The sequence below is a fragment of the Macaca nemestrina genome, chromosome 3 (assembly GCF_043159975.1).
Source record: "Macaca nemestrina isolate mMacNem1 chromosome 3, mMacNem.hap1, whole genome shotgun sequence".
NCBI lineage: Eukaryota > Metazoa > Chordata > Mammalia > Primates > Cercopithecidae > Macaca > Macaca nemestrina.
The window spans coordinates 24,736,619-24,808,707 of record NC_092127.1 but is presented as its reverse complement, the minus strand read 5'-3'; the positions used below and the strand labels follow the sequence as shown (position 1 = coordinate 24,808,707).

Genomic DNA, 72,089 nt, shown 5'->3' with positions numbered 1-72,089 from the left:
CTGCCTCAGCCTCCAGAGTAGCTGGGATTAGAGGCACACGCCACGACACCCAGCTAACTTTGTATTTTTAGTAGAGACAGGGTTTCAGCATGTTGGTCAGAATGGCCTTAAATTCCTGACCTCAGGTGATCTGCCCACCTCAGCCTCCCAAAGTGCTGGAATTATAGGCGTGAGCCACCGTGCCCGGCCAGGGAGACCTAATCTTAATCACCAGTTAGAAAAATGGAATGTATGGCCAGGTATGGTGGCTCGTACCTGTAATCCCAGCACTTTGGGAGGCCAAGGCCGGAGGATCACGAGGTCAGGAGTTCAAGACAAGTCTGGACAGTATGGTGAAACCCTGTCTCTACTAAAAATACCAAAATTAGCAGGGCGTGGTGGCGCACAGCTTTAGTCCCAGCTACTTGGGAGGCTAAGGCAGAAGAATCCCTTGAACCCGGGAGGTAGAGGTTGCAGTGAGCTGAGATGGCACCACTGCACGCCAGCCTGGGTGACAGAGCAAGATTCCATCTCAAAAAGAAGAAGAAGGAGAAGGAGAAGGAGAAGGAGAAGAAGGAGAAGGAGAAGAAGAAGAAGAAGAAGAAGAAGAAGAAGAAGAAGAAGAAGAAGAAGAAGAAGAAGAAGAAGAAGAAGAAGAAGAAGAAGAAGAAGAAGAAGAAGAAGGAGGAGGAGGAGGAGGAGGAGGAGGAGGAGGAGGAGGAGGAGGAGGAGGAGGAGGAGGAGGAGGAGGAGGAGGAGGAGAGGAAGAGGAAGAGGAAGAGGAAGAGGAAGAAGAAGAAGAAAAATGGAAAGTAGAATATTTACCATGCTACTTAGAGGGTAGTTCAAGTAACAGGGAAAAAAACAAATCCAGGTGGTAAAATGGCAGAAAAGTAAACGTTATGAGGGCTATGAAATATTTTAAGCAAACTGGCCTTGAAAAGATTACCTATTCTTTAAAATAAATCACTTGAATATGTATGAAAGAAAGTTTTTTATTTAAATAACATTCTTTTAGAGCAATCCAAATTTCAATCACTTTCTCTCCCTCATTAGTGACTTATACTTGACACTGAAATGAACAATTTAAACCTGAAATAGAGTTGTGAGAGGAAAAAAAGAGATCTATCTAAGAATCTTCATCCACTTTAGGCTACCAAAAATAACTTGGAGCACACCAAAAACAATAACCACAGTGACAAACAAAAAGTGCTCTTTAATGTTTGTGGTATTCATCACAATGCATACAGCAAGAATGAAAACTTTTTTTTTTTTTTTTTGGAGACAGGGTCTTGCTCTGTCACCCAGGCTGTGGTACAGTGGTGTGTTCATGGCTCACCGCAACCTCTGCCTCCTGGGCTCAAGCCGTCCTCCTGCCTCAGCCTCCTGAGTAGCTGGGACTATAAGCACAAGGCACAACACCCGGCTATTTTTTATTTTTTTAATTTTTTTTATAGAGATGAGGTCTTTCTCTTTCTCTCTCTCTCTTTTAATTTTATTTTAATCTAAATAGAGATGAGGTCTCAACATGTTGCCTAGGCTGGTTTCAACTTCTTGAATTCAAGTGATTCTCCCATCTCGGCCTCCCAAAGTGCTGAGATTACAGGCATGAGCCACTGCACCTGGCCAAAATTCTTTCCAGGTTAAAGAGGTGTTAAATGGAACATTAAGAACTATGTCTAGGTCCGATGCAGTGTCTCATCCCTGTAATCCTAGCACTTTGGGAGAGCGAGAAGGGTGGATCACTAGGGGTCAGGAGTTCAAGACTAGTCTGGCCAACATGGTGAAACCTTGTCTTTACTAAAAATACAAAAATTGGTGAGGCGCTGTGGTGGGCCCCAGGCTGAGGCAGGAGAATTGCACCCTGGAGGTGGAAGTTGCAGTGAGCCACGTTCATACCACTGTGCCTCAGCCTGGGCAATAGGCTGACTCCATCTCAAAAACAAAAACAAACAAACAAAAAACTATGTCTGACCCATTCCAAAAAAGAGATCAAATTATAAACCCACTATGTGCACCATACGTTCACATTTATTAAGGTAAACAAAGGTGACTACCTAGAATAAAAATGGCACCTTAGTGAACAACTTGAAACCAAATCAGCTCTTTTACTCTCATCAGAAGTGTAAGTCATGGCAGGCCCTTAGCAAGCACTTTGTTCTTCTAGGATCACTTGCTTACAATTTAGGAAGAGATGTTCTTTCCATAACCGTGATAAATATAAAATCTTAGATTCAGGTAGGCATGTAAATTTAGATACAGAAATAAAACATTCGCCAAATGATGATGTAATTAAAACAGATTTATAAATTTGTCATCTGGGTTCAAGAGCCAGTACGGGCTCAAGCCACCCAAATCACAGGGTCTGTTTACTAGAACTATTATGAGGGTAAATACATTTCACAGGAAACAGTCAAGTGCTGAAAAGATGCTTGTGACTGTGGAAAGGATTTTAAGCTTGAATTTTAAATATGTGTAATAAAACTACTTCTGTGAAATGCGGACTCTACTTACTAGACTTGCCTCTATAAAAATAGATTGTTTGTCCTATCCCTATAATCAAATGCACCCATTATGCCATATAACTTCCTGTAAGAATCTATACAAACTAAACACTTCGAGGTTATAGACAATCTGTTAGGATAATGTTATGATGTTGCAGGTTTCGACTATAAAATTCTAGTGCTTGCTTAACTCATAAAAATGCTCCTCAGAGAGTATAAGTATGTGGTTCCCTCTGATCTTATTCTTAAGGTAGAGTACACGTTCTTTTTCTCACTTTGGGCACCTCCTCTCTGATTACAATTATGTTGTTATAGAGCTTCGTTGCTAATTTAGGAAAAGTTTCTTCAACCTGTATGTAACATTGAAATATTATCAAAAATAAAAGAATATCATCTCCAAAGGGGTAGAGAATACAGCCATTTCCTTAGTAGCTTTGTGTTGAAGTTTTCCTTCCATTCTCTTTTCTAATATAAATTATGCTGCATCAGATGAAAAAAAAAATGAGACTAAAAAGGAATCAGAAGGAGAGCAGAGATCCAATAGAAAACGTCAAGGGAAGAGGTTGATCTCCTTTGTCAACTTTAAGGTGAGATTTAAAGAAAAATAACATTCCGTTGTCCTTTGCTATAATCATGAAGAAAGATTGATATGTTAAACACCTTCTCTGCCTCTCATGCTGAGGTGTGATGAAATGACTAGCAAAGTATTTTCAAAATTTCGATTATTCCCTTGAGATTGTCATTCTAGCATTACAACTTCCTTAAATGCATTTAAATTGGTATTACTTTAGTGTTACATTTTACCAGGAGCAATTTTGTTGTGTGGGAATTAAATTTGCAAAACAGAGCTTCCTAAAAGTAAACAAATAAAAGAAGTCATTGAAATTCCTTCTCACCCAAGCTCCCCCTTTATAGCTTTCCCTTTGTCTTGCTCCCTCCACTTCTCATTCTCTTTCTACATCTTCCCATTTTTCCTTTTTTTACTTCCCACTCTATTCTTTTTCTTTTCAAATGAGTTGATTACCATAGACATTTTTCTTCACATGCACACACAAAACACACACACACACACACACACACACCATGCACCACTCACCCCACTGCATCTGCTACTGATTGGCTTCTTCTGAAAGGACAAAGGGTCAGTTAGAGGAGCCATCCTTCAGTTTGCATACAAAGTTCTGGCAGACTGGCTGAAATTGGTAGAAGTAACTGTCATTAGACTCAAGAAAATTAAGTAATTGGATCCATATGTGCTGGTTTACACACTTTTAAAAAGGAAGTAACTTCAATGTGTAGCTCTGATTTTAGTAAGAAAGGGTACAGAAGTAAAAGCACATACCTACAATTATTTATTTAATTTACTTCTTGGCAAGTTATTGTACCACTTTTTTTTTTTTTTTTTTTTTTTTTTTTAGTTTTTTCCTAGTAACTCACAGAACAAGTACTCCAATCTTTAATGGAGATTTTGTATCCATACATGTTTGACCTTGTGTTATAGAGTAACTGCATGTTTTGAACCTATTTATAAGAAAATAATATTCTAACCTAGATAATTTTCATTTAGTGCATACATATTTTACAACTCTGTAACTACTATATTTCTGCAAAATAGGATTTGACTAGTTCAGCCGAGTCAGAAATCCAATGTGATATGTATATTTGAAGACAAAACTACCAACACAATTTGAAATTTAAATAAAGCTTCAATAAAAATATAAAATAATGTTCACTATAAATATTAAAGAAAACAACACAAGGCTTAAAATACAATAAGGATTGTTTTCTATCTGCAGCGGTGAAGAGGTAGCAACTAACAGCAAGAACTCTAGGATCTCACTGGTTTCAAATCCTAGTTCTGTTGTTTCCTAGATACGTAACCTTGGAAAAATCTCTCTTCTCTATACCCCAGTTTCCTAATTTGTAAAACAGGCACAAGAGGATGTTATGAGGATTAAATGAGACAATTCAAACAAAGTTCCTACAACAATTCCTGGTACAGAATAGGTGATATAGAGATGATCTTTCATATTAAGGTTGCTTTTAACAAAACCCATTACTGGAGCACATTTTGTTCTATCACTAACTTGCTTTGGACTTCAATGAGTCACTTAATGCCAGTTTTCTCATTTGTAAAACGGATGCAGATTGGACTTCATTTCTTTCTTTTTTTTCTTTTTTTTTTTTTTTGGAGATGAAGTCTCACTCCGTCACCCAGGCTGGAGTGCAGTGGCGTGATCTCTGCTCACTTGACCTCCACCTCCTGGGGTCAAGCTATTCTCCTGCCTCAGCCTCCCAAGTAGCTGGGATTACAGGTGTCCACCACCACACCCAGCTAACTTTTTTGTATTTTTAGTAGAGACAGGGTTTCACCATGTTGGCCAGGCTGGTTTCGAACTCCTGACCTCAAGTGATCCATCTGCCTCCACCTCCCAAAGTGCTAGGATTACAGGCTTGAGCCACCACGCCTTGCCTGGACTTCATTTTTAACATTCCTCCGAGAGAGAGAGAGAGAGACAGAGAGAGAGAGAATACATGTATAATATACACACATATATACATATATAATGTATACATGTATATAATATATATTTTCTATGACCTTACTGAACTTCAAAAGTACACAAAATAGTTTAAATATTGTTGTGTGTGATATGGGCTCAACAAATCTAAAATCCTCATAGTCATTGAGTAACTAATCACAAACATTTCTTGTTTAGGTACCAAGTTTGGGGAATGCAGAGGTAATAGGATAATGAATAATAATAAAATACACCTTCTAGCCAGGTCAGGAGGCACAACAGAGAACTGTATCCAATATTCTTATAAAGTAGCCTGTGTGGGTACTCACTGTAAAAAAGGAGAGTTGGCAATCGTTCTTGACTAGTTATCAGGATGAAAGTCAGGCAAAGCATGGCAGTGCTAGACAACCAGGCTGAGTATCCCAGGATAACATTAATTGGACTAGATTCTCTGGAAAAGAGAAATTATGTTTTTGCAGGATCTCACTAGAGAGTGAAATTAGGGTCCAAAAAGAAAGAATGAAAGTCTCGAATATTGCTCAATGAGGTTTTCTGTACTTTGTTAATCACACATTAATTGGCATGCTGTTACCCTCATGTGTTTGGGACATAATGTTTTGGTATTATATTTTTCTTTCTCGTAAAGTGCAACAAAATCCCTGCATACCCTAAGTATTCATTTCATTTTGATTAAATAAATTTATGAGCCCTCTTAAATAGTCAGCCAAGGCTGGGCGTGGTGGCTCATGCCTGTAATCCCAGCACTTTGGGAGGCCGAGGCAGGTGGATCACCTGAGGTCAGGAGTTCGAGACCAGCCCAGCCAAGATGGAGAAACCCCATCTCTACTAAAAACATACAAAAAAATTACCCAGGTGTGGTGGTGGACACCTGTAATCCCAGCTACATAGGAGGCTGAGGCAAGAGAATCGCTTGAACCTGGTAGTCGGAGGTTGCAGTGAGCAGAGATCACGCCACTGCACTCTAGTCTGGACAACAGAGTGGCACTCCGTCTCATTAAAAAAAAAACAAAAAAAAAAAAACACCTGGTGCAGCATGCCTGTAATTCCAACACTTTGGGAGGTTGAGGTGGGTGGATCACCTGAAGTCAGGAGTTTGAGACCAGCCTGGCCAATATGGAGAAATCACATCTCAACAAAAAAATATACAAAAATCAGCCTGGTGTGGTGGTGCACACCTGTAATCCCAGCTACTTGGGAGGCTGAGGAAGGAGAATCGCTTGAATCCGGGAGGCAGAGGTTGCAGTGAGCCAAGACCGCACCACTGCACTCCAGCCTGGGCAACAGAGTAAGAGTTTGTCTCAAAAAAAAAAAAAAAAAAGATCTGTAAAGTCTAAATGCCTCACTTTTTAAATAAAGAATCTGATAAAAATAATTTGACTAAAGCCAAATGATTTAGTGACAGAAGCCAGGACTAAACAGTCAAGTTGTGTGACCTCTAAAGTCATCCTATTTCCATTATACTAAACTACCTTCACTTTTGTTCACGAACCAAATCACCAAGCCTAATATTCAAATACAAAATTTCTGATTTATTTGTTTAATGCTAAACACTAGGCCATTCAAGCAGTGTAGTTCAAAAAAGATTCAAAATTTCATGTATTTCAAAGTCTTAAATATGCACTTAAAGTATTCCAGCCCAGAGTTTACTCACAGTTTTATATTTTATATAATTTATCCAGTAAACAATAATTGTTGCTTAGGAGTCACTTGGGTTTATTATGAAAATTCCTGAGATTGTTTTTGATTAAATAAGCACATAAACAAGGTTAACAGTGGGGATGGAGAGGATAAACCCAAATGTGTCTCACATTTTTTATTTAAAGAGAAGTATTGTTAATTAGGATCTCTTTTATTCAATTGAATTATTTATATCTAAGTTGTTCTTCATTAGAAAACCATCTAAAGATCACCATTATCCCTTTTATTTTCTCACAATACCAGAAGGTCTTCTTCACGCCATTTGGTCAATCACTTTAGTCAAGTAGCCTGGGTAAGAATCACCACAATGTAGGGATGTCTGAAAGTCCACGTATGTTGCTACCTCTGTTATTTTTGTACACAATATAAAGAATCTATTACTAGTATTCCTATGTTATTTTTCTCAGGTTTGCCAGACATATGAGGGTTAGGAAGGTATTCAAACTCTCAAAAGTATATGCCTTTTTTGGACTTATGATTTCTTGCAAAAATGTATGTTTTGGCTCGGATATTAGGCTGATGCAGCATTTATGATCAGTAATGTTTTTTCAACCAGCACATGTGCCCAAGGAGATCCTGGGAAAATTTTTGAATGATCATTGTACTGAATAAATGTTTTACCACACTCAGTATTTGAATTTTATATATATGATACCTCCAACACATCTAATCCATAATTTCCTCTAAGCAAGGAGAATGCCAATTTTGTTCACACAAGTTTTCAAAACTAACGACTTTTTTTATTTACTATGATTCTATTTTCTGTAACTTTGGCTGTTAACTTTTCACTTGGTGCTATTTGAGTTCCAAGAATGGCAGTAGATTAGGTAGGCCTAGGAGAACTAATTAAGAATTAATTAGATAATAAAATTAAGTAAAGGATTAGTTAATTAATTGGAGAATGAAGGAAGGCCTAAAAGAACTAATGTAGAGAATGAAAACTAAAAAGCATTATTTGGTCTATACCAAGAAGTGGTCAAAATGGAACAAAGGATCAAAAGAAAAATGCATACCAAAGCCAGGTCAGTCCAGCACGAGTCAGAAAGCAGAAAAACATAGTCGTCTGAAATCCAGCAAGGGTCAGAAAGCAGATAAATGGAAGAAATAGGAAGCCAGAAACAAAGAAGGCCACAGGCAGATACCTGAAGTTAAAACAAAGCTTTGGGAAGGGGTAGTGAACACCATCCAAACAATCGGGAATCGAATAGGAAACACACTTGAGAAGATACACTCTAAATTGAGCCACATTCTATCTCCACGAGGATTAGCTTTAAATGCTTCCATCTGAGGGCAGAAGCTAATCCCACCACAAATAGAGACAGGTGTGCTAACCAGGAATCACGAGCGGATCCTGATAAGATTAAGATCTTCTTTACTACACTAGTGTGGTTAGCGTGAAATTTTACTGATTCATCAAGTAGGATATTGAAAATATAGCAGTGAAGAAAGCAGTTAAAACTTCCTACCCTCATGAAGTTTACATTCTGTAGAGTTAGACAAATCCCAGATTAGAGAGTGTAGTTATAGAACACAGCTTTTCAGACTTGAAAGGTAACCTAGTTTCTACCCTTAACTTAGGTCAAGCTCCATAAACTGCCATCTTAGTACTTGCTATAATTAATTCCTGAAATCACCTCGTTTTTTATCTTTTTCACTTTTCCAGGTAAATATTTTTCACATATTCTTTTTCATCATTACAGTTTTCGTTTCTGGAGCCATAGTGGTTTTAAGTTCTCACCCATGCATTCTTTTTAATATTATGATTTTCATACTTAATTGAATATGATTCAATATTTGTAGACTCTGGAGAAGACACTAAAATGGGAAAGAACAAGTTTCTTCATTCAAGGAGTTTTTATTTCTGCAGGATTCCATATGTGCTCAAGAAACTGTCAGACCAGGATGAATGCATTATGGCCCACAAGGGAGGCATTAAATGCTATGGTGATGAAAAGGCTATGATAACAGGAAAATTTCCAGATCCCTGAAACATGACTAAAATCACTTCAGTTGGTAGGAATCAGGAAATGCTTATAGAGAAAATTCAATTAATTTATAAGAAAATTTAGCTAATTAAATTTAATGCATAAGCATTATATTCAAGAGTAATGACATGCATGTCTGATTCCTGATTTTATCCCTAGTATGCACAACAAAGTCTGGGACACAAAAGTACTTTAAGTACTCAACAAATATTTGTTGAACTGATCTGGAATGATTGATTAAACCCTGTAGAACAAGTAGGACTTTAATTAAGGAAAATTAGAACAAACCCAGCAGATTTTTTTCTAAAGAAAAGAAACACAAGGCTGGGCACAGTGACTCATGTCTGTATTCCCAGCACTTTGGGAGGCTGAGACAGGCAGATCACCTGAGGTCAGGAGTTCAAGACCAGCCTGGCCAACATGATGAAACCCCATCTCTACTAAAATTAGAAAAATTAACTGGGCGTGGTGGCACATGCCTGTAATCCCAGCTACTCGGGAGGCTGAGGCAGGAGAATGCTTTAACCAAGGAGGCAGAGGTTACAGTGAGCCAAAATTGTTCCCCTGCACTCCAGCCTGGGTGACAGAGCCAGACTCCATCTCAAAAAAATAAAAAGAAAAAAGAAAAGAAACACAAAGCATGACAAAACAAGAAAAGAGAAAAAGGTGAGCAGAGAGTAATCTAATTTGGCTGCAGTGAAGTGTCCACAGAAAAAGTCATATTTGAAAGTTTAGGCCGGACATGATGGCTCATGCCTGTAATCCTAGCACTTTGGGAGGTCAAGGCAGGTGGATCACCTGAGGTCAGGAGTTCGAGACCAGCCTGGCCAGGAAGGAAAAAGGGAAGGAAGGGAGAAAGGAGGAAGGGAGGAAGGGGGGAAGGAAGGTTAGTTTAATGCTTGGACTCTATTTCAGACATCTAGCTGAATGAATGATAATGGGCAACGGGAGAGAAATTTTAGGTTGGAAAGAGTATTTTTACAGGGAGAGTGGGATGCAGTAAAGAAGGAAAGACTGAAGATGCAAGTGGCAAAGATGAGATCAATTGGGAAGGATCTCCTAGGAAAAGTTGGGGCACAAGATCCAAATCAAAGGGATAACAGGCCCAAGACTGAAAGACACGGGCCTCATATTGACTTTGCTATAAGCGATTTTATTTGGGTCAAATCACTTAATCCTCTGAGTTTGCTGCCTTTTCTGTAAAATGGAGACAGAGCTTACATCGTAAAATTATGATGTGTAAACAAAATAACATTTGTTAAATAGCTGGCATATATAGTATACTACTATAAAATAAATGTATTTTTATTGTATTATATAGAGAATATTTATATCCTTATAGAATATATGTAGATACAGAAATGTGTTGATTTTCTAGGGCTGTTAGAGAGCCACAAATTGAGTGGCTTAAAACAACATAAATTTGTTCTTTCAAATTCAGGAGGCTAGAAGTCCAAAATCAAAGTGTCAGTAGTGTTGATTTTTGGAAACTCAGAGGATGATTTTGTTCCATGCCTCTCCCCTAACTTCTGGTGGTTGCTGGCTATCCTTGGCATTGGTTCCTTGGCTCATGGCAGCATAACTCTCATCTTTGCCTCTATCATCACAGAGCTCCTCCCCACCATTCCCTCTGTGTCTCTGTCTCTTCCTTTTCCTATAAGGACAGCTGCCATATTGGATTTCGGACCCACCCTACTCCAGTATGACTTCAGTCTTAACTGATTACATTTGCAATGACCCTATTTCAAAATAAGGCCACATTTTGGGTTCCAGATGGACATAAATTTTACGGGGCACAATATTCAACCTTGTACAAGAAATATATTGTTAACTTATCTTTTGTTTTATAATAGCTTCAATAGCTTTTTTTTTTTTTTTTTTTTTTTAAATAAGAACCAGGATTTGGGCCTTAAACGGGAGGATAGCAAAATGTTTGAGGGCTGAGATTATGGAATTTGGATCCCATCTATTCCTCTTCCAGTCATCTAGCCCTTTGAGGCTACACCTCTTCAGCTGTCAGTTTTCTCATCTAGTAAACAGGGAGGCATGATACTTCAGAGTGTTTTTTGGGAGGATTATGCGAAGTAACATATGCAACACACTTAACATAGGATTTGGCCCTGGGCACAGTGCTTGCCTCCCTCACAAAAGCTGTCTGTAGGGTGGAAGTCTAGGTTTGTGTTCATGTAAACAAAGAAGATTCCTTGTTCTCTTATACTTGCAGGCTAAAAGTGCTGTTTGCAGAGCCAGTTGCATTGTTCTGACATTTTCCTACCAATATTTCTCCACACCTAGTTATTCAGTACTAAGATGAATGATTTATTGCTATTGTTGACTCACATTCCACAGAAATGCTGGATCACTTTTCATTACACCTCCATGTCTAACATTTCAGTTTGCCCATTGACTGTATAATCATGTTATTACTATACTCCAAAAGTCAACTAGTTAAGCAACATCTTTTTCTTTGTTTTTTGGAAAGAATAATTTTAAAACATGTAAATAAATCATGTCTAAATTTTTATGAGTTTAATACATAATCACTCTTTCAGGTAGAGATCCAGGTATTTTATCGTATCTATTTTTTTAGTGAGAAAAATGATGTTCTATGTGGTTACATGACTTAAGTATAACAGTGTGCTCTGTCCTGATCAGTGGAGATTTGTATCTTCCACAGCCCCGGTGTATATTACTGACATTCTAGGAATTCATTGTTGATCACCTGGTAATGAAATATAAAAATGTTAGTCAATATTTGCTGTTTGTGGTCAGTCTCTATCTTATCTATAAAGAAGATTCACTACTACACCTTTGAATAGACTTGAAAGTTGGCCTGAAAATATAGTGCCAAAATCTATATTGATCTCTTATTGATTTAACATTCAACTTTGTTAGCATGCTGTTTTCCTGAGTGCTGTACTAAGAAGACTGGGGCGGGAAAGGGGGAGGGATTTAAAAATCTGAATAAACTCTTTGCCATTCATAAGTCAGTTTTATATCATGAGTTCAAACTCTATTATATTCCATTGATTTTATGAAACGATGTACAGCATGGTAAAGTAGGACACTTTAACACTATGCTTCTAGTTCCCAAACAGGTCAATATATTCTCAAGACTTCAATAAAGAGATTTTAAGAATTTTTGTATGCCATTACCTACTATAAACTCCATGCCTAACTAGACAGGCAGGGAAATTTACAGATTGACTTATAAAATCAAGATAAATTGTACATTAAATGCAAACTTCAGGAAGCCCAAGGTTATGTATCAACTACCCAAGTGGAAAGAAGCCAAATACAACAAAATTCCTAACAGTTCAAAACAAATTACACATGCTTTAGAGTTAGTACTTTGGCTGTCCTTGTGTTTCAGGGCATATCTACACTATTCTTTTGGCATTTTGCATTTTACCTAAAATATGTTCGATATAACTGTTATAAATGGAATTTATTATACTTACATAATAAGTATAGTCATTTCCATTTATAACAGCTATATCTGACATATAAGGGAGCTCTTGAAACAAAAAGAGATCTTGGTGCATGTGTGCAAAAGACAAGGCTAGACTGTTTTTGTGTTTTCTGAATTCATTGGGAGATGAACTAAGGCTTTTTTTCTCCATCTCCAATTTCTGTGACTGTGGTATGTTAGCCTGGTATTCCACCACATATAAATTTTTAACCAAACACAGATTTCATGAGTTTGTGGCTTGCCTTAACTTCCTTTTTTAAAATCCGGACATTTGCAGATGAAAATAATCTCTGTTACTTTTAAAATTGCACTTTACAAAATATTCCTATAAATGTAAGTGTTTTGCAGATTTATTTCAAAACATTCTAAATTCCCAAAATCTTTACTGATACAAACCCACATGAATGAGGCAATTTGGAGAGTTAGTGTAAACAGGCACCACTTTGTAGTAAGTTTGGTAAAGATAAAGCATTTCAGCACATGTTCTGCCACAAAGCGTTTGGGACTCTTATGTTAGAGCTTCAGAATTCCTTCCGAAGAAGACAAAAGAGAGACTTCCTGTCATTTCCACTGGTTTCTGCACGTGGGACCAATATGGGTAAAGTTTAAACAGATGTAAATGGTAAGGGGAGGAGGCAGTGTCACGTCTCGTTTTACGTATTTCTTCATATCCAGATTGGATTTAAGTCATTCTCTTCTTGGAGCTTTCAGAGTACACTACCACTAAAGTTAGAGCATGCTTGAATGGTTTATTTCACCGATATTTGCTTATGGAAATAAAGGGGAGTGGCCGAGGGGAAAGGAGAAGAGGAATGGAGGAGGGGTTTGAGGCTGAGGGAGGCTCTGACCACAGCACCGAGCACCGGCAACCTTGTCTGATGTGATCATTAACCTTCCTGCAAAACACAGCTGGCAGTTCTCTGAGGTTTGGCATTAGAATGTGAAGACAGCCACACGGATATTGCACAGACTACTTACAGATCGTTCGGTTTACATTGAGAGTCATTGCTCCACTTCTGTGCGGTAGGAAAATGAAATTTCAGCAATTCCTTTTTGCATTTTGTATTTTTATTATGAGTCTTCTCCTTATCAGCGGACACAGACCAGGTAGGTCTTTGATGTATTTGTACAAGTAACTTGTTTTGCCTCTTTGCATCCCTGGGTCTCTGAGCGTGATTGTGTTTATCTGAAAACCACTTTGTGCTTGCAGTTAGTAGTATTGGGGATAAATGTGTAGGATTTTGAAAGTATGCTGTCTATCCTGTTGGGTGTATTATTTCTTTTTTTTTTTTTTTTTTTTTGAGACGGAGTCTCGCTCTGTCGCCCAGGCTGGAGTGCAGTGGCGCGATCTCGGCTCCCTGCAAGCTCCGCCTCCCGGGTTCACGCCATTCTCCTGCCTCAGCCTCCCGAGTAGCTGGGACTACAGGCGCCCACAACCGCGCCCGGCTAATTTTTTGTATTTTTAGTAGAGACGCGGTTTCACCGTGGTCTCGATCTCCTGACCTTGTGATCCGCCCGCCTCGGCCTCCCAAAGTGCTGGGATTACAGGCGTGAGCCACCGCGCCCGGCCTGGTGTATTATTTCAATATTAACAGCCAAACTTCGAAATGATAAGTATTTTACCACTATTTTTTCTAAATGCAAAGAAAATAGATCTCTAAGCTATTGCAGATGATGTTGTCTTTACAAGTAAAATGAAACAGAAATGTTCGTCTATTCATTATAAAGCTAAATAAATCTATAGATTTTTAGGTAAAATGCAAACTCCAAAGCAGTTTATTTAAAAAGTATGTTGCTGCCCGGAGTAGGGACTGAATTAACATACAAAAAGCATAATGCAACAAAATGCAGATGAAATTTTAAAATTTCAATAGCTGTTATTTCTAATTATGTAACTAGGAATGTCACTTAAAACAAGTGCAGTTTTTATTATTATTATGCTTATAGAGCTAAAAAGCATCAAAAATATGTATGGTAAAGATACATAATATTAATTTACTTGACACATTTTCAAAGATGATATCAACTGTATTGTACTTAACTAACAGAAATTTAGTACACAAAAGTATTCTAATGTACATTTACTTCAAAACCTTTCTTTGAAATAGCTAAGATTTCAAAGAACTGGTAAGTTAAAAAGAAAGAAAGAAAGAGAGAAAAGAGGGAAGGAAAAAAGGAAGAAAAGAACAGGAAAAAAAAATTAGAAAGTTAAAGTTTTCTGACTCAGGAAAACCACAAACCCAACTTTAAATAAAAAGATGGTAATATTTACATCCAAATATGTTAGATTATTCACTTGATAATATACTTCTTCAGTTAGAAAAGAAAGTGATGCATTACTTGTTAAAAATTCAGACTTTGCTTTTTAGTGAATTAGAAGTTTGATCACTGTGAGTTTATTTCAAATGATGTCCCCGATCTGTTCTTTTACATAAATAAGAAAAAGTTCCAAGTCAGCAACTCTGAGAAAGCAGCTTGATCCCTTCTCATTGTTTATGGCAGTCAGTATTCAAACCATTTATACTTTTCGGAAATACAGAGTAGCTTGGACAATGTTCTTACAAAATATTTGTGATTAATTTACTACATAAAAAAAGATCTAGGAGTATTTAGGAAAAAATCATGTAAAAGGAGGAGGATATTACTATTAAGATGTTGCTATATTGCTTAACGATGTTAATAGAAAAATAAATAAGAGTAAAAGAAGATCTTGCTATTAACATTAACTGTTAGGAACACCCCTTTTGTATATGCATCACATTGATTTTTAATTTTATAATCACATTTGAACAAATTGCAAATAACCACAGTCTAGTTTGGCTCCAAAATATGTTTGAATTGTCTAGATTAAACAACAGTTAAGCCTCTGAAAAATGCTCTTAATGTTTCTCTCTTTTTCCTTCAGTTAATTTGACCATGAGAAGAAAATTGCGCAAACACAATTGCCTTCAGAGGAGATGTATACCTCTCCATTCACGAGTACCCTTCCCCTGAGGTATTTCTGACCAAAAATAGTTTTGCTACACTTAGGCGATGTTCCAAATTAGATATACCAGAGAATGTTTCTTCACAGTTGGTAACATGTGATAATGGCTTATGGCGATGTCAAGACTTTAGAGATGCATACCAATAAATGAAAGAGTGAAATGAATGACATGACTTTTGAGAATTACTTTAATAGCTAAGGAAGAAAATTAGACAGACGAGGACAATGTAGGAAAATCTTGATAACTGTTGAATCTGAGTAACAGCTCTATGGGGGCTAATATTATTGTGGATGTTATGCAGAATAAGCCGATTCCCCTATTAAGCCCAGTGTGTATGAAAGCATTTGGACGTATTCACCCAACATCATACCATCAATGAACTACCATCAATACTTCAGGGTTTTCTTTTCCTCTTCTCCTCTCCTCCTCTCCTCCTCTCCTCCCCCTCCCTCAACTCCTGTCTCCTCTCCACTCTCCCCTCTCCCCCAGGGTCTTGCTCTGTCACCCAGGCTGGAGTGCAATGATGTGATCTCAGCTCGTTGCAGACCCAACCTCCCGGGCTCAAGTGATCCTCCCACCTCAGCCCCCCAAGTAGCTGGGACTACAGGCGTGTGCCACCACTCTTGGGTAATTTTTGTATTTTTTGTAGAGATGAGGGTTCCCCATGTTGCGCAGACTGGTCTCGAACTCCTAGCCTCAAGTGATCCACCTGCCTTGGCCTTCCAAAGTGCTGGGATTTCAGATGTGAGCCACCACACCCAGCCCTCAGGGTTTATTTTTTTCCGAAAATATTTCCTTTAATAGATAAAGTAAACTTAACACTAATGAAATGGCAGCTTTCCAGTCTCACCAATAGTAGTGACCTTGATAGTCACATCTTAAGGATAAATTCTGGTAGAGTTTTGCACCTCCCTTTTCTTGTTTTTACACTTGCTAAATACTTTTACACCACCACGATTACCGGTAATACTGCTTGAATCAGCTAACTTCAAACACTGTCCAAGTTTAAGTTACTTCATACTAAAAAATACACAGTTTGGCATTCCATTGTAAGTATTTCAAGCTCATTAATTCATTAAAGATATATCTTCCTTAAAAAATGTCACAGAAATATCCCTCATCTGGTTAACATACACAGGCAATGGCTAAATTAGCTTATTCAGTTGGCCTGTAGAGTAGCTTTTATGGTTCCATTCATTCAGTGGAAAGAACAGTTGCTATGTCTATTGTTTAATGCATGCTTTTCAAAGCCAGGGAAAGCCCTGTAGTAGAAAATTAAATGAAGGAGGAGCAATTTAGTAAGAAACATTTATCAAAAGGACTGAGACAAAAAATGTCAAGTTCTCTATGCCTACATCTGTAACAAATTAATCTTTGTTATCAAAATACAAAAAATAGCTTTGGTGGAGGAATCCAGGAAGATACAGTAGGAGGTTTACTGAGAAGCCAATGAATGGTGATTGAAACATGCTTTAAAAAGATTTTCTGTGTTAAAATATCCTTTGGTGTGTGTTGATAATGTTTCCAGCAGGGCATTTCAGTGTCATGTATAAAACAATGGTAAAAATCTGTGCTTAAGAGGAATAGAGACACCCCAGATTTTTCCAGCACTCCTTCATAAATAACAAAGAGGAGAGGACGCATTTCACAATAGCAAGAGAATTCCTGCATATACAAAGAAAGACACCTTTCAAAATATAAACACAAGTCTTTAGATAACCACAGATTATCCTCAAATCACATACCATAAAAACCAGTGTTACAAGTAAGCATGAGTAGTGAAATTTGAATTTTTAAAGTTGAGGGAAATTTTGACTTATAAATCAAGTTTGTAAACCAAAAGGAAATGTAATTAAAGCTTTGCAAACTACTTAATAATAGCAACCCTTTACAAAAGTTGACTGATAACTTATAAAACTGCTTGGGTTACAGCATCCATTTTCTCAGTTTTAGACTAGTTCTACATTCCAGCTACAGTTCTTTGAAGAATGCTTAAAAGTCACCTGTTGGAATCTACTGTAAGAGTTAATGTAAGATAAACATTAGATGATTTTTCAAGACCTTGCTCAACCAGCACTATAATAACAAGTGCTACCTTCAGATCTGATAACATAATTCTCACTGTCCTAAATACTTTCCCATTTTTTATATGTTTTGCAACAAAGGCACTTTGGTAACTGGGTCAATGTACTGTAAACCTAGGTAGTGGACTCTAAGGCAAAACACCCATTTCATTTCTCCCCCTCTAATTTTTTGGATGCTTTAGATAAAATCACATGTGGTTATTTGATCAGTTAGGATCAAGTAAGACTTCGTAAAAGGATAGGTAAGGTAAACAATTGACTTTGAAAGTTTTCCAGATGAACCCTTTATTAGAGTGTTCAGACCTTTAGCTCATTTAATAGGAATGTCATATTATCTTTACTCAGTCAATTTTTCCACCTCCTAGGGTCATCCTCAATGATCCCAGCCTACGCAACTGAATTAATTACGCAGAAAAATCCATGCTGTATGCAGTTCATTTCCTTGATTTTTTTCTTAAAAACATTTTGGCATCACCTTCAGTCCTAAGTGATTTAGAGTGAAGGAGAGCAAGAGAAGGGGTGTCAGGAAATGCAAGTCTACAGGTTAATGTGAGGGCCCTAGAGTGGAAAATGAGGTCGCGACTTAAGACTGGAATGACTTCTCCCTTCCAATAGTAAAATCTCACCACATCAATGCTTTTATCTATAAGTATGTACTCTAAGGCCAGGTCCAGTGGCTCATGCCTATAATCTTAGCACTTTGGGAGGCGGAGATAGGTGGATTGCTTGAGTGCAGAAGTTCAAGACCAGTCTGGACAACATGATTAAATCTTGTCTCTACCAAAAAAAAAAAAAAAATTAGCACGGCATGGTGGCGTGTCCCTCTAGTCCTAGCTGTTTGGGGAGCTGAGGCCTCCAGGGAGGATCATTTGAGCCCAGGAGTTTGAGGCTGCAGTGAGCTATGATTGTGCACTCCAGTCTAGACCCTATCTCTAAAAAATTACTTAATTAATATGTACTCTAGATAACTACATACCCCATCAATATATACTCTACTCACTTTTTTTTTTTTTTTTTTTTTTTTATTTTTTGAGACGGAGTTTTCATTCTCGTTGCCCAGGCTGGAGTGCGATAGTGCCATCTCGGCTCACCACAGCCTCCACCTTCTGGGTTCAAATGATTCTCCTGCCTCAGCCTCCCGAGTAGCTGGGATTACAGGCATGCACCACCATACCCGGCTAATTTTGTATTTTTAGTAGAGATAGAGTTTCTCCATGTTGGTCAAATTGGTCTCGAACTCCTGACCTCAGGTGATCTGCCCGTCTCGGTCTCCCAAAGTGCTGGGATTACAGGCGTGAGCCACCGCGCCCGGTCTAGCTAGCTTTTTAATAACAATTGTAACACATGTTCATGGTGTAGAATATATTTCTAACAGCATAGAATGTAAAGTCAAAAGTACAAGTTCCCCATCCTACCCTATTGCCCATTTTCATGTTCCAGAGGTAATGACTATGAAAAGATTTTTGGAAAAAGTATCTTTTAATACATTATTTTTAATTAAGTCCAGCTAACACTCTCTTGTCACCCTCACTTGCTATTCAAACTTTACTTCTAGTTTCCTATTTTCTGCCTTATTCTTACCCCCTTTCAGTCATGAGCATCTGAACCCCTTAACCAAACCTGCCCTGCTTCCCAACTCTTCCTGCAATTATCCTAGCATCTTCATCCTTCTCACTCCATTTTCTCCACCTCTTGAGTTTAACTGAAACCCAACTCTGCTTTCAGCATAGAATCTCTACCTTCGTGGAGCACTTAATCTCCAACTTTAGCTGGGTTCTCTGGGAAGAACTCTTCCGCACTTCATATTCCTATTCAACTATTATTTCAAACTAATAACCTCTAGTTTCTTTACACTTCTTAATCTCCTACTCCTCTTACTTCATGGTGAAATAGGAGGTCATTAAGCCTGGAAATCCAACCTTACCCTGAAGCTACAGACATCTACATCCACAATGCTTCTTTTGTGTTCCCTTCCTAGTCTTTTTTTTTTTTTTTTTTTTTTTTTTTTTGAGACAGGATCTCATTCTGTCACCCAGGCTGGGTGCCGTGGTGTGATCATAGTTCATTGTAGCCTCAAAGTCTTGGGCTCAGTTTATCCTCCTGTCTCAGCCTTCCAAGTATGTGAAAGTACAGGTGTATGACACCATGCTTGGCTAATTTTAAGATTTTTTGTAGAGACAGGGTCTAACTTTGTTGCCAGTCTGGTCTTGACCTTCTGGGCTCAAGCAATCCTCCGACCTTGGCCTCCCAAAGTGCTGGGATTATAGGCATGAGCCACTGTATGTGGACCCTAGTCTTTCAATAAAAGATACCTCTCTTGGATATGGGTAATCTCCCTAACCTCAAGTACCTTGATCTAGCAATTATACTCCCTTGCTCCCCCAGAATGTTCAATATGTCAACACTGATCTATTTTATCTTTAAAAAAAAAGACAGATGAAAGAGACAAAGACAGAAAGAAAGAGAAAGAGAAGAAATGAAACAAAGAAAGAAAGAAGACAGAAAGAGAGGAAGAGAAGAGAGAGAAGGGAAGAAAAAAGGAAAGAAAGAGAGAAACAGGGAAAGAAAGAGAAAGAAAGAAAGGAGAAAAGAAAGGAGAGAAGAAGAAACAAAGAGAGAGGGAGAGAAGAAAGAGAAGGGAAGAAAAAAGGAAAGAAAGAAGGAAAGAAACAGGGAAAGAAAGAGAGAGAAAGAGAAAAGAAAAGAAAGAGAAAGAGAGAGAGAAAGGGAGGGAGGGAGGAAGGAAGGAAGGGGAAGAGAAAGAAGGAAGGAGAGAAGAAAGAAACAGAGAGGGAGAGAAGAAAGAAAAAGAGGGAGGAAGAGAAGGAAAGAAAGAAAAGAGTTCCACCATTGACTCCATAGTGCTCTCAAGTGACCAACCCATGTTCTCTTCATCTCTTCAAAGCCACATTTTTGGAAAAGACAGCTGTTTTCTTTCCTCCCAACTATTTTCAACACATTCTCCCCTTTTTCTTTCTGGGGAAGGTTCATTATGACTTCCTCCTTCTTAATCCAGTGAATGTGTTTCAGTCCTGATCTCAGTTATCCCGCTGTAGGTCAAATGGAACACAAAATAATAACAATAATTTGACAAACAACACCTTACAACATATGCCTTTCCAGTTTCATCTGTTTCCTGATTCTTTCCCCCTTGCCTGCCCCAGAGGGCATAAGAGTTAAGACTGTGTTTGGACCAACTGGATTCAAGCTCTGGCCACATAGCTCACTCTCTGTGATCATTGTTGGTAAGTCATTTATTCTCTCTGAGCTTCCCTCCACTTCCAGATCTATAAGATGCAACGTGTTATGGCCCTTACCCTATGATAACAATACTTGGCGCATAGTAAGTGCTAAATAAATAGTAGTTAGACTTATTATTACTTTTTTTTTTTTTTTTTTTTTTTTGAGACGGAGTCTCGCTCTGTCGCCCAGGCTGGAGTGCAGTGGCCGGATCTCAGCTCACTGCAAGCTCCGCCTCCCGGGTTCACGCCATTCTCCTGCCTCCGCCTCCCGAGTAGCTGGGACTACAGGTGCCCGCCACCTCGCCCGGCTAGTTTTTTGTATTTTTTTAGTAGAGACGGGGTTTCACCGTGTTAGCCAGGATGGTCTCGATCTCCTGATCTCGTGATCCACCCGTCTCGGCCTCCCAAAGTGCTGGGATTACAGGCTTGAGCCACCGCGCCCGGCCGTGACTTATTATTACTTTAAAATCGGTCCATTCTTCACCTCTTAGCTGTTCTTCAAGCTATGCTTTTACCTAAAAGGAAAATTTTTTCACTTTTGCTCTCAGTATAATTCATCCTTTAGGAAACCTTCTCTGATTTTAATACCCCTACTAATTACAAGAGATATGCCCACTTTTGCTCTCAGAGCACTATTTACATACTTCTGTTAAAATCCTTAACGCCTGGCATTAGAAAGTGTTAACAGACTGCAGTCATCCCCTCTTCCCTCTGCATGCTGTCAATTCCCTGAAGCCCGAGGGTAGGTTTTACTTATCTTTGTATCTTCCGCCAAAAAAAGTGCCTGCAATACAGCAGGTACTTCATAAGTGTTTTTGTTTGTTTGTTTGTTTGCTTTGTTTTGTTTTGTTTTTGAGATGGAGTCTTGCTCTGTCGCCCAGGCTAGAGGGCAGTGGTGCAATCTCAGCTCACTGCAGCCTCTGCCTTTTGGGCTCAAGCAATTCTCCTGCCTCAGCCTCCCAAGTAGCTGGCATTACAGGTTTGCGCCACCACACCCAACTAATTTGTGTAGTTTTAGTAGAGACAGGTTTTCACCATGTTGGCCAGACTGGTCTCGAACTCCTGACTTCAAGTGATATGCCTGCCTCGGCCTCCCAAAGTGCTAGGGTTACAGGTGTGATCCATCATGCCCAGCCTCATAATGTTGCTAAAAGAAGTAAAATAGGCTGGGAGTGGTGGCTCATGCCTATAATCCCAGCACTTTGGGAGGTCAAGGCGGGCAGATGGCTTGAGGTTGGGAGTTTGAGACCAGCCTGACCAACACGGTGAAATGCCATCTCTACTGAAAATACAAAAATTAGCCAGATGTTGTGGCAGGCACCTGTAATCCCAACTGCTCAGGAAGCTGAGGCAGGAGAATCACTTGAACCCAGGAGGCAAAGGTTGCAGTGAGCCAAGATCACGCCATTGCACTCCAGCCTGGGTGACAGAGCGAGACCATGTCTCAAAAAAAAAGAAAAACAAAAAAGAAAGATGAAATGAAATGAAGCTTTTACTTATTATCTTTTAATTTAATATAATAAATTTAATACTTGTTCTCACTAGACACATACACACATTTTCAGATTTATTTTCTAATATTTCTAGGATGGAACTATGATTTTCTATCTCTGTGGTGGAGATATTTCCTCTTCTAGGAATTCCTTCTCTCATCAAGTCCAAACTCTCTGCCTCCTTGAGAGTTCTCATAAATCCCATTTTCCTCATGAGGCCCACCTGAATTCAGTTAGTTTAAAATAATCTTCAATCCTCCTAACAGTCACAGCACTTTTAGCAGTAAGCTTTTAAAGCCATTTATCACATTCGACTTTGTTTCTTTAGATTTTTGTCAGTATTGAAATATGAGCTCCTTGAAGACAAGATGTAGCCCCTAAAGCTTAAGGTACAAACCTTTGCTTAATATGAATGGCCCAAGAACTGCCTTAAATATGGGACATTCCTGTGAGGGCTGAAATATCTGCAGGACGTATTGCATAAAGCTAAATGAAATACAGAAAATTACTCTTTTCTAAATTAATCACAGCCCAGTGTCCAAAGGTCATGCTTGGAGGAAATCCCTAATGTCACTAATTTACTGATGAGATAAAACTTTTCTGTAAAGATTATGATGCCAGCCGGCCACAGTGGCTCACACTTGTAAACCCAGCACTTTGGGAGTCTGAGGTGGGAGGATCTTTTAAGACCAGGAGTTTGAGAACAGCCTGAGCAACATTGCAAGACACTGTCTCTACAAAAAATACATTAGCTGGCATGGTGGTGCATATCTGTAGTTCCAGCTACTCAGGAGGCTGAGGTGGGAGGATTGCTTGAGCCGAGCAGTTGAGGCTGCAGTGAGCTGTGATCACACCACTGCACTCCAGCCTGAGAGACAGAGTGAGACTCCGCCTTAAAAAAAAAAAAAAAAGATTATGGTGCCTTAATGATAAATATATTTACTTATACATTTATATATCAAATACATAAATATAGTGATGTTTATATTGTAAACATTTATTAAGATAATTGTATATTCGTCTGAACAAAGTATGTATACAATGTTCTAGAGTTTCAAAGTTTTCTTTTCTTTTCTTTTGAGACAGAGTTTCACTCTTGTTGTCTAGGCTGGAGTGTAGTACAGTGGCACGATCTCGGCTCACTGCAACCTCTGCCTCCCAGTTTCAAGCAATTCTGGCTCGGCCTCCCAAGTAGCTGGGATTACAGGTGCATACCACCACGCCCGTCTAATTTTTGTGTATTTTTAGTAGAGATGGGATTTCACCATGTTGGCCAGGCGGGTCTCGAACTCTTGACCTCAGGTGATCTGCCCACCTCGGCCTCCTAAAATGCTGGGATTAAAGGCGTGAGCCACCACGCCCGGCCAGTTTTCTTCATTTCAAAAACTGATTTCTCCTTACAAAATGTGTAACAATTCTTTCCATAGTTAGCTAAACTAGCTGCTCTCTACCATGTTGTTCAGGAATCTAAAATTTCTTTTTAGCATAAATCCCATCTAATCCATTCCCCCCCTTACCCACCCCCATCTTCCTCTTCCTTCTTGGTATCACGGAAGGCATGGCCAGTCCTTCATATGTGCTGTGGGTCCCATTCTCTCCCTAAGATTTCTTAGGAATTTCAAGCTGCCACTTACACCTTTACTTCTCTGGATCATCATGTCAAATTGAAAGTTTAAATGGTGATAAGCCTATATATTAAAACAAACAAGACACACATATACACATCCACACACCCCTCTGTCAATACTCATGATTTTTCTGTACTCATTGTCCCCGATTCATTATTTTGCATTCACATCTAAATCCACTTTAATCTGTCTTACATCTCCTTTAGAATTATCCTTATCTTACTAATTTTTTTTTTTTTTTTTGAGATGGAGTTTCGCTCTTGTCGCCCAGGCTGGATTGCAATGATTCTATCTCAGCTCACCACAACCTCTGCCTCCTGGGTTCAAGTGATTCTCCTGCCTCAGCCTCCTGAGCAGCTGGGATCACAGGCATGCGCCACCACACCCAGCTAGTTTTTGTATTTTTAGTAGAGACAGGGTTTCACCATGTTGGCCAGGCTGGTCTTGAACTCCTGACCTCAGGTGATCCATCTGCCTCGGCGTCCCAAAGTACTGGGATTACAGGTTTGAGCCACTGTGCCCAGTCTGATCTTTCTAAATTAATTGACAAATTTTAGTCTTCTTCCTGATTTCACAGCAGAATTTAGCAGCTGGCTACTTGGCCTGCAAAAGTCCCTTCCCTTCAATTCCAGGGCACCATACTTATTTCCACTAAGTCCTCAGCTGACCCTCTGCCCCTAAGCAGGTTGTTGTACCCTTCAAGGTGTAATAAAATGTATCTCTTCTCTCTCCTGCTCTGTTTCATCCATTCCTTTAGCCCCAATTACAGCTTTACACTTAATTATGATACTCCTGAGGGAAAAAAGAAAAATAGAAGACAACCACTCAAATGAGATCAAGCCAGGGCTATTTATTCAGAGTTTACATAGCAAGGGAGTCAGCCAGCATCACTTGAGTTTGGCAGGGGACCAAGACAGGCAGAGAATCTGGAAAGCTTCATTGTGAGAAACAGGGAAGGCTTTAGGTGTGATGTGACTGGAGATGGTTGGCCTGGGAAAGCTGAAGGCAGGCTATCTAGAAGCAGGATATCCTATTTAATTTGGGGAGTATATGTGGTTTCTTCAGTTAGTCCTAAGTTAGAATCAGGGGAGGAGGGATAGAAAGGACACTAGTAGTTCTTGACCAAATCTTGACCATCTGGGATCAGCTGCTGCAGAGGTTGTGATTCGGCTTCCTGGGCTGATTGCTGCAGTCTGTGGGTCAAAGCATTAATATAGGATCTGGCCATTGTACACTTGTACACATTCAGTCTCCCAGTTCCCAATTTGTCACCAGTTCACGTCACATAAGCTCAACTACTGTTTACCTTGCAGCAACCTTCACACCTCCACTTTTGCTTCTCTTCTATCCATTCTTTGTATTATGGCGTCTATACTGCTTAAGGTCCTTTAGTGATTTCTCATTACTCTTACAATTGAAATAAAACTCTGAATGTCAACCACAAAGGCGCTTCTCTGTGAGTTTGTCAAATATGTCATGTTCCTTAGCACTTCAGGGCTTTTACACATTGTTTTCTTCTGCCTAGACATGCTTTTTTCCTACTCTTCACCTTTTTCCTACTCAGTGAAAATTTTGATTAAATGTCACTTCGCTTGAGTGTGTATGTATGTGTGGGTGTGTGTGTACCATATATAACTTTTTTTTTTCAAGACGGAGTTTCCCTCTTGTTGCCCAGGCTGGAGTGCAATGGCGTAATCTCGGCTCACTGCAACCTCTGCTTCCCAGGTTCAAGCGATTCTCCTGCCTCAGCCTCCCAATAACTTCTTTTATTACACTGGCCAAAGTAACCTTGGTGAGGGTGGGGAGGGAGTGGGGGTGAGGGTGGGGGGTATGTGGGGGCTTGGAGTTCTTTAGGTATCACATTTCATTTATGTCAAAATTGTGCTGGAGTTTAGTTCAATTTTATACTAGTTGTCTTCACATTTTTTTCTAATAGCAACATTTTTATATATACAAAAATTATGTGCATAAATATGACATATATACACATTATTTAAACACATTTGAAAACCATTTACAGCTTCGTCTTTTACTTAGCATCTAAATGACATTAAATCTAATTTACTTTTATATGTGTATAAATATGACATATATACACATTATTTAAACATATGAAATCCATTTACTGATTTGTCTTTTACTTAGATGTATTTATTTGTACATATGAAAACAGTAAGTTATTTTTATTTTACTTTAAGTTTCAGAATACATGTGTAGAACGCACAGGTTTGTTACATAGATAAACGTGTGCCATGGTGGTTTGCTGCACCTATCAACCCGTCACCTAGGTATTAAGAATGTCATTTTGAATGACACTGTAGTCTAGTCAGCCCTCCATATCCATGGGTTTTTCATTAAATCAGCCAATGGCATATTGAAAATATTTGGGGGAAAAAACCAGAATGGTAGTATCTGTACTGAACATGTTCAAACTTTTTTCCTTGTCATTATTCCCTAAACAATACAGTATAACAACTATTTCCATACCATTTATATTGTATTAGGTATTATAAGTAATCTGGAAACAATTTAAAGTATACGGAAGGCTGGATGTAATTTATATGCAAATACTACACCATTTTATATAAGGGACTTCAGCATCCATGGATTTTGGTATCCAAGGGAAGTCCTAGAACCAGTTCCCAGGGACACTGAGGGATGATTGCATTTCACTGTATGGATAGCCTTAATTTATTTATCTTGACTTTATTGACCAATATTTACGTTTTGTAGTATTTATTTATGCTATTTTGAACAATGTTGCAGTGAACAGGCATGCATACATATTTGAACATATGTACACTTATTTTCTTACAAAATATTCCTAGAAGTGGAATTATGAGGATATGTATGTTTAATTTTTTTTCAGATATCATTTATACACCAGACAATTCACCCATTTAAGGTGTACAATTTAATGGCTTTTACTATATTCCTAAGTTGTGCAACCATCACCATGATCAATTTTAGAACATTTTCATCATCCCATAAAGAAACCCCATACCCATTAGCAGGCACTCCCCGTTTCTCCCCAGTTGTTCAGTCCTGAACAACCACTAATCTACTTTCTGTCTCTACAGATTTCCCTATTCTAGATATTCCATATAAATGAATTCCTGTGATACATGGTCTTTGTAATTAGCTTTTTTTACTTAATGTTTTCAGGGCCCATCCATGTAGTAGCATGTATCAGTACTCCACTCCAATTTATGACTGAATACAATTCCATAATATGGAAAAATCACAGTTTGTTTGTCCTGTCAACTATTGATGAACATTTGGGTTATTCCCGCTATTTGGCTAATATGAATCATTCTGCTGTGAACATTAGTATATAAGTTTTTGTTGGAACATATGTTTTCGGTTCTCTGGGAATTAAAAAAGAGGAATTGTTGGGTCATATGGTTATTCCATGTGTAACTCATTGAGGAACTGCCAAGCTGTTTTTCATGGGAGTGGCATCATTTCACATTCCCACCAGCAGTATATGTGGGTTCTAATTTCTCCACATACTTGCAAACACTTGTTGTTATAGCTATCCTAGAGGGTGTGAAGTGACATCTTACTGTGGTTTTGATTTGCATTTCCATAATGACCGAAATGTTGAGTATCTTTTCACGTGCTTATTGGATATTTGTGTCTCTTTGGGGAAATGGCTATTCAAATCCTTTGCCCATTTTTCAGTTGGATTATTTGTCTTTATATTGTTGAGCTGTAAGATACACATATATGTATATATTCTGAATACAAAGCCCTTATCTGAAATATGATGGGCAAATATTTTCTTCCATTCTGTGGATGTCTTTTTTTGGTGTTGTCCTTGGAGCAAGAAAGTTTTTAATTTTATTGACGTCAAATTAGTCTGTTTTCTTTGGTAGCTTGTTCTTTAGGTATTATGTATTTTTTTTTTTTAATTAATCGAAGGTCACAAAGATTTACATCTACTTTGTCAATTTCTGCAAAGAGCCATCTGGTATTTGGATAGGGATAGTTTTAAATTTATAGATCAATGTAGCAAGTATTGCCATCTTGACAAAATTAAGTCTTCCGATCCATGAAATGGAATGTATTTCTCTTTGTTCAGGTCTATTTTAATTGCTTTTGTAGTATTCAGAGTACAAGTTTCGTACTTCCTTTGTTAAATTTATTCCTAAGTATTTTATTCTTTTGATGCTATTGCAAATGGAATTTTCTTAATTTCATTTCTGAATTGTCCATTGCTAATGCATAGGAATACAATTGATTTTTTATTGATCTTACATCCTGAAATCTTAATAAAATTATTGATTCATTCTCTTAGGTTTTTCAGTAGGTTCCTTAGGATTTGCTGTGTACAAGCTCACGTACAAGATCACCTGCAAATTGAGGTAGTTTCTTCTTCCTTTCTAATTTGGGTGTCTTTTTTCTTTTCTTGCCTAAGTGCCCTGATGAGAACCTCCAAAGTAGTTCAAGCAAACATGTTTGTCTTATTCTTGGTCCCAGATTTAGTCTTTCATCCATTAAGTATTACGTTAGCTATGGGTCTTTGTAGATGACCTTTATCGGATTGAGAAATTTTTTTCTATTGCAAGATTGCTGAATGTTGTTATTATGAAGGGAGGATGTTTGTTTTGGTCAACTTCTTTTTCTGTATCTAAATTATCATGTGTGACCAGGTGTGGTGGCTCACGCCTGTAATCCCAACACTTTGGGAGGCTGAGGGGGGCAGATTGCTTGAGCCAGGGAGTTTGAGGCCAGCCTGGGCAACACAGCAAAACCCCATCTCTGCAAAAAATGCAAAGAATTAGCCAAGAAGGTGTGGTGGTATGCACCTACAGTCCCAACTACTCAGGAAGCTGAAGTGAAAGAATTGCCTGATCCCAGGTCCAGAAAGTTGAGACTGAGTGAGCTGTGATCAAACCACTGCATTCTAGCCTGAGCAATGGAGTGTGACCCTGTCTCAAAAGAAAAAAAAGAAAAAAAAATACAGAAAACCAAATATATATTCACACACACATATATATGTATATATATTATCATGTGTTATATGTTTTGTCTCTTATTCTATTAATATTATGCATCACATTAAATGATTTTTGGATGTTAAATTAACTTTGTACTTCTGAGGTAAATCCCACTAAATCACAACGTTCTTCATATGTTGCTGAATTTAGATTGTTAGTATTTTGTTGAGAATTTTTACAGCTACATTCATAAGAGATATTGTTCTGTACTTTTCTTATGATGTCTTTTTCCGATTTTGGTATCAGGGTAACCATAAAATGACTTGGGAAGTGTTTTCTCCTCTTCTGAATTTTGGAAGAGTTTGGGAAAAAATGATACTAATTATTCTTTAATTGATTTATAGGATTCACCAGTGAAGCCATGTGGTTCTTTTTGGAAAGTTTCTTAATTGCTAATTCGATCTTTTTTCTTGTTATAGATCTATTTCAGATTTTTATTTCTTTTTGAGTCAGTTTTGGTAATTTGTGTCTTTCTAGGAATTTGTCTCTTTCTAGGAATTTGTCTATCTTATCTAAGTTATCAAATTTGTTGTCACACAGTTGTTTATATTATTTTCTTATAGTTATTTTTTGTTCCTGTAAGGTTAGTAGTGATGTTCTCTCTTTCATTTCAGAGTAGTATTTTGAGTCTTTTTTATTCTTGGTCAGTCTAAATAAGGTTCATCAATTTGGTTGCTATTTCCAAAGAAACGACTTTCATTTTGTAGATTTTTGCTATGGTTTTTCCATTCTCCAGTTCATTCGTTTCTGCCATAATCATCATTATTTCCTTGCTTCTGCCTGATTTAGGTTTTGTTTGCTCTTCCATTTTTAGGGTCTTAAGTGAAATGTTAGGTATTCAATTGGGCTCTTTCTTCTCTTTTACTATAGATGTTTATAGGTATAAATTTCTCTCCAAGTGCTACTTTAGCTGTATTCCCTAAGTATTCATTGTCATTCATCTCAAAATAGTCTCTTATTTCCCTTGTGAGTCTTCTTTGAGTTACTGGTTGTTTAGGAGTCTGTTGTTAATTTCCATATATTTGAGAATTTCTCAGATTTCTTTTGTTATTGATTTCTAATTTGATTCCATTGTTGAATCATCTATTTCTCCTTTCAATTCTGCCAGATTTCGCTTCATGTATTTTAGGGCTCTGTTTTTAAGTATATTTATCTTCTTAACTGTTCTATCTTCCTCAATTGACCCTTTTAGCATTATAAATGTCCTTCTTTGTCTCTAGTAACAATTTGTCTTTTTTTTTTCTTTTTTTTTTTTTTTTGAGGCGGATTCTTGCTCTGTCGCCCAGGCTGGAGTGCAGTGGCACAATCTTGGCTCACTGCAACCTCCACCTCCCAGGTTCAACCGATTCTCCTGCCTCAGCCTCCTGAGTAGCTGGGATTACAGGAGCCCGCCACCACACCCGGCTAATTTTTGTATTTTTAGTAGAGATGGGGTTTCAAAGTGTTGGCCAGGCTGGTCTAGAACTCCTGACCTTATGATCCACCCACCTCGGCCTCCCAAAGTGCTGGGATTACAGGCATGAGCCACCGTGCCCGGCTTTGTCTTAATTTTTTAAAATATGACATTATTATTAGTATATTCACTTCAGCTCTCTCTTACACTTGCTGCTTGCATGATATCTCTTTTTCCATCCTTTGACTTTCAATCTATTTTTGGCTTTGAATCAGAAATATGCCTTTGCAAAGAACATATGGTTAGGTCATGTTTTTTGTTTGTTTTTTTACCCAGTCTGACACAATCTGCCTTTTGAATGGATTATTTAGTAAGTTCATGTTTAATTTTATTATGTATATGGTCGAACTTACTTATGCAATTTTACTTTTTCTTTTCTATACGTCTCATGTCTTTTTTTGTTACTCTCTTCCTCCTCTACTGCTTCCTCTGCATTAAATGAGTATTTTCTTGGGTTTGTTGTTTGGTCGCAAAAAAAAAAAAAAAAAAAAAAAGGAAAGAAAAATTAAGAATATTGTGCAGTATAACATTTTAATTTATTTAACAATTTTTCAGCTGGGAGAGGTGGCTCACACCTATAATCTCAGGACTTTGGGAGGCCGAGGCAGACGGATCACTTGAGATCAGGAGTTCAAGACTAGCCTGGCCAACATGGTAGAGTATTTGTCTCTACTACAAATACAAAAAAATTAGCCAGGTGTCTTGGCGCACGCCTGTAATCCCAGCTACTCAAGAGGCTGAGGCAGGAGAATCACTTGAACCCAGAAAGTGAAGGTTGTGGAGAGCCAAGATCGTGCCACTGTGCTTCAACCTGGGTAACAAATATGTATATATTGTAAGTTTGATAAGCAAAAAAAATCCATCTCATTTTCATCTGTTTTTTACAAAACACACACACATATATATATCATTTTCTTTTTTCTTTCTTTCTTTCTTTTTTTTTTTTTTTTTTGAGACAGAGTCTTGCTCTCTTGCCCAGGCTGGAGTACAGTGGCATAATCTGGGGTCACTGCCACCTCTTTCTTCCAGCTTCAAGCAATTCTCGTGCCTCAGCCTCCTGAGTAGCTGGGAATATAAGTATGCACCACCATGCCCGGCTAAATTTTGTGTTTTTGGTAGAGACTGGGTTTCACCATGTTGGCCAGGCTGGTCTCAGACTCCTGGGCTTAAGCAATCCACCTGCCTCGGCTTCCCAAAGTGCTAGGATTATAGGCGTGAGCCACCACGCCCAGCCACACATACATATTTTTTCTAGATGAGCTCTTGCTATGTTTTCCAGACTGGTTTTAAACTTCTGTGCTGAAGCCTTTCTCTCACCTCAGCCTCACCAGTAGGTATGAGCCATCATGCCTGGCCCCATTTCATTTTTATGTTCAAATTTAGGCAATCTGAGTTGAGAGAGATGATTCCAGAAGAGGCATCTGCATATTTGTATTGCTAAATTAGTCATAGTTAGCACCCCACTATGACTGTGAGATGTGAAGTGAAAGTGAAATATGAAGGAGGTGGAAACTTCCAGAAATGAAGCAAGAAGCAGCCTTCACGTCTTCGGGAGGGGGCCAAAAAGAACCTACCTAGGGAAACATTGACACCAGTGGTGCACACCTGTAATCCCAGTTACTCAAGAGGCTGAGGCATGAGAATCACTTGAACTTGAGAGGCAGAGGTTGCAGTGAGCCGAGACTATACCACTGCACTCCAGCCTGGGCAACAGAGTGAGACTGTCTCAAAAAATTAATAAAATAAAATAAAAATTTAAATTCAACCTTTTAAAGACACACAGGTGCTGCATTTCTGTTGAAAAGTAAGAATATATAAAGATGCTTTCAGCACTGAAAAACACTGGTAAACTTCCATAACTCATTATTAAAAAAAAAATGAAGCATGTGTTTATTGGTGTGCTGGATAGTATTTCTTTGATGTATTTCTTTTTCCTTTGCCTCTCAGATATAGATCTCTCTAGCTAACTTTACTGGATCTATCAGAAGAAGAAGAGGAGTGAAGAAAAGACATCCAGCCACCCAAAAGAACTTCATGATGCCAACAGTGTGATTGCTTAGAAGTTCCTACACAAAAAAAGGATCATTTGAAAGCACCTGGGATGGTTTATTAGCTTCAGAGGATTTTATTCTTCTTGGCTTCTCTTTAGAGGGAAAGTAACATAAATTCAAAAGGATTCCAATCTGAAGCCCAAATTGTTTGCCTACATAACAAAAATATCTCATCTTTTCCTGCACATTATTATTCTCTTATGGGTTAAAAAGAAAAATACCTTTTAGTGTCTTACAACTCTCTCACGGTAAAAGGTGCAATAATTTAAAATGTTGCTTTCATATTCCTATAATTCTCCAAAAGTATATGTTTGAGTGATTTTCTAAAAACTGCTCAACCTGAAATCAACTGCAGTGACCATTTGGCTTTGCACAAAAAGGAGAAAATAATTGGTTCTTTGATTATAGATAAAGACTAAGAAAAGCTATTAATTGCTGCCAATTTTATGATAGGCTTTAAGGTTTATGAAAGTATGATTTCTTGATTTCATGAGTAATGTTGTCCATTTGAAATCCTAATTGTAGTTCATTTTATGTTCAAATGAAACCATTGTTTTTGTTTTTGTTTTGAGACAGAGTCTTGCTCTGTTGCCCAGGCTGGAGTGAAATGGCACGCTTTTGACTCACTGCAACCTCCACCTACCAAGTTCAAGTGATTCTCGTCCCTTAACCTCCCAATTATAGGCTGGGATTATAGGTGTGTGCCACCACACCCAGCTAATTCTTGTATTTTTTGTAGAGATGAGGTTTCACCCTGTTGCCCAGGTTGGTCTTGAACTCAGGCTGGAACCATTCATTTTTTAACCTTTCTCATCATGTAATTATAAGAACTCAATGTTTGATTTCCTTTGAAATTTTGTTACATCCTCTATTATTTTGTATAGATAATTTCTTAAAAAGTCTTACTTAAAGTTGACATCTAAAATACAGTTATGCCAATGAAGTCCTACTCAGGGTGATATCTGTATCTAAAAGATGAGTGCTCAACATCCTATTAGGCTTTGTCTTGGTGTTGTTCATCCCGAGATGCTGAGACATGGAAATAAAAAATCAGAAGGAATTTAGGGATATGATTACTCAAAAAAGAAACTATCCGGTCTAAATTTGAGTTGTGTTGATAACTAGTTGTTCCTCAGATGCTAAGATGTTCTTAATTTGTATTTATTGAAGGATTGTTAGCTTAATGCCACAGAATTTTTCTTACTTTATGTTAATTCCAGATAAGAAATTTACAAGTTTATATCTTTTTTCTTTCTTTCTTTTTTTTTTTTTTTTTTTGAGATGAGATCTGGCTCTATCACCCAGGCCAAAGTGCAGTGTCATGATCTAGGCTCAACCTCCACCTCCCTGGCTCAAGCGATCCTTCCGCCTTAGCCTCCCGAGTACCTGGGACTACAGGCATTTACGGCCACACCTGGCTAATTTTTGTATGTTTTGTAGAGATGGGGTATCGCCATGTTGCCCAGGTTGGTCTCAAACTCAGGCTGGTGAGCTCAAGGGATCCGCCTCCTTGGCCTCCCACAATGTTGGGTTTACAGGCACGTGCCACCATGCTGGGCCAAAAGTTCATATCTGGAGTAGAAGTTTTACTTTGTAAACATTATAAAGTAGAAGAAACCATAAACCATTAACCCTTATTTTGCTAAAATGAAAGGTTGGGGTTAATATATATGTAATTTTAAATAGAAAATCTGACAATACTGTGGAATTTGTCTTCCTTTCAAAGCTTATTAAAAGTGTCTTTTCAGATGAATGGTACTTTCCACAAGTGCATTTGAGTAGAAACATAAGCTAGTCTCAGTTATGTTTATGTTTATATTTATGTTTAAAACACGTACTTGTTTGTATATTTTGTACTGAAAAAAAAAACCACTTGATTGTCAAGAGACACCTCATTCAATACAAGTCTAAACTCTTTCAAGTACAAATTCGCATATTCACAGAAAAAGTTACAAATTGGTTTTACCATTGTAAAGTAATGAAATGGTTATACATTTCTTAATTGTTCAATAAAACACTCAGTGATTTGAATGTCTGGCTGTCCTTACTTTGTATAAGAATTGTTCAGTGTTGAGTATAGTATGGTAGAAATGGTCCTGATACCTGTCTGTGCTTCCAGTGTTTGTTCATATTAATTGAGGCATTTAAGACTGAACAGTCTCGATACATCCCTTACCACTGCAGATCTTTTACGTCATTCAAGATTATCAGAGCAAGGGCAAAGATTCTCTCAAAATCTACCAAAACTCAATAACCAGTGGCACATATGCTTGTTTACATACCAGAACAGGTCCTTGATATACAGCTATCTTTTATTCACTGGGAGGTGAATGAGACCAGAGGGGTGCCAAATCTGTGTTCTTTAAACTTAACAATTTTTATGGGTTGCTATTCTTTTAAGTATTTTTCTTGGAGATAGAGTCTCACTCTGTTGCCCCAGCAGGAGTGCAGTGACATGCTTTCAGCTCACTGCAACCTCTACCTCCCAGGTTCACACGATTCTGGTGCCTCAGCCTCCCAAGTAGCTGGGATTATAGGCGCCCGCCACCACTGCACCTGGCCTAATTATTTTTCTATTAAAAGTTTTTTGTGGCCAGGCATGATGGCTCACACCTGTAATCCCAGCACTTTGGGAGGCTGAGGCTGGTGGATCACCTGAGGTAAGGAGTTCAAGACTAGCCTGACCAACATGGAGAAACCCGTCTCTACTAAAAATACAAAAATTAGCTGGGCGTGGTGTCGGGCGCCTGTAATCCCAGCTACTCAGGAGGCTGAGGCAGGAGAATTGCTTGAACCTGGGAGGAAGAGGTTGTGGTGAGTCGAGATCACGCCATTGCACTCCAGCCTGTGCAATGAGAGCGAAACTCTGTCTCCAAAAAAAAAAAAAAAAAAAGTTATTTGTAATTTCTAACATTTTTCAGAACACAAAGGAAAAGACTTTTTACAGAGCTTGATCAAGATGGTTAAGGGGATCAGTAGTAACGGTGTCACCCCAATTTGGATCCCAGGGGTGAGTCAGTGAGTAGACCAGATGGAGGGTAGTGGACCAAAGAGAATTGTAAAGGCTGATCCCTTCTTTCAGGTTTTGCCGTTCTTACAGCTTCCTTTGAGGAACAAAAATCATTGTTTGTTGTACATTTGATCAGAAGGAAAAAGAAAAACTGAAATTAGTGGTCAGTGAAGTCTTCGGTCCCATCCTGAATCATTTTACCCTCCGTTCAGGGACAGGTCTAGAACGAGTGAGCACAAAACTGAAGAGTGTGCTGAAAATCTCCGCAATCAAGTTAACATTTGAACTCCATTTTTGGGGGGAAAAAAAAATTAACACCCACGGAAAACACATGATGAATAAAACATCAAAGTTTTAGATAAACACAGGATATTAGGAATGAGTGTGGTGGCTCACCCACCCGAAGTGTAATCCCAGCACTTTGGGAATCTAAGACAGAAAGATTGCTTGAAGCAAAGAGTTAGAGATCAGCCTGTGCAACATAGCAAGTCTTCACCTCTAAAACAAAATAATTAGCCAGGCATGGTGATGAATGCCTGTCGTCTAAGCTACCGGGGAGGCTGAAGTGGGAGAATCACTTGAGCTTAGGAGTTGAAGGCTACAGTCAGTTATGATCACCACTGCATTCTAGCCTGGGCAACAGAAATACCCTGTTGAAAGGAAGAGAGAGGGCCGGGCGCGTTGGCTCACACCTGTAATCCCAGCACTTTGGGAGGCTGAGGGAGATAGATCACTTGAGATCAGGCTTTTGAGACCAGTCTGGCCAACATGGTGAAACCCCGTTTCTACTGAAAACACAAAAATTAGCCAAGTGTGGTGGTGCCTGCCTGAATCCCAGCTACTCAGGAGGCTGAGGCAGGAGAATCTCTTGAACCCAGGAGGATGAGGTTGCAGTGAGCCCAGATTGCACTACTGCACTCTGGCCTGGGCAACAGAGCAAGACCCTTGTCTCAAAAAAAACACCACCACCACCACCACCACACCGGAAAGGAAAGAAAGAAGAAAGAGAGAGAGAAGGAAGGAAGGAAGGAAGGAAGGAAGGAAGGAAGGAAGGAAGGAAGGAAGGAAGGAAGGAAGGAAGGAAGGAAGGAAGGAGAAAATTAGTTAAACCATGTTAGAGCCTTTGGCAAAAGGAAAAATCACTCGTTTGAATCTCATCAATAACAAGAGGCTTCTCTAGGCATATTGGGGCCTGAGTTTCAGCCCTCTGCTTCCTCCCTTCACTCTCACTTCCCAAAATGACCTCACTCCCCAAACTCCGTGTCTGTAGCCCATTTTCCATTCTTGGCTTCCACTTGCTAAAGTGTTCATGGAAAGAACACCAGATTCTAGCCCTGGCTTCTTTTGCATCTAAGCTTTCATTTCACTATAAATCGTATTATTGGATTCCAAGGAGTAAGACAGTTCAAGTGAGGTTGATGATTTGAGGCTCTGGCCCCTGTCAACTGCTCTGCAGAAAGTATTATTAACCCCATCTGGAAGTCGGCCATCTGATTGTGCATCAGGAATTCACAAGGACTATCCACACCATCTCCTGATTCTGAACACTTTTAGAATTACTACAACACTCCCTATTTTTTTAAGTGTCCCCTTAATACCTCATATCAGCTTGGTTTTGTGGCACTTGCCATGTAAGTGACTTTATACTAGTCTTCAAGCTGGGCACAGTGGCTCGTGCCTGTAATCCAGCACTTTGGGAGGCTGATGCAGGAGGATCGCTTGAGTCCAGGAGTTCGAGACCAGCTTGGGCAACATAGCAAGACCTTATCTCTATAGAAAAATAGAAAAAAATAGCCAGGTGTGGTGACATGCATCCATGGTCCCAAGCTACTGGGAGTTTGAGGCTTCAATGAGCCATAATTGTGCCACTGCACTCCAGCCTGGGAGACAGAGCAACATCTTGTCTCAAAAAAAAAAAAAAAAAGTCTTCAATAGGAGAAAGTAAAAGAATATTATGGGACATGCTGATGTGGGAGTGACTAAGCTCATGGGGGGACGTGAGAAGCAGTGGTGCCATCTTGGGAGTGGCAAAGGCAAGGTCCCCATGTTGATGTGGCCCTACTCATAGCAAGTATAGAGGACTCCACATCCCGGGGTGGGTGAATGAATAATATGCATCTTGGCCACGGGGCACCTCAGAAAGCCGTGGGCTGCGTTGTGAAGGGGCTTGCGGGGCAGGGCTATATGGGTGGACATTTTGGGAAGATTGGAAATTTTGACCTCTGGCTACTCTATTGGAAAAATGTTCCTCTTTCCGCACCCCAGGAGTGGGTATAAACCTTGTTGAATCCAGTTCCAAGAGGCTTTATGGCCAGTAAGGAGCCCTAGAAGCTGCTGTTGGGCTTAGGGAGTGGAACTTAGGGTGAGTGAACTTCCTGGGATAAAAGAGGAGGCCTGGTCGAGGCTGGGGATGGCACTCCCCAGGAAAAGAACAGGGGCAGTCCCCTTGCCCCAGGAGTCTTGGGTACCCATCTGCTTTCCTGACTAGCTGCATTCTTGCTCTGCAAGGGCCTGTAGACTTGATTTCCTTGGTTGGCCTCTCCTTCCACCAAGATTGTCCTTCTTTGGTGTTAGACTGTCATTTTGGTGGCACCTCAAATTACAGTCACACCAAGTGGGGCCAGACAGCCTACACTTGGTTGTTGACGGGCATGTGTCTGAGGAGACACACTTAGAGACAAGCCAGCGTGTTGCTCTGGTCACCTAAGAGCTCTGCAGTCCTGGGACTGTGAGTTGAGGGTTGTTGAGAGTGTGCAGAATCTGACGCTGCTGCTGCTGCCTGCGCCCTACATGGCGCTTTAAACTGTGATATGAACAGTTTGTAAACTGTGTAGAGGTCAGGTGTGGTGGCTCACTCCTATAATCCCAGCACTCTGGGAGGCCGAGGTGGGTGGATCACATGATGTCAGGAATTTGAGAACAGCCTGGCCAAAATATAGTGAAATCCCATCTCTACTAAAAATACAAAATTAGCCAGGCATAGTTGTGCATGCCTGTAATCCCAGCTACTTGGGAGGCTGAGGCAGGAGAGTCACTTGAACCCAGGAGGCAGAGGTTGCAGTGAGCCAAGATCATGCCATTGCACTCCAGCCTGGGCAACAAGAGTGAAACTCCGTCTGAAAAAAGAAAAAAGTGTGTAGAGCCTCACCAAGTGTTAGTACCCAACAGGTGTTTTCTAAGGTATAACTATAGTTATTATTACTTCTGCCATGTAGCTTTGGCTCCTCAGGAGTCTTCTAAAGTCCCTGCCCCTCGTGTGACTTCTCTCACTGTACCTCAGTGCAGCCCCTACCCCTGACCCCAGGGCAGCCCTGGCTCCCTCCTGGCTCCCAGGGCCATGAACAATCCCAGCCCCTGCTAAGCCTCTCTCTCTGCTCCATGCCTGGAGTCTTGAGGCAGTGGACAGGTAACTGGCGGAAAGATGTCTTGGCCAGGCTGAGTGTTTCCTTCTTAATCTCAGCGTCGTTAGGTACAGAGTTGGCAGCTTTAGATCCTGTGCTTCTAAGGAAGGAGAGCAAGGGGAGGGTGTGGATAGTGGGGACCAAGAAGTTCCTAGAGGCAGGCCAGCAGGTGCCCCTCATCCCCCAGATGAGGCAGGTGGAGATGGAGTGGAGAGATTTGGGAACAGGAGGGGCCCCGTCTAAATGGTGATGTCCTGTGTGCATCGTCCTGAATCCAGGCTCTATTCAGGCTTCATGAGCACAGACCGGCGAGTGGTGGCCTGGCTTGTTAGGGATGCCACAACTGATGCCCCAGCTGAGGATGTCCACTTGGATTCAAATCTCAGCTCAAATCTTAGACAAGACCCAGAGCCTCCATTTCAGTGTTCCCATCCATGAACAGGGTCACACAGCATGAAACCCATGGGGCATTAGGGAGCATTAATGAGCTGATGCATGAAGAGTGCTCACACATTGCCTTGGCTCAGCAATGGATGGTGTCTGTCTCTGCTGTCAGAGATCACATGGACCCAGTGTGAGTCCCTTCCCACAGAGAGGGTCTCCGTACACCCTGCAGTGCTGTCCACTTGATCACTTGGCCACAGGAGGTGACAGCAGGCCATGGTGTTATTTAGTGCAATGATATCTCCTGCAGTGGGAACAGGGTCAGGAGGGATTTTTGGGGAGCAGGGCCACTCACTGGCCTAGCCCGAGGTACCCACCTGCCCTGCAACTGTGGTCTCGTGGGATCCAGGTGCTCCCCTCTTAAGGGCCATGACAAGAAATGGGAGTGTCAAGTGGTGGGGGAGTGAATGGCTGACTGCCCCTGCTTCTCTTCCCCAGACAGACCTCTTCCTATATCCTTTCCCCCCGCTTGCATCTCTTCCCAACTTCACCACAGGGACCCCTTCCCAGCCTCACAGAGTGGGGTTAGGGACTCTGCCTGCTACTTTTTTGTCTTACTATTGATTAATAAATAGTACTTATCAGTGACTGCTAATTGTTAATGTGTTTCCTCCCTCCCTCCCTCCCTCCCTCCCTCCCTCCCTCCCTCCCTCTCTCTCTCTCTCTCTCTCTTTCTCTCTTTCTCTCTTTCTCTCTTTCTCTCTTTCTCTCTTTCTCTCCTTCTCTCTTTCTCTCTTTCTCTCTTTCTTTCTTTCTTTCTTTCTTTCTTGAGTTTCGCTCTTCTTGCCCTAGCTGGAGTGCAATGATGTAATCTCAGCTCACTGCAATCTCCGCCTCCCAGGTTCAAGTGATTCTCCTGCCTCAGCCTCCCAAGTAGCTGGGATTACAGGCACGCGCCACCATGCCTGGCTAATTTTTTGTATTTTTTGTAGAAATGGGGTTTCACCATGTTAGCCAGGCTGGTTTCGAACTCCTGACCTCAGGTGATCTGCCCACCTCGGCCTCCCAAAGTACTGGGATTACAGGCATAAGCCACTGTGCCCGGCCAATATGTTTCTTATTTGTAGAGTGGTTCATGACTATTTTCATGTCCAGAAGGAAAGTGACATAACTTGGTGTTAGAAGTATGGGATTTGAGTCCATGGCCCAGGTTCAAATCCAGCTCCATTTCTCAGTTTTCCTATTTTTAATGTAACATTTCCTGGGAGGCTATGCTAGTATGTCTATTTCAGCACTATTTTCTCTCCCAATGTGATGTAAACAAATATTTTGTATTGTTTGTTTTTTGTTTTTTTTAATTTACTGACATACCACTTGGTGGCTAAAGCATTTGTGTTTCATAACTCAAACAGTTATGCATACCTAAATATGACTTGTATAAACTGAATAATAAATGTTATGAAGAGTTCAAATACTACAAGTAAATCAAAAGCAAAAATATTTCTAATTCTTTAGCATTTGGTAAAATCTTTTAACAATATTAGCTTTGAAAAAATGAAAAAAGTTCTAAACTTGTCACTTTTTAAAACTTTAATGAAACTTTTTTTCTTTTCTTGAGATGGAGTCTCTGTCACCCAGGCTGGAGTGCAGTGGCACACTGCAACCTCCGCCCCCAGGTTTGAGCCATTCTCCTGCCTCAGCCTCCCGAGTAGCTGGGATTACAGGCACGCACCACCAGGCCAAGCTAAGTTTTGTATTTTCAGTATAGACAAGGTTTCACTGGCCAGGATCTCAAACTCCTGACCTCAGGTGATCCACCTGCCTCGGCCTCCCAAAGTGCTGAGATTACAGGCATGAGCCACCGTGCCCAGCCAAAAACTTTTTTCTTGTTTATTTTCCCTACTGTAGCTACCTCTGAAGATTAACTTGCAATTTCACAGAAAATCAGGATGTTTTGTGTTAAGGCTGGGCACTGTGGTGCATGCCTGTAATTCCAGCACTGTGAGAGGCCAAGGAAGGTGGATCACTTGAACACAGGAGTTCGAGACCAGCCTGGGCAACATGGCAAAAGCCTGTCTCTACAAAAAAAAAAAACAAAAAAGAAAAAAAAAATTGCCAGGCATGGTGGCACATTCCTGTGGTCCCAGCTACTTGGGAGGCAGAGGTGGGAGAATCACTTGAGCCTGGGAGGTCAAAGCTATAGTGTGGTAAGATCACACCACTATACTGCAGCCTTGGGCGACAGAGTGAGACCCCCTCTCTCCCCCAAAGAAAAAGGAAAAAGTAAAAATGACGCTTTCTGTTAAGAAGCTCTTCCAGATGATGGGGTTGTAGAAGATAGATTTTATTCTCCATATTAGAATTTTTGGAGTTAGGTTTTTTTTTTTTTTTTTTTTTTTTGAGACGGAGTCTCGCGCTATCACCCAGGCTGGAGTGCAGTGGCCGGATCTCAGCTCACTGCAAGCTCCGCCTCCCGGGTTCACGCCATTCTCCTGCCTCCACCTCCCGAGTAGCTGGGACTACAGGCGTCCGCCACCTCGGCCGGCTAGTTTTTTTTGTATTTTTTAGTAGAGACGGGGTTTCACCGTGTTAACCAGGATGGTCTCGATCTCCTGACCTCGTGATCCGCCCGTCTCGGCCTCCCAAAGTGCTGGGATTACAGGCTTGAGCCACCGCGCCCGGCCTGGAGTTAGGTTTTTATAGTGTCTAAGCCCTTCAGGAAAAATTTTAAGATATTTTGTTTAATTAAAAAAGTAATTGCACTTGTTAGAAAGGAAGAAAAAAAAAAAAAGAAGGAAGGAAGAGGGAAGGGCTTCAATCCCTGCAAAGCTGTTTCGCAATGACTGTGAGATTAAGAATTATTTTGCTTATTTTAAATGAGAAAATAGAAACTTAGAAAACAAAAGTGGTCAGGCACAGTGGCTTATGCCTATATTCCCAGAAATTTAGGAGGCCAAGGTGAGAGGACTGCTTGAGGCCATGAGTTCAAAACCAGGTTAGTCAACATAGCGAGATGCCCCCAATCTCTACCAAAAAAAAAAAAAAAATCAGCCAGGCATGGTGGCCCATGCCTATAGTCTTAGCTGTCTGGGAGGGTAAGGCAGGAGGATGGTCTGGGTGTAGTTATTCAGGCTGCAGTGAGCTATGATTGTGCAACTGCACTCCAGCCTGGGCAAGAGAATGAGACCCTGTCTCTTAAAAAAATAAAAAATAAAAAATAAAAAGTCACCTAAAATCACACATGTTAGTATAATGGTGGACTTGGAATACCAATCCAAGTGGCTGCCAAGTTGTGGGCTTAAGCTCTAAGATGTAAGAGGGAGCTTTAAATTATTTATTAAAGTCACACATTTTGTAATGGAACAAAATATAGTCTTGCGACCTGCAACTAAAAAATTGGAGGCTATTTTCTGGGACACAGACTTATAACTTCTCTACGAGGCACATCAGCATAGTGATCATTATAGTTTAGCCATAGACCCGTGTACTTCTCTGTCTATGACTCACACTTAATTCAACAAAGTTTGGATTTGATCCCTTTCAACTTTCCTTCCCTCCCTTTTAAGGAAACGTAAACATTATTGTTTTAACACTTTTTTCTTTTTTAAAAACCTTCTGTGTGTATATATATATATTTATGAAATGAGGTTTCGAGATGTTCCCAGGCTGATCTCAAAACCCTCAGCTCAAGCGATCCTGCCACCTCGGCCTCCCAAAGTGCTGGGATTACAGGCATGAGCCATCTCACCTGGCAGCTTTAACCGCTTTTTAAAAAGAAAAAGTATCTACATAAAACAGCTCTTCTAGCCAGGCACGGGTGTCTCACACCTGTAATCCCAGCACTTTGGGAGCCGAGGTGGGCAGATCACGAGGTCAGGAGTTTAAGACCAGCCTGGCCAACATGGTAAAACCTCATCTCTACTAAAGATACAAAAAATTAGCCAGGCGAGGTGGCACACACCTGTAATCCCAGCTACTCAGGAGGCTGAGGCAGAATTGCCTGAACCCGGGAGGCAGAGGTTGCAGTGAGCCAAGATCACACCATTGCACTCCAGCCTGGGCGACAGGGTGAGACTCTGTCTCAATTAAAAACACACACACACACACACACATACATACACACACACACAGCTCATCCTTTTCCTTTTGTTTAGCACCATATTTAAGCAGAATATTTCAATCTATTCTAAAAATAATTGCATCAAAAAAGCTTGATTTTTTTTTCTTTCAAAAATTACTTTCAAATAGAAAATACATTTTGATACTTTAAAAAATGCTCAAAATGATACAGAGCAAAATGGTACACAAATATCCTCCCTCTGTAATCTTACTTCCGCCCTCAGAGAGAAACAGAAAAATTTTTTAGAATTTATAAACAATTGGTATGTATTTATGTTAACAAAATATGTTTTATGTGTATTTTACACTACGTTTACCACACCAGTCACTGTTCAATGTGCTTTCACTCATGAAAATTCATTTAGTACTCAACAAATCTAAGAAGTAAGTTGAACTATTTTTGCCCCATCCCTTCTTTTTTTTAACTAGATGAGAAAGGCAGAAAAAGATAACCTGCTAAGGTCACACAAGGTAGAAGATGACAGAGCATGGATTTGAACTCCTGGAAGCCTGGTTTAAAGTTAAGCCTTCACCACCACTCTTTATTTTCTTCCTCTAACCTGCACAAGTACACAGACACACATATGTGTATGCACACATATATACACAAACGTACATATTTCAGACTACCTGTAAAAAGTCTGTCATATGTCCTTCCAGAACTTTACATATATATATGGACAGGAAGAGGAAGAGTAATCTGCTAAATCCAGATTGAACAGACACAGAGCAAGGCTACAAAGCATCTTAGAATGTAACAGGCATGAAAAATATTCCTTGGCTGAAAAACTAGATAATTGATAAACTTGGAACAGTCTCAGTGAAGGAGTATGGGTGAAAGCCAGATTGCTTCTGACCTCTTTTTGTAGGGAAGAACATAATTCTTAAGAGCAATTGGTCCAGAAGAATAATTAAATGAATCACATTGCTTCAGGTTAATTAGCATGTAGCAGGTGGGCCCCATCCTGTTAAATTACACTGTACCCTATGAGGGGTGGTCAGCCTTGCAGGAGGATTCAGTGCCATATTGATGGGGTTCTCACCTTTTTTTTTTTTTTTTTTTTTGAGACAAAGTCTTGCTCTGTCACCCAGGCTTGAGTACAGATGGTGCCATCTTGGCCGGGCGCAGTGGCTCACGCCTGTAATCCCAGCACTTTGGGAGGCCAAGGCAGGTGGATCACAAGGTCAAGAGTTCAAGACCAGCCTGGCCAACACCGTAAAACCTCCGTCTCTACTGAAAAACAAACAAACAAAAAACAAAACAAACAAACAAAAAAAAACCTGGGCATGGTGGCATATGCCTGTAATCCCAGCTGCTCGGGAGGCTGTGAGGCAGGAGAACCGTTTGAACCCGGGAGGTAGAGGTTGCAGTGAGCTGAGATCGCATCATTGCACTCCAACCTAGCAACAGGGTGAGACTCTGTCTCAAAAACAAAACAACCACAACAACAAAAACAAAAAACAAAAGCAGTGGCGCCATCTAGGTTCACTGCAACCTCTGCCTCCCGGATTCAAGTGATTCTCCTGCCTCAGGCTCCCCAGTAGCTGGGAGTACAGGCGCCCGCCACCGCGCCCAGCCAATTTTTGTATTTTTAGTAGAAACGGGGTTTCATCATGTTGGCCACGCTGGTCTCGAACTCCTGATCTCAGGTGATCCGCCTGCCTCGGCCTCCCAAAGTGCTAGGGTTACAGGCATGAGCCACCACGCCCAGCTGATAGGGTTTCTTTCTATCTTAAGTAATTTTTTTTTTTTTTTTTTTTTTTTTTTTTTGAGACAGAGTCTCTCTGTCACCCAGGCTAGAGTGCAGTGGCGCCATAGCAGCTCATTGTAAACTCTGCCTCCTGGGTTCAAGTGATTCTCCTGCTTCAGTCTCCTGAGTGAGTAGCTGGGATTACAGGCACCAACCACCAGGCCTGGCTAATTTTTGTATTTTTAGTAGAGATAGGATTTCACCATGTTGGTCAGGCTGGTGTGGAACTTCTGACCTCAAGTGATTTGGCCTCCCAAAGTGCTGGGATTATAGGCGTGAGCCACCATGCCTGGCCTCTTGAGTGATGTTTTTGTTTTTTGGTTTTTTTTTTAGTTTTACTTTATGTTCCAGGATACGTAAGTAGAACGTACAGGTTTGTTACATAGGTATACATGTGCCATGGTGGTTTGCTGCACCTATCAACCCGTCATCTGGGTTTTAAGACCAGCATGCATTAGGTATTTGACCTAATGCTATTCCTCCCCACACCCCCTACCCCCCAACAGACCCTGATGTGTGTTGTTTCCCTCCCTTTGTCCATGTGTTCTCACTGTTCAACTCCCACTTATGAGTGAGAACACACACAGCGTTTGGTTTTCCATTCCTGTGTTAGTTTGCTGAGAATGATGGCTTCCAGCTTCATCCATGTCCCTGCAAAGGACATGATCTCATTCATTTTTATGGCTGCATAGTATTCCATGGTGTATATGTGCCACATTTTCTTTATGTAGTCTGTCATTGACTGGCATTTGGGTTGGTTCCAAGTCTTTGCTATTGTAAATAGTGCTGCAATAAACATATGTATGTGTCTATAGTAGAATGATTTATAATCTTTTAAGTATCTTAATTTTTTTTTTGAGATGGGGTCTCACTCTGTCACCCAGGCTGGAGTGCAGTGGCATGATCTCGGCTCACTGCAAGCTTCGCCTCCCAGTTTCACTCCATTCTTCTGACTCAGCCTCCCGAGTAGCTGGGACTACAGGTGCCCACTACCACACCTGGCTAATTTTTTGTATTTTTAGTACAGATGAGGTTTCACCGTGTTAGCCAGGATGGTCTTGATCTCCTAACCTCATGATCTGCCCACCTCGGCCTCTCAAAGTGCTGGGATTACACGCATGAGCACCGTGCCCAGCAATCTTAAGTAATTGGTAATGCCATGTACTGTGACGGGGAAAGAAATCACCATGCCCGGGTGCACAGTTTCAGTTTAAATACTATAATATACATGTTGGGCATGGTGGCTCACATCTGTAAGTAATCCCAGCACTTTGGGAACCTGAGGTGGGTGGATTGCTTGAGCCCAGGTGTTCGAGATCAGCCTGTCCAACACAGTGAAACACCTGTCTGTACTGAAAACACAAAAAATTAGCTGGGCATGATGGTGTGGGCCTGTAATCCCAGCTACTTGGGAAGCTGAGGCGGAAGAATCACTTGAACCCGGGAGGCTGAACCCAGGAGGCAGAGGTTGCAGTGAGCGAAGATGGCGCCACTGCACTCCAGCCTGGGCATAAATACATACATACATACATACATACATACATACATACATACATACATACCATGCACCCACCCCACCACAAAGTAATATGGGGGAAGCTGCTGCTACTGGTATTTCTTTTTCTTCCTTTTTCAGGAGCCACTGGAATTTCAAAAGTTTAGGAACTAGACTTCATCTGTTGATTGTCTAGGTCACACCTCTATTTAACTGCCCACCACACACCCTTTCTAGGATCTATTAAAGGCATCAACAGGTCTTTTTCCCGAATTGTAAAGTCATTATTTCGCAATTCAAATTATTATTACGTCATGTTTAAAATGCTTGACCGGCTTTCCTTTGCATTTGATAAAAGCAAAAATCCTCAACTTTGCCTAAAGGGCCTTGCAGCATTCATTCTCGCCCATCTCATCAGCCTCACAAAAGCTATTTTCCATCTTTTCTACTTCTTACACCTCCCTACGTTTTAGTGCCAGCCAAATGGCCTCTTTCAGTTCCTCTTGTACCAAGTTTTTAAAAATCATCATCTGTAGAGGCAAGGCCTGGCTATGTTACCCAGGATTGTCCTGAACTCCAGCCCTCAAGTGATCCTCCCACCTCTGCCTCAGAAGGTGCTTGGATTACAGGTGTGAGCCACCATGCTAAATTCTTTAAAGTTGAGAGGCTCCACATTAGCTCTTCCTTCAGCCTTGAACTCTAACGGTGGAATTGATCCAACGAATGCCTCTTCATCCCTCAAATTCTGCCTGACGTCACTTCCTCAGGTGAACCTGAGTTCATAGGGTGGGGCACAATACCACAGGGCACGCTAGATGTACCCACTCATCCACTGAGATGCAAACTAATCCAAAGGGGAGTTTGTTCCTCTTTCAAGGGTAAAGGATGCTCAAGGACTCCACCCTGTGACCCCAGGCTATGGGAAGCAGTTGACCCTGCAAAGCTCTCCACTCTCTCACCATCTGGGAGGGGATGCTGTGCTGGTGAAGCTTTTAAAATCAACTTGCAGACTTACTTGGACCCTCAAGTTTGATCAAAAATGATACGACTTACTTGGACCCTCAAGTTTGATCAAAAATTATAAGAATCTTAAAAGATCTGCCGGGTGCAGTGGCTCATGCCTGTAATCCCAGCACTTTGGGAGGCCGAGGCGGGCAGATCACAAGGTCAGGAGATCGAGACCATCCTGGCTAACACAGTGAAACCCCTTCTCTACTAAAAATGCAAAAAAAATTGGCCTGGCGTGGTGGCGGGCGCCTGTAGTCCCAGCTGCTTGGGAGGCTGAGGCAGGAGAATGGCGTGAACCCGGGAGGCGGAGCTTGCAGTAAGCCGAGATCGCGCCACTGCACTCCAGCCTGGGTGACAGAGCTACACTCGTCTCAAAAAAAAAAATCTGAAAAGATAGCCAGGGGAATTAAATGTTAGTTGGGGTCAACTGGGCCCTCATCACAGAGGAGGGCGCCCCCAGCTCTCATAGTCTTCACACGGTCCCTGCACCCGGGGTCACAGAGCATGCGCAGAGCCTTCCCACCCACTTCCGGAGGAACCGCCAATCACCGCGCAGGCTGAGCCCCAGGCAGGAAGCCGCGAACTTGGTGGGATTGGGGTTTGAGTACTTCCTCGCCGGCTAGGTGGCTCCTGTCTATCCTGTGGCCAGGGTTACCGATCTGTGTGCTTCAGGTGAGCTGAGAAAGCCGGAGGAAAGGCCCAGAAGGGTCTCGACAGGAGGCTTAACTGGGCAGGGGCTTCCTGAACATTCTCTGTTCCCAGACCTCCGAGTCGCTGCCTGCCCACGACTGGATCTCCTTATTCTCTGGCGAGGCTTTTGTGAGAAATTCAAGATTGTAGCGTTAGAATGGGGGTGGTGGGCCTGCATCAATCAAGCTTTCAATGTTACGATCCAAGTTAGGGTTTATGAAGTGGCCATGTTTCTTCAAAGAGTTAATGTACGTGTTTGGGAGTGGGGTTTCGGGAGTTAAGGGAGTGAAGTGGTAGCTGCCAGTTGAGAACCCACCAGCCTACATCGCCTGCACCCTTGACCTATGTAAGCATCTGTTAATCCTCACAAGGGTCTTACAGGTACGAATTATTACTTCTACTTTGTAGATGAGGCGCATTAGGTGCAGGCATGTTAACAATCAGCCAGTATGATGACGGTTGAAACTGAGAGCTTGGAATCTACCACAGGTTTTATTTATTCCTTAAATAAGCTAGAGACATATTCCCACCAATAAGCTTGCTGCCTGATGAGGGATTTTTACACGTTAGGTAAAGAATTGCAGAGTAGCTGTAAAATCACATTATAACGGTGATATATGACATGATGGGGAGCTAGGCAAAAAACTCGAACTAGATCTTAATGGATCTTTTTGCTTTGTTTTCCTTAAAGCGTAGGTTCACAAAGTACAGTTCGCAGGCCAGCGTCATCATCTGGGAACTTAGGAAAAAAACAGCCCTACTGAATCAGAAGCTGGAGATGTGGCCCAAGCAATCTTATACCAAGACCTCCACGTTATTATAATGCAAGGTAAGATTTGAGAACTGCCTCCATAAAGTAATAAAAGACCAGTGGAATGTTTTCACTTGGAAGATGAAAGGATTCTATTTGTATTTGAGAAGATCAATTTAGCTACAGACTTAAGAAATTGGAGGCACCATTGTGTATCTAGGAGAGAGACATAGTGGTTTAAACGAGCGTGGTGACCATGCCTGCAGAGCTGTTGTGTTCACTTAATGTCCTGATTTTAAATAGTAGAGAAGACTGATTTGTGTGTATGCTTGGGGAAAGGAGGGCACAATGATACCTGGAGTGAATACCTGTCGTGTCCTTTGCCCCGTGCTAGAGTCCTTTTTTATACATGTTTTCTTAAAAATATATTTTTTCTTCTGATTTGACAATTTTTTGTAATGATGCTCTGCAGTTTACTAACTGTTGACATTGGGCAAGATTCTTAAAATTTCTTCAGCCTCAGTTTTTTCCAGTCTCTGAGTGTTTCACACGTCCGTGTGAAGAGATCACCAAACAGGCTTTGTGTGAGCAACATGGCTGTTTATTTCACCTAGGTGCAGGTGGGCTGAGTCCGAAAAAGGAGTCAGCAAAGGTAATGGGATTATCATGAGTTCTTATAGGTTTTGGTATAGGCGGTGGAGTTAAGAGCAATGTTCTGGGGGAGGGGGTGGATCTCACAAAGTACATTCTCAAGGGTGGGGAGAATTACAAAGAAACTTCTCAAGGGTGGGGGAGATTATAAAGAACATTGATCAGTTAGGGTAGGGTAGAAACAAATCACAATGGTGGAATGTCATCAGTTAAGCACTATTTTCACTTCTGTGGCTCTTCGGTTGCTTCAGGCCATGTGGATGTATACGTGCAGGTTACTGGGGATATGATGGCTTAGGTTGAGCTCAGAGGCCTGACACTGAACACCCTATGCAACCTCACCCCTATTCCCATGCACTTTCTGTCTTTCTTGCTCTGCTCAAAAGTACCCATTTGAAAGTATTTAGCAGGCCAGGTGCAGTGGCTCAGACCTGTAATCCCAGCACTTTGGGAGGCCGAGATGGGTAGATCACCTGAGGCCAGGAGTTCAAGACTAGCCTGGCCAACATGGCGAAACCTTTCCACCTCTACTAGAAATACAAAACTTAGCCAGGTGTAGTGGCACATGCCTGTAATCCCAGCTACTCGGGAGGCTGAGGCAGGAGAATCACTTGAATCCAGGAGGTGGAGGTTACAGTGAGGCAAGATCGTGCCACTACCCCTCAGCCTGGAAGACAGAGTGGGACTCCGTGTGGGGAAAAAAAAAAGTGTTAAGAATTGGGAGTTACCATATCCTCGCTTAGTGTGGGATGGTGGGAAGAGCGGTTTATAAGAGACAGTATTCTTTATTTTCTTTCTTTCTCCTCTCTTTTATTCTTTTAAAAGAATTTTTATTCTTTTCCTTTCCTTTCCTTTTTCCTTTTTTTTTTTTTCCTTTCCCCTTTCTTTCCCCTTCCCCTTCCCCTTCCCTTTCGTTGAGATGAGATTTTGCCATTTTGCTCAGACTGGCCTCGAACTCCTGGGCTCAAGGGATCTGCCCACCTTGCCTCCCAAAGTTTTGGGATGACAATTGTGAGCCACCATGCCCGGTCATTGTCCTTATTTTCTGTAGTTCTGTGTTCAAATTTTTCACAAGTTAAATGTACTCTAATCCTTGGATATACACAGGGTATTGGTTCCAGGGCACCCTGAAGATACCAAAATCCATGAATGCTCAAGACCAATGGATGCAGATTCTGCATCCCAGGAATACTGTATTTTCAGTTGTATTCACAGTCAATTGTGTTAGTGGATACTGAACTTGCTGATACAGAGGGCTGACTATTTAAAGTAAAGGATATATTTTAAAATCCTGAAATTTCTGTCTTACTCCAGAATTAGTATAGGAAAATTTTTGAAGCACACCACTACTACAGTGAACCTGTTGGAAGTTACTGCCTTTATCAATCATTTGAAGATTAGCAACCTTATAAGACATAACAACTTTTAGGTTAAATATTAATGTGCTTTGGGTTTTTTTTTTAAACAGAATCTTGCTCTGTTGCCCAGGTTGGAGTGCAGTGACATGATCTCAGCCCACTGCAACCTGCACGTCCTGGGTTCAAGTGATTCTCCTGTCTCAGACTTCCAAGTACCTGGGATTACAGGTGTACGCCACCACACCCATACCCAGCTAATTTTTGTATTTTCAGGAGAAACAGGGTTTTACCATGAGGCCAGGCTGGTCTCGAACTCCTGACCTCAAGTGATCTGCTGCCTTGTCCTCCAAAAGTGCTGGGCTTACAGGTGTGAGCCAACATGCCTGGCCAAATGTGCTTTATATGCAAGTAAATATACATATCTCTCTATATATATGTATTTCATGTAATAAAATATAACATGGGATAATAGAATTATATGGATTCACCTAAATTTGTATGTGCTCTTGAGATTTTCTGAGATTGTCTTATAATACTTTTTATTTATTTTTATTTTTGAGACAGTTTTACTCTTGTCATCCAGGCTGGAGTGCAATGGCATGATCTCAGCTCACTGCAACCTCCGCCTTCCAGGTTGAAGTGATTCTCCTGCCTCAGCCTCCTGAGTAGCTGGGATTACAGTCACCTGCCCCCATGCCCAGCTGATTTTTGTATTTTTAGTAGAGACAGGGTTTCACCATGTTGTCCAGGCTAGTCTTGAACTCCTGACCTCAGGTGATCCACCTGCCTGGGCCTCCCAAAGTGCTGGGATTACCGGTGTGAGCCACCGTGCCCAGCCTATAATACTTTTTACTGTATATGTGTTAAATGCCAAGTACTGTGGCAGGTGTCTTAATTTATTCATTTATGCTTAAAACGTAATATAGTATTTTTTCCTACTTTCTGAGAAGTGAAACTCAGAGAAATTAACTTGACCAAGTACATGTAACTAGTTAAGTGTTACCATTGGATGAATACCCAATTCTGTTAGGTATTGCTATCTGTCAATTTGTATTTTTTCTTTTTTCACCGTTGTAGTGTTGGATCAATAAGCCCATTTTAACCCGTTAAAATATTTGGGATATGTTGGCCAGGCACGGTGGCTCACACCTGTGATCCCAGCACTTTGGGAGGCCAAGGTGGGTGGATCACCAGAGATCAGGAGTTTGAGACCAGCCTGACCAACATGGTGAAACCCCATCTCTACTAAATAGAAAAATTAGCCAGGCACGGTGGTGCATGCCTGTAATCCCAGCTACTTGGGAGCCTGAGGCAGGAGAATCACTTGAACCTGGGAGGCAGAGGCTACACTGTGCCAAGATTGCGCCATTGTACTCCAGCCTGGGTGACAAGAGTGAAAAACTCCAGCTAAAAAAAAAAAAAAAAAAAAAATTGGGGTAAGTTATTAAATATGAACAACTGAACATATCAAATATGAAAAATGTAAGGTGATTTGATATATAGAGAGATGCATAGGATGATGTGGGAGTGTAAAGAAGGAGCACTACAACTTAGTAATTGAGTATCATGCCAGTGGTTATGCCAATTAGCATAATGTTGGATAAGCGTGTTCAAATTCTTGTAGACTCTGCTTTTACAGCTCTAATTGAGGATAATAGCTCCTAACTTATGGAGTTGTTCTGATGATTTAGTTGTTGAACGATTTATGGAGTTGTTCTGATGGTTTAGTTGTTCTGATGGTTTAGTTGAACCTGTGACTATGTGGAAGATCCTAGATCCTTAGCATAGTGCCTGACATATAATAAATTATCTTAGAGAACATTTCTCTTGGGCTGAGTCTCTAGAAGGACCAAAACTTAGTCCTAGGAAAGAAGTGAGGGTGGGGTAATCTATGCAGCAAGTAGTTTGTGAAGAGGGAAAGCGTGGCACCTAGGTTGGTTGGTTGGATGATTTTGGCCCAGTACTTTAGGGGACTGTAGCCAGATGAAGATAGTGAAATATGAAGGGCTCTGAATGGTGAGCTAAGGTGAAAAATGTTGTCCTGACTTATGGGGAGTTATGAACAGATTGAGGGCTTAACAAGTTTCCAGAAGCTGCCATTAACATGCCAAGTCAGTAAAACTGAAAGCTGGCCAGATTTCAAGGTCTGGGGAAGATATCCACTTCTTCCCCAGACCTAGTGGGTCATGAGCTCTAGAGAGCTAGGCCTTGCTAAACTAAAAGAATTATCTTACCTACCATCTTTGTTCAAGGCTCAATGGAATTTGTGGCAGCCCTGGCTGACCTCTGAGCAGAGGCTAGCTGTCCCATCTGTCTGGACTACTTGAAAGACCCAGTGACCATCAGCTGCGGGCATAACTTCTGTCTCTCCTACATCATTATGTCCTGGAAGATCTAGGTGATAGTTTCCCCTGCCCCTTTTGCCACTTTTGCTGTCCAGAAAGGAAATTTGTAAGCAATCCCCAGCTGGGTAGTTTGAACTTGCTAAGCAACTCCAGATAAGAAGCAAGAGGAAGAGGCAGGAAGAGAAGCATGTGTGTAAGAAGCATAATCAGCTTTTGACTTTCTTCTGTCAGAAAGACCTAGAGCTTTTATGTCCAAGGTGCAGTTTCTCCACTGATCACCAGCATCACTGTGTTTGGCCCATAAAGAAGGCTGCCTCGTATCATAGGAAGAAACTGGAGGAATATAATGCACCGTGGAAGGAGAGAGTGGAACTAATTGAAAAAGTCATAACTATGCAAACCAGAAAATCACTGGAACTGAAGAAACAGGTAAAACATAGGGCAGAAGAAGTCAAGTCTGAATTTGAGCAACTTAGGTTATTTCTGCAAAATCAGCAAGAGACTGTTCTTAGGCAATTACAAGATGAAGAGATGGATATTTTAGCACAACTAAATGAAAGCCTAACAAAATTTTCAGATTATACCTCCTCATTAAAATATCTCCTAAAGGAGATAGAGAGCATACATGTGAAGTCAGAACTGGAATTACTGGCTAATGTTAAGGATATCTATCACAGATATAAAAATTTAAAATTCCCTGAACCTTTTTCTTTTTTTTTTTTCTTTTTCTTTTTTTTTTTTTTTTTTTTTGAGACGGAGTCTCGCTGTGTCTCCCAGGCTGGAGTGCAGTGGCGCGATCTCGGCTCACTGCAAGCTCCGCCCCCTGGGTTCACGCCATTCTCCCGACTCAGCCTCCCAAGTAGCTGGGACTACAGGCGCCCGCTACCACGCCCGGCTAATTTTTTTGTATTTTTAGTAGAGACGGGGTTTCACCGTGTTAGCCAGGATAGTCTCGATCTCCTGACCTCGTGATCCACCCGCCTCGGCCTCCCAAAGTGCTGGGATTACAGGCTTGAGCCACCGCTCCCGGCCGAACCTTTTTCATTCAAATTAAAAGAATATGGTTACCATCTGCCTCCACAATATTCTGGCCTAAACAAAATCATCAAGCGATTTCAAGTAGATGTAATTCTAGATCCTGAAACAGCACATCGTAAACTTATAGTCTCAGAAGATAGAAAAACTGTGCGGTATGGAAATACAACACAAAACTTACCTCGTAACCCGAGAAGATTTTATCTCCTCCCAGCTGTTCTGGGTTCTAAGGGATATGGCTGTGGCAGGCAGTACTGGGAAGTAGAAGTGAAAGACAAGCCTGAATGGATTCTTGGTGTCTGTAATGACTCTCTTCCCAGAAGGAGGAAGAGTCAACCAATTTTAGTACAGGATGGACTATGGGGAATTTGACGATCTAGTCAGAATAATTATATTGTATTGGGCCATAAGGAAATTATTCTGCTGCCCAAAGTAACACCTAGTAAGATTGGCATTTTTTTAGACTATGAAATGAATGAGGTTTCCCTTTTATAATTTGAATGATAGATCTCTTCTCTATACTTTTAATGATGATTTTACAGGAGCACTTTGGCCTTATTTTTATACTGGAACTGACTCAAGACCTCTTAAAATTTCTACAGTAACAGATTCTGAATGAAGAACTGTTAAAAGACTGTCATTTTGTTTCAACTATTAGACATAACTGAGCCAGTGAATCTAGTTTTGGCCATTCTGTAATTTGTCCAGTTTTCCCCACCAAAAAAACAGAATCGTTTATATCTCAGTTTCAGCAACTTCTAAAAATATGTGATTATAGGACCTACTTTATAATAAATTATGGAGTCGGCCAGGCGTGGTAGCTCAAGGCTGTAATCCCAGCACTTTGAAAGGCTGAGGCATGCAGATCACCTGTGGTTGGGAGTTCAAGACCAGCCTGATCAATATGGAAAAATCCCGTCTCTACTAAAAATACTACATTAGCTGGGCGTGGTAGCGCATGCCTGTAATGCCAGCTACTCGGGAGGCTGAGGCAGGAGAATCACTTGAACCTGGGAGGCGGAGGTTGCAGTGAGCCTAGATTGCACCATTGCACTCTAGCCTGTAGCCTGGGCAACAAGAGCGAAACTCCCTCTCAAGAAAAAAAAAAAAAAATTACGGGGTCAATGACAAACTACCTTAGAAATTCTAAGACAAAATACTTGAAAAATATATTACTGAAGGAATGTATTATATAAGAAAACTATCACTCCTGTAATTGCCAATAGAAGCCCAATAATGTTTTTTCTGTGTTGCCTAAATATTTTTCCTTTAAGATTAAGTTTTGTTTTTTTGTTTTTTTTGTTTTTTGTTTTTTGTTTTTTTTTGAGATGGAGTCTCACTCTGTCACCCAGGCTGGAGTGTAGTGGTACGATCTCGGCTCACTGCAACCTCTGCCTCCTGGCTTCAAGTGATTCTCCTGCCTCGGCCTCCTGAGTAGCTGGGATTACAGGCATGCACCACCATGCCTGGCTAATTTTGAATTTTTAGTAGAGACGTGGTTTCTCCATGTTGGTCAGGCTGGTCTCGAACTCCCGACCTCAGGTGATCCACCTGCCTCGGCCTCTCAAAGTGCTGGGATTACAGGCGTGAGCCACTGCGCCTGGCCAAGATTAAGTCTTTATTAAAGGCATTCATCGGCCGGGAGGCTGAGGCAGGAGAATGGTGTGAACCCCGGAGGCAGAGTTTGCAGTGAGCCGAGATTGCGCCATTGCACTCCAGCCTGGGCGACAGAGAAAGACTCAAAAAAAAAAAAAATTGTCGCACGTAGTGGCACATGCCTGTAATCCCAGCTACTCAGGAGGCTGAGGCAGGAGAATCTTTTGAACCCGGGAGGCGGAGGTTGCAGTGAGCCAAGATTGGGCCATTGCACTCCAGCCTGGGCGACAAGAGCGAAACTCAATCTCAAAAACAAAGGAAAGAAAATGAGATGGCACTCTTAACATCCTCCTCTACCACACACATGTATACACATAACCAGTAGATAATCTTCTTCTGTTCCCTCCGGACAGAGTACCTTCTAGTGCTGTTCAGCTCCTGTCCTTCACTTCACTTTGGGAACTGATCTCTAGGCTCAGAATCCATCTTAACTTAGTTCCATGTTTTCCTCCTTAGGTTTATTCTGTTAATTCAGAGATTAATATCATTCAATAGATCACACATGTAACATTTGGAAAAACTTGTGTCAACAAAAAAGACTGGTGAGCTTTTGATGGGATTATGTTGTATCTTTTTAGATTAATGTGGAGAAAATTGACATCTTAACACGTCAGCTAGCAGATATAACTGAGACAATGAATCTAGTCTGTTCCATCAATTTTTATGTTATTAACTTGTCTGAAATGTGTAGTTTTCAATGTACATGTGTTTAGCATCTTTTGTCAGATTTGTCCTTAAGTATTTGATATTTTTATGTTGATTATTTCAATTCTAATTGTTCATTACTAGAATATAGAAATTGATTTTTGTGCATTAATCTTATTTCCTATTAGCTTGCTAAACTCACTTCTAGGAGCTCTTATGTAGATTCCATTGGATTTTCTGCAGAGGTAGTCATGTCATGGGCAAATAGAGACATCGATATTTCTTCCTGTGTAAGCTAGATCATTGATCATCCGTCTTTCTTTCTTTCTTTCTCTTTCTTTCTCTTTCTGTCTTTCTTTCTTTCTTTCTTTCTTTCTTTCTTTTCTTTTCTTTTCTTTTCTTTTCTTTTCTTTTTTCTTTTCTTTCTTTTCTTTCTTTCTTTTTTGAGATGGAGTCTCGCTCTGTTGCCTAGGCTTGAGTGCAATGGCCCTATGTTGGCTCACTGCAACCTCTGCCTCCCGGGTTCAAGCGATTCTCGTGCCTCAGCCTCCAGTGTAGCTGGGATTATAGGCTCCTACTACCACACCTGGCTAATTTTTGTGTTTTTAGTAGAGACGGAGTTTCACCATGTTGGCCAATCTGGTCTTGAACTCCTGACCTCAGGTGTTCTGCCCACCTCGGCCTCCCAAAGAGCTGGGATTACAGACGTGAGCCACTGCACCCAGCCCAAAAGCACAGTTTTTAAAAATCTAGGCTTATAGTTTCAATTATTGTTTACAAAATTTTTTTGATTTACAAATATTGCTTTATAACCATTCCTGCCAGCAAAAGTTCAGAAGCAGCCACTCTGAACTTTTCAGCTCCTTTATAGTCACCAAATCACATTCTAATAATACTTTTGGATTTTTTAGTTTGAAGTATTATGTCCCACTTTGGAAGATAAGAATTTGGAACAGCCTTCACCCAGTGGCCCTTCTAATAGAATTTATCATTTTTGTTTTAGAATATTTTATCATATTTATTTTGATTATTTCAATGCCATTGAAATAGAATTTATCATTTTTATTTTAAAATACGATCTCACATTTATTTTGACTATTTGAATAACATTCATTTATCAGCCATGCATTGTGCAGTGACTGGCATTTTGTTTTTTCTATAACTGTTCCCTGTAGTAAATAATCTCATTGTCAGTATGCTTTGTTTTCCATGTTCTTAACCTTTTTTTTTTTTTTCATTTAAAGTTTTAACCAAAGCTTCTATATAAGATTACTTTATTTCTGCATCTTCTCAATTGTTTCTTTCTTGTTTTGCCCTTTTCTTTTCCTACTTGGCGAGATTTGACTTTCTTTTCAAGGATCTTTTTGCAGTCTTTGTCCAGATTTAGCCTAGTGATAACTACCTTACTGGCGTGAATGCCTACATGGACAGTTGTGCCATTAGCCTTTTCCCACTGCACCTGTTCAGTGTAGATGACGTATTTCTTCCTGTAAACCTGGACTGCTTTCCCAAGTTGCTGACCTTTATAGTGTCCTCATACAACCTGAACTTCATAATCCTATTGGATGGGCATGGATCAAACGTCATACTTCTGTCTCAGCAATTTGGAGAGAAAGGAAGACAAAGTCTTCCTGTGACTGTGGGAAGGTGCATTGAAATGCCTTTTGCGGTTCTTGCTTCTGTCAGAAGTCACAAAGGGACTGAACTTCATTTTGGCCGCTCCCACTTCAGTGATGGCTGCAAAAGGAAAGAGCTCCATGTTCTTATTCTTAATTCGTTCCCAAACTGTCCCCTGCACTTGTCTGATTTCCTGAATTCATTTAAAGGCTTCTGGCTTTACACCATTTTCATCTTGCAGAATACTCTCAAGGAGCCGTCTAATCTGCAACGCAGGCACATTGGTTCACTAAGCCAGCTGGCTCAGGTATCTTGGAGATATTCTTGGCATCTCTTGAATTGTTTTACCTGTTTTTATGTTTTTCCATTTGGAAGTTGGTTTCTTGTTTAATTGGAGCACATCCTTCAGTAGCTTTCTAATAAGGCTCATGGGAAATAAAGTTTTTGAGACCTTTGTTTTTTGTTTTTTCTTTTTTTGAGACGGAGTCTTGATCTGTTGCCCAGGCTCGAGTGCAGTAGCGTGATCTTGGCTCACTGCAAGCTCCGCCTCCCGGGTTCATGCCATTCTCCTGCCTCATCCTCCCGAGTAGCTGGGACTACAGGAGCCTACCACCACGGCCCGCTAATTTTTTTGTATTTTTAGTACAGTCGGGGGTTCATCATGTTAGACAGGATGGTCTCCATCTCCTGACCTTGTGATCCACCCACCTCGGCTTCCCAAAGTGCTGGGATTACAGGCGTGAGCCACCATGCCCAGCCTCTGAAAATGTCTTTAGTCTATCCTGATATTTAATCAGAAGTTTTGCTGGGTCTGGAATTATAGTTTTGAGACAATTTACTCTTACATATTTGTAACCTTTTAAATTGAGAAATATATAGTTATATCTGCAATGTATTATGAAATACATGAGCATAAACAAATGTTCTATAAGCATGACATTTAGTCAGTTACACAAATTTGGTCAGGAACTTGCACCCAAAGTCAGCTGGCATTATAATGGATAAATTTAAGCTCCAGGTACTATTGCAATGCTTCAATTATTTTTATTTTTTATTTTTTTGAGATGGAGTCTAGCTCTGTTGCCCAGGCTGGAGTGCAGTGGCGTGATCTCTGCTAACTGTGGCCTCTGCCTCCTGGGTTTAACAATTTCTTGCACCTCAGCCTCCCAAGTAGCTGGAATTACAGACACGTGCCACCACACCTGGTCAATTTTTGTATTTTTTGGTAGAGTCAGGGTTTTACCATATTTCACCATATTGGTCTTGAACTCCTGACCTCAAGTGATCCACCTGCCTCAGCCTCCCAAAGTGCTGAGATTACAGGCATGAGCCCCCACGCCTGGCCAGTTATCTTAATCTTAACCCATCCAGAGAAAATTACATACCTCCTGGCTAAATTACAGTAATGAATTATAGTAGACATCAAAAATAGGATGACATTGGTGAAATGTGTTATTAGAGAAATATGGATTAACTAAAATATTTGAGGATCTGTGAACTGTGAACGCAGTGGCTTCCTTGGACAAGAAAACAATCATAGTTTAAAGACAATCATTTTTGTAGGTGATAAAGGGTTTCGTAAATGAAAAATATAATTGTGTATTTCCAGCATCCCTACTCTGCACTCCTCTTGCCAGTTTCTGGCTACTTAATATTCCACCACCAACCTTATGTCCCAAGAAATCATTGCTATAATATTCTTTTCCCTATTTCCCGTACATAATCAGGCTTCTTCCTAATTGTTCTATCCCTCACTCATTGCCGAAACTAAGGCACTGAGGTAGTGGAAAGAGCATGCATTTGAAATCCCATACTAGGTTGGGCAGTTTGTGGCAGTTATCAATTTATTGCCTCTATTTTTATCTTTCAAAGAATCAGCTTTGGTTTTGTTGATTTTCTGTCTTGTTTCCAATTTCAATTTTATTGATTTCTGCTCTAATTTTTATTTTCGTCCTTCTGTATGCTTTACATTGAAAAGCGTTACATTTGCTTTTTTTCTTTCTAGTTTCTTAAGGTAAAGGGTTAAGTTACTGATTTTAGATCTTCTTTTCTAATATATGTTATAAATTTAATGCTATAAATTTCCCTGGAAATACTGTATTTGTATTTTGCTCAAAATATTTAATTTTCCTGAGACTTACTCTTTGACCCAAGGGGTATTTAGAAGTGTACTAATTTTCACATTTTTGCGGATTTCTCAGAGATTTTTCTATAATATCAACTTTATTTTGTATGTTTCTATTCTTTAAATGTGTGAGGGTGTGTTTCATAGCCTATGATATGGTTTATCTTGGTGAGTGTCTCGTAGAAACTTGAAAAGAAGGCTGATTTTGAATTCTCTGTTTTTTGTTTTTATTAGAGACAAGATCTTAACTAATGTTGCCCAGGTTGGACTCAAACTCCTGGCTCCAAGTGATCCACCCACCTTGGACTTCAAAAGTGCTAGGATTAAGACAGGGTCTGGCTATATTGCCCAGGCTAGCATTCAATAGCTATTCACAGGCACAATCATAGCCCACTGCATCCCCAAACTCCTGGACTCAGGAGATCTTCCTGCCTCAGCCTCCTGAATAGCTGGGACTATAGGTGCACACCACCATGCCTTGCTTCTCTGGGTTTAATTAACCATGTTTTAATGATTAAATTTTAATCTCTTCTATTAACTTTTTATTTATTTGTTTTTTGAGACAGAGTCTCGCTCTGTCACCAGGCTGGAGTGTAGTAGTGCAATCTCGGCTTATTGCAATTTCCGCCTCCCAGGTTCAAGTGATTCTCCTGCCTCAGCCTCCTGAGTAGCTGGGACTACAGGTATGTGCCACCACGCCCAGCTAGGTTTTTTTTGTTGTTTTTTTGTTTTTTTTGAGATGGAGTCTCGCTGTGTCACCAGGCTGGAGTGCAGTGGTGCAATCTTGGCTCACTGCAACCTCAGCCTCTCAAATAGCTGAGACTACAGGCGCACACCACCATGCCCAGCTAATTTTTGTATTTTTAGTAGAGACGGGGTTTCACTATCTTGGCCAGGATGGTCTTGATCTCTTGACCTCGTAGTATGCCCACCTCAGCTGCCCAAAGTGTTGGGATTATAGGCATGAGCCACCGCGTCCAGCCTAATTTTTGTACTTTTAATAGAAACTGGGTTTCACCATGTTGGCCAGGATGATATCGCTCTTGACCTCGGTCATCCACCTGCCTCGGCCTCCCAAAGTGCTGGGATTACAGGCATGAGCCATTGTGTCTGGCCTTATTGTATACATCTTTTAAAAACATTTTTTAGTGGTTCTTCTAGGGGTTTACAGTATACATTTGAAAATAATTTGAGGCCTCCTTTAAGTGAAATTATACTGTTTCCCTTTCAGTTTAAGAACCTTGTAATAATAGTATATTCCCAATTCTCACTGATTCTTTGTGGTCTTGTATTCATGCAATACTTTTACATATGCTGGAAAAATACTCTTTTTTTTTTTTGAGATGGAGTCTCGCTCTGTCGCACAGGCTGGAGTGCAGTGGCCCGATCTCAGCTCACTGCCAGCTCCGCGTCTCGGGTTCACGCCATTCTCCTGCCCCAGCCTGCGGATAGCTGGGACTACAGGTGCCTGCCACCATGCCCGGCTATTTTTTTTGTTGTTGTATTTTTTTTTTTTTAGAAGAAATGGAGTTTCACCGTGTTAGCCAAGATGGTCTCAGTCTGGTGACTTCGTGATCCACCTGCCTCGGCCTCCCAAAGTGCGGGGATTACAGGCGTGAGCCACCGTGCCTGACCTTATTATTGTTTTAAACAGCTAGTTATCTGTTAGAGCAATTACCTTTATTTTATGCACTTTATTTCTTTGTGTAAACACAAGTTTCTGACATCTATAATATTCCTTTGGCCTGAAGTACTTTAACATTCCTTGTAGTGTCTGCTTGATGGCAACAAATTCCCTCCATTTTATTTTTCTAAGTATTTTTCAATTACTTTTGAGAAATGTGCTAATCGGTTATAGAATTGTGAGTTGGCAAGATTTTTTTTTATTTACAGAAGTAACTATTATCTCCTTGATTTCACATTTTCTGATGAGAGGTCTGTTGTAATTCTTATCCTCCTTCCTTTGTCAGTAGTCATGCACTGCAAAACAGTGGTTCAGCCACTGACCACATACATGACGGTGGTCCTATAAGATTATAAAATTGCATTTTTACGGAAATTTTCTATGCTTACATATACTTAGATACACAAATACTTGCCATTGTGTTACAATTTCTATAGTATTCAGTACAGTAATGTGCTGTACAGGTTTATAGCCTAGGAGCATTCACCTGTACCGTGTAGCTTACAGGCATAATAAGCTACACAACTGCAATCTAACATAACATAACTCTGTGACGTTCACAGAATGATGAAATCATCCTATGACGTACTTCTCAGAACATATTCCCGTAGTTAAGGCATGCATAGCAGTAATGTAGTTTTTTATTTGGACTGCCTTCAAGATTGTTTTTGATTTTAATTTTAAGCAGTTTGAATTTGATTGATATGTTCATATGTTTGGAGATATGTTGTCATTTTTTTCTTGTTTTGGGGGGGGGGTGTGTGTGTGTGTTTTGATATTCATCATGCTTGGTGTTCTCTGGACTTCTTGTTTCTGGAGTTTTAGTGTCTGTAACTAAATACTTGGCCATGATATTTTATGAGTATTTCCTCTGTTTTTCTTTTTAAATTTTATTTATTTTTGCCTTCATTTCCTAGTGATGAGATTTCTTCTTTCTCAGATTCCAAGTGTCCATAAATGACACTGTTTGATACTGTCCCACAGTTCTTGGTTTTTGTTTTTTATTCTTTTCACTTTATATTTCAGTTTGGGTAGTTTGTTTATCTATCTTCAAGTTCACTGATTATTTCCCTCAGTGTATTGAGGGTACTAATGAGCCCATTGAAGGCATCTTCATCTCTTTTCTGTGGTTTTCACTGCTAGCATTTCTATCTGATTTTTTTTTTTTTTTTTTTTGAGACGGAGTCTCACTTTGTCACCCAGGCTAGAGTGCAGTGGCACGATCTTGGCTCACTGCAGCCTCCACCTCTCGGGTTCAAGTAATTCTCCCTCAGCCTCCCGAGTAGCTGGGATTACAGGTGCCTGCCACCACACCTGGCAATTTTTTTAATATTATTTTTAGTAGAGACAGGGATTCACCATGTTGGTCAGCCTGGTTTCGAACTCCTAACCTCAAGCGATGGTCCACCTCAGCCTCCCAAAGTGCTAGGATTACAGGTGTGAGCCACCGCGCCTAGCTCTTCCATTTGATTTTATAGTTTCCAACTCGCTGATGAAATTATCTATTTACTCCTGCATATTGTCTTTATTTTCCACTAAAGCCTTTAATATATCAATTACAATTATTTTTCATGAGATTTCCTACATTTGCGTCATAGCTTAGTATGGTTCTGATGTTCATTTTGTCTCTTTAGAGTGTGGTTTATTTTCCTTTTACTTTTTTTGTATGCCTTGTACTTTTTTGTTTTTGGTGAAAACCAGACATATATAGAAAAATACATACTGAGGTAAACATTTTTATACTTGTAGATTATATTAGTTTTGGAGGGAATACCCTAATAAGGTATCACAAACTGGATCGTTTACATAACAGGAAATTTATTGTCTCACAGTTCTGGAGGCCAAGTCCAAAATATGGGTGTTAGCAGAATTGGTTCTTTCTGAGGGCTGTGATACAGAATTGCTTCCATGCCTCCAGGCTCTGGTGGGTTGCTGCCAATCTGTCATTCCTTGGCTAGTAGATGCATCACTCCGATGGCATTCTCCCCATGTTTCCTCACGTAACCTTCCTCTGTGCATATATTTGTGTCAAAATTTTCTATTTTTATAAGGACAGCACTCAGATTAAGGCCCACCCTAATGGCCTCATTTGAACTGATTACTTTTTTTTTTTTTTTTTGAGATGGAGTTTCACTGTTGTCGCCCAGGCTGGAGTGCAACGGACAATCTCGGCTCACTGCAACCTCCCCCTCCCAAGTTCAAGCGATGCTGCCTCAGCCTCCCGAGTAGCTGGGATTGCAGGTGCCTGCCACCACGCCCAGCTAATTTTTGTATTTTTACTAGAGACAGGGTTTCACCGTGTTGGCCAGGTTGGTCTCGATTTCCTGACCTCAGGTGATCCACCCGCCTCGGCCTCCTAAAGTGCTGGCATTACAGGCGTGAGCCACCGCACCCGCCCTTAACAGATTACCTTGGTAAAGACCTAATTTCCAAATGAGGTCACATCTGAAGCACTGGGGTAGGCACTTCAATAGATGTTTTTGGCAGAACACAATTCAACCAATAGAAGAAATGAACTTGTTTCCCTTCTACTAGGCCTGTAGGGAGGGTGTGTTTGTATTAATCAAGCCAGAGGTTAGGCAGAGTTTGAAGTTTGTTATTTCTATGGTTACCCTTAGTGCATTCAAGGCTTCAGACTCCCCTCGTGATATGTCTCTTTCATTTCTCAAACTGGATTCTACTGTTATTTTTACTCAACTCCTGTTAGTGTGGTTTTGGGAGTTGGGGAAGCTCGTGTTCTCTGATGTTCTGATTGAGTATGAGTCGTGGTCAGGCACTCTGAACTCTGGTCTCAGGCATGTGTGGCCTTCACAAATGTTCTTGACCCTCTTCCAGATGTGATGCTGAGCCTAGCACACATTCCCACATCTCACAGCACACAGGGAAATGACTGGCACATCTTCCAAGTCCCCTTTCTCAGGGAACTACCTGGTGATACGCTCACCAAAAGAAGGGAAAAACTAAGAAGGGAAACAAGCGACTCAGACAACAATAGACTTAAAACCTCTGGACATAAGACAAAAAATAACAGTTGATGCTTAGGGTAATGGAAACATGAAAGGCCTCAGATGACAGCCGTGCATCATATCATCAAATTTCAGTTCATGCTAAGATGATAGAGGGCTTCAGGAGATTGAGCACTACAAAGAAAATGAATATAATCAACAAATTACATGTGGAGTTTAGAGAGGAACTTTAGAGATTAGCAGCTATGGGGCTGAAAGAGATAAACAGAAAATGCAGCAAGTAAAGTATCAGGCAATTTTAATCACAGTAAAACAAAATTTGTGTATCAAATTATAGTACCTAAGTGGCTCAGCTGTGAACAATTATATAGTCATATGAACATATTAATCCAGTTACATTACCATATTTGGATTTTGTGGGTAAAGATAGAGTATGTGTCTGGGTGGTGTGAGAGACCTAAATTCTCAGTTTACCTAATAGATTGTTAATTTGAAATGTCTAGCGTTAGACATATTACAGTTATGGAGAAACAGCAAGGTCACTGGAATAAATCATGCCTCTGTTTAACAGGAATTTGGCATAGGATAGCATGACCCAGGAGATTTTCATTTTTATATTAGACTTGTTGCTGGACTGAACTAATAATTTTCTATGTAATTTTGATAAAATTCATTGATGACTGTGTAAGTAATAACGTCTTTCATCTTTTTTTTTTTTTTTTTTTTTTTTTTTTTTTTTTTTTGAGACGGAGTCTCGCTCTGCCGCCCAGGCTGGAGTGCAGTGGCCGGATCTCAGCTCACTGCAAGCTCCGCCTCCCGGGTTTACGCCATTCTCCTGCCTCAGCCTCCCAAGTAGTTGGGACTACAGGCGCCCGCCACTGCGCCCGGCTAGTTTTTTGTATTTTTTTAGTAGAGACGGGGTTTCACCATGTTAGCCAGGATGGTCTCGATCTCCTGACCTCGTGATCCGCCCGTCTCGGCCTCCCAAAGTGCTGGGATTACAGGCTTGAGCCACCGCGCCCGGCCACGTCTTTCATCTTAGACTATCAAAAATACTTTATAATTTACTACCATTACATCTCTGAAGAGTATGCATTTCTAATACTATTTTATTGACAGCTGCTAAAATAATGGAAGAGGAAAACCTTTTCTCTGCTTATAAGTGGTAAACACATAATTCAGAATTGTAGATCTCCTCACCTAAATAAAAATACAAAATAGTTTTCAAATAATTCATCCTTCATAATCTATTGCTGTACAGGTTACAAGAGGTTGCAAATCATACCCGGTGTGAAACACAGCCTAAGTAGTTTCATAAAAATATCACTTGAAGAAAAGATATGAGACCTGGCATTCAAGTTATAAGATTAAATGTCATCCACTTCATTGTCCAGAAAAATCCTAATATTACCGGGTTTTACTTTTAATAGAAGAACGTTTGCCACTCTACCTACAGTAATGACTTCAGCAAAGTTATTACATTTCGATAGCTGAATACTAAAGCATAAATCCTATTGTGATGGTGTCTTTTTCCATCTCCTGGGAAGACAATTCTAACAAACAACTCTATTATATCTATCCCGTTTGATTTTGTCCTCTCTCTTCCTCCTAGTAGTACCAGCCTTAATCTTTTTTGGATCATGAGTTTTTGTGGTGTCTTTCCAAATCTCACTGTATTCTATCTTCAGAGATACAAGATTATGACGTGCTGTTTCAGGACCTAGAGTGAAATCTATGTAAAATGAAGAATCTTTTGTCGACCATAATGTTGTGGCAGAAGTCTAGAACCATCATTCCTTAGTTAAAATGGAAAAGCTCATGAAGTTTTTTATCTTAAAACATGTTATTGATACATACCCTTATATCAATTACTGGTTGTCTATTTCAGTGAATAGTTTGCTATCTCACTTATTAGAGCTTTAAGATAATATGGTCTGAAAGTTTCTTTTTCATCTAGTGTGTGTATCATATCCTATTCTTTGTATTTTCAGGTTTTCAGAACTGCATCTTATTCATTTTCTAAATAGAGTATAAAGTGCTCAAAATCAGAGTTTAATCTCTTCCTCTAATATTCGACTATCTTCGGTAGCATCCATGTATTTTTAGTTAACTATTAGTTTAGTTTTGGCTTATTTAAAGCATTTTATACTTGCTGTTTCAGAGGTCAGATTTCCCCTGTGAGCTTCTTCCTTGAGGCAGCCTGCTCAATAGGGCAGGTGAGCCCAGCGGGAGACAGCCCAAGCAGACCCAAACCCTCTAGTACTTGTCACAAAAAGGGACTGGGGCCTGATGGTGATTCTCTTCTTGCCTTTTCCTGGTGGTCCTTCTGAGTTGGAGTTGCCTGGTAATTTCAGTGGTATGAAAGCCGGAGTGTTGCTACTAAAATTCCTCCCTGGGCTGCATGAACGACTGACAGGGCACGAGGAGAAAACGATTCCCAGGACTGGTGAAGCGACTGCTGTTGGACCAGTATGCTTGTCATTGGATCACTATGCAAAGAGACTGCAGTTTAGCGTAAGGTCTGTCAGGGAGACCTGAAGCCCTGCGCCAGGAACGCAGTGCTCGCTCAGCCCACCCTGCAGGGATGGCTCTCCAGGTGCTGGGTCTGGGGAAAAAGCGTGTCGGGAATTGGTTCCTTCCAGTGGGTTCTTGGTCTCGCCGACTTCAAGAATGAAGTCACGGACTTTCTTCGCGGTGAGTGTGACAGCTCTTAAAGATGGTGTGTCCGGAGTTTGTTCCTTGCAGTGTTCAGATGTGTCCGGAGTTTCTTCCTTCTGGTGGGTTCGTGGTCTGGCTGACTTCAGGAGTGAAGCCGCAGACCTTCCTAGTGAGTGTTACAGCTGGTAAAGGTGGCACGTCCGGAGTTGTTTGTTCCTCCTGGTGGGTTTGTGGTCTCGCTGACTTTAGGAATGAAGCTGCAGACCCTTGTGGTGAGTGTTACAGCTCCTAAAGGTAGTGCAGACCCAAAGAGTGAGCAGCAGCAAGATTTATTGTGAAGAGCAAAAGAACAAAGCTTCCACAGTGTGGAAGGTTATGCAAGTGGTTGCCTCTGCTGGCTTGAGTGGCCAGCTTTTATTCCCTTATTTGGCCTCGCCCACATCCTGCTGATTAGTCCATTTTACAGAGGGCTGATTGGTGTGTTTACAAACCTTTAGCTAGACACAGAGCACTTATTGGTGCGTTTTTACAGAGTGCTGATTGGTGTGTTCACAATCCTTTAGCTAGACAGAAAAGTTCTCCAAGTCCGGACTGGACCCAGGAAGTCCAGCTGGCTTCACCTCTCAAGAGGATAGCTGCCCAACCCCAGGGCACATCCTCCCATCCACTGTGGTACCTGGTGCTGCACCTGGTCTCCAACGTCAGGCTCGACCTCCACCATCTCACCCGGAAGTTGAAGCCCAGAGGTGGTGCTGCGCGCACAATCACTGCTCTGCTGCCCTGACTTCAGTACAGACTTACTGGAGGTGTCGCCTAGCCCGCTGCGGGAAGCACTGCAGGGCTCTTGGGACGCCTAGGCCTCCGGAGCACTTTGTATTCTGTGAGAAGTTTGCATTCTCAAGGAACCTCAGCTGTTTGGTTTGCTCTTCTGCCACCCACCCCTACCTGTGCTGGACTGAGGGCACTCCCTGCTCCACCCTAAGAGAATAGGATTCCAGTTGCCGTTTTAATTTACTGAATGTTATTTGTAACTGGTGGGAGAAAAATGTGGTTATAATTCACACTGAAGGCCGGGCGCAGTGGCTCAAGCCTGTAATCCCAGCAATTTGGGAGGCCGAGACGGGCGGATCACGAGGTCAGGACATGGAGACCATCCTGGCTAACCCGGTAAAACCCCGTCTCTACTAAAAAATACAAAAAACTAGCTGGGCGAAGTGGCGGGTGCCTGTAGTCCCTGCTACTCTGGAGGCTGAGGCAGGAGAAAGGCGTGAACCCGAGAGGAGGAGCTTGCAGTGAGCTGAGATCCGGCCACTGCACTCCAGCCTGGGTGACAGAGCAAGACTCCGTCTCAAAAATAATAATAATAATAATTCACACTGAACAGCTTATTAAAAGTTATAGTAACACTATAATTGAAATAATGTATTTTAGGAAATAATGAAATTATAAGGTGAAATATAAAGTACAGATAAAATTATACGATGTCTGGGAATTTGCTCCATTGGCACGAGAAGCTGGTGGGGTTATAAAGATTGTTAATTCAAATGATAGAAATTGGTTTCTTTTTATTCGTAGGTTCTTCATACTGTTCTCTCTACTATTACGGATGTATGAAATACTGTACAATTTAAAAGCTTCCTTTCGTAGCCGGGCTGAAGCTCATGCCTGTAATCCCACCAATTTGGTAAGCTGACGCGGGCCAATCACTTGAGCTCTGGAGTTTGAGGTCAGCCAGGCCAACATGGTGAAACCCCATCTCTACAAAAAATACAAAAATTAGCCAGGTGTGGTGGCCTGTCCCTGTGGTCTCAGCTACTCCAGAGGCTGAGGTGGGAAAATCGCTTGGACCTAGAGAACAGAGGTTGCAGTGAGCCAGGATGGCGCCACTGCCCTGCGTTCTGGACAACAGAACGAGATCCTGTCTCAAAAAAATAAATAAACAAAATGTTTCCTTCAAAAAGCTAATCACTTTTCAGCGTATCAATACCTCAATGCAGAAAGCTAATTTCTCTTACTGTTTTCTTTGAGCCACCTGCCCCCTTTCAATCTGTCTCACAGCTCTCAGATTCTGTCTCCTTTTCTCTTCTCCCTCACAATTGTCCCTAATCTTAATCAATTTTCCTTCCTCTGCCAATCCCATCTCCTTTCCTGTCTGCGCTCTTTTTAATCTCATGAAACTGCCAAATTAGTTTAAATTGGGATTGAGGAAAGAGCAAGACCAGGCATTGTGCTTCTGTGTCCGGTGTGTGGATCCCAGCCCTGGTCTCAGATTACCTGAGTCATCTGGGGCTGGTTCCTTGATCCCCCCTTCACCCTGTAGTGGTCACATGAAAACAAGGACAATCAACCTCAATTTCCCTTTAAGTTTTGTGTAAACACCAATAAAGCCATGTCTTCTGGAAAATTTGTTTTGTTTTCTTTTTTTTTTTTTTTTTTTGAGATTGAAGTACAGAAGTGCAGTGGCAAGATCGTAGCTCACTGTAGCCTCAAACTCCTGACCTCAAGCAATCTTCCTGCCTAGGTCTCCCACAGTACTAGGATTACAATCCTGAGCCATTGAGTTCAGCCTGGAAAACATTTTTTTTAAAAAAATAGGATTTGGTTTGGCACAGGATTCAAGATATTCCAAGAATGGTTTGTGTTTCTCATACTTCTGTTGACTGTTTAATGGTAGATAGCTGATTATGCAGAACATCTCAGACATTATTAGATGTTATTAGGGCAAAAAAGCATTAGGCCCCTTTTGAGAAATCGAAATCTGTGATTTTCATACAACATACAAAAGAACTTCCTCATATAACATATCAGAGTAAAGAGTGAAATATATAGGTATATGTGAAGGATATGTATATGCTACTATAATAAAATTTTAAGTAAATATAAAAAACTGTATTTTATTTTTTGTAAAGATGGGGGTCTCACTATGTTGGCCAAGCTGGTCTGGAACTCCTGGCCTCAAGCGATCCTCCTGCTTTGACCTCCCAAAATGCTGGGATTTTAGCCATGGTGCCAGCCATGTGTCAGGTATGTATATGTTCACATGATAACGTAATAAAATTGTAATTACATATGTAAGATATGTAATTATATATATTTCTGTATGTGTACATATAAATATGCAAATTAGTATGAGAAAATATTGAATCATAAATATGTATAATTTTAGATGTATATTAAAATATCTAAAAAACAAAACTGATGCTTAAAAAGTAAAATACATGAGCTTCCCAAGGTTCTTTCCAATGTGGTTATTTTCCCCAGATTAGGTCCAGCCAAAGGCTGCAGGACCTTTACTGAGTGTAGCTCACCTGAGCCTCCTGGTGCAATCCTCACTCAGATATTCTGCTCCCAGTAGAGACTTGGTGTGGGGCAAGGAGCTGCCCTGTATTCACCTGTCAGATGTTCACTGGGGATTGTCAGCTTTTTCCGTCCTTGTAGAGCTCATGTGTCTTCCTCGATCCAGGTCAAAAGACACAACATAGTCCCCACTTCTTGTTCACCAGTATGGTGACCTCAGGACCAATTTAGTCTTATAATCCTGCAGGGATTTTCTTTCCTTTATGCAGTCAGTATAGGGAAAGTGAAAGGTAATTCTATCTTGTTCTCTGATTGCATCTTCTGAACTGGGGTCTGAAAGATTTGACTCATTTTCCTTCATTTCCACCTCCTATCACTGCACTGAAAAGATCTCTCAAATTTAATCAAGGATCTGCTTTCTGGTTTGATTGAATATTTTGAAAAGCCTTCATTTTTTCAACTGCAGCTTTGCTAAAGCAATGGTCCCCCCAAACTTTTTGGCATCAGGAACTGGTTTCATGGAAGATAATTTTTCCACAGACATGCAGTGGGTGGAATGGTTTTGAGATGAAACTCTTCCAGCTCATATCAGGCATTAGATTCTCACAAAAAGCACACAACCTAGATCCTTCATCTGTGCAGTTCAAAATAGGGTTGGGGAGGCCGGGCGTGGTGGCTCATGCCTGTAATCCCAGCACTTTGGGAGGCCAAGGTGGGCAGATCACTTGAGGTCAGGAGTTCAAGACCAGTCTGGACAACATGGTGAAACCCCGCCTCTACTAAAAATAAAAAATAAGCTGGACATGGAAGTGCATTCCTGTACTCCCAGCTATTCGGGAGTCCGAGGCAGGAGAATCACTTGAACCCGGGAGGCAGAGGTTGCAGTGAGCTAAGATTGTGCCACTGCACTCCAGTCTGGGCAAAACAACAACAAAAATAAAATAAACAGAAAAAAACAAAAGCAAAGAAGAGATCAATCAAGTGAAGATAAAGAACAAAATAAACAACTAAAAGAAAACCATAAAAACAAAATAGGGTTGGAGCTCCTATGAGAATCTAATACCATTGCTGATCTTCCAGGAGGTGGAGCTCAGGTAGTAAAGCTCTCTCTCCAGGCTCACCTCCTGCTGGGTAGCCCAGTTCTTAACAGGCCACCATCAGGTCCCAGTCTGCGGCCAGGGATTGGGGCCCCTGTACTAAGAAATCTTGTCAGGCTCTTTCTGCAGTTGTTGTAATACTGTTTGCCCCCTAAGAGGCTTATTTCCAGAGTTGTCCTCGACTGTGTTTTCTGGATTCTCACACTCTCAGGCAGCTCTCCAAC

The 72,089-nt window shown here is 40.7% G+C and overlaps 1 protein-coding gene, 1 long non-coding RNA gene and 2 pseudogenes across 2 annotated transcripts; 3 read left to right on the top strand and 1 right to left on the bottom strand.

Moving 5' to 3' along the window:
• The first annotated feature begins 12,905 nt into the window (after positions 1-12,905).
• On the top strand, positions 12,906-34,107 carry LOC105466731 (apelin receptor early endogenous ligand). The gene is made up of 3 exons (XM_011715848.2): positions 12,906-13,288; positions 15,087-15,176; positions 32,019-34,107. The coding sequence occupies exons 1-2, from the start codon at positions 13,213-13,215 to the stop codon at positions 15,173-15,175; spliced, it is 165 nt and encodes a 54-aa protein (XP_011714150.1). The 5' UTR covers positions 12,906-13,212; the 3' UTR covers position 15,176; positions 32,019-34,107.
• Positions 34,108-47,838: 13,731 nt separating this feature from the next.
• On the top strand, positions 47,839-69,179 carry LOC139362286 (uncharacterized). The gene is made up of 3 exons (XR_011620851.1): positions 47,839-47,962; positions 48,672-48,809; positions 69,047-69,179. It is a non-coding gene; the product is annotated as an uncharacterized lncRNA (long non-coding RNA).
• On the top strand, positions 52,983-54,739 carry LOC105466767 (tripartite motif-containing protein 60-like; annotated as a pseudogene).
• On the bottom strand, positions 57,506-58,479 carry LOC112424031 (large ribosomal subunit protein uL24-like; annotated as a pseudogene).
• Positions 69,180-72,089: the final 2,910 nt, after the last annotated feature.

Bases quoted from the DNA above. Each gene is read 5' to 3' on its own strand.
- LOC105466731 (XM_011715848.2), top strand. From the start codon at position 13,213: ATGAAATTTCAGCAATTCCTTTTTGCATTTTGTATTTTTATTATGAGT. The intron at 13,289-15,086 runs GTAGGTCTTTGA...TTTTTCCTTCAG, and splicing joins TATCAGCGGACACAGACCAG to TTAATTTGACCATGAGAAGA.